The sequence below is a fragment of the Eschscholzia californica genome, unplaced genomic scaffold (genome assembly GCF_041429995.1).
Source record: "Eschscholzia californica isolate CP2 unplaced genomic scaffold, dmEscCali1.0.p SCAF_6, whole genome shotgun sequence".
Classification (NCBI taxonomy): domain Eukaryota; kingdom Viridiplantae; phylum Streptophyta; class Magnoliopsida; order Ranunculales; family Papaveraceae; genus Eschscholzia; species Eschscholzia californica.
The window spans coordinates 18961929-19034017 of record NW_028238483.1 but is presented as its reverse complement, the minus strand read 5'-3'; the positions used below and the strand labels follow the sequence as shown (position 1 = coordinate 19034017).

Here is a 72089-nt window from a genome sequence, read left to right as displayed (position 1 = left end):
GGTCATGGTCGAGTTCACGAGAAAGAGAGTGAGGATTGGGATATTTTTTAAGCCCCGGATCAGCTGATCCGTTTGGTCATCTTAGGTCCCGGATCAGCGGATCCGTTTGGTCTTCTTAAGTCCCGGATCAGCTGATCCGTTTGGTCCTCCTAGGTCCCGGATCAGCTGATCCGTTTGGTCCTCTTAAGTCCCGGATCACCTGATCCGTTTGTTCCTCTTAAGTCCCGGATCAACGGATCTGTTTGGTCCTCTTTAAGGCTCGGACTGGTTCAGTTCGTCCGATAGATTTTGTTTGATTTTGTGATAAACGGATGGAGGTGTTAGGGTTAAGTTGGCTTTGACTGGTGCCTACATAGTTGAACGGTGCTAACAGAGAAATGAGCAGTTGGGCCTGGTGCTAATAGAGATGGATGCTAACAGCCTTTTGGCTTGGTGCCTTTAGAAGCAACCTTCATTTTATCATGTCTCTTCGTCTTTGTTTTGTTGTTTTTATTATTAGCTAAATCCCTATATGTAGCTAATAGCTTATATGCATATTAGGTTTGATTCATGCTTATATATTTAAAATGGTAAAATATTTTTTCGTTACTTTACAACCAATCTCATATATAAAAATGGTAAAAACATGAAGTACCGTACACAAAGGAAAAAAAATAAAAGATTGTCAAATCTGCACGGAACCTGAAAAATATGTGTATAAAAAGAAGAAAAGGATTGAGGAATCCATGGAGGAAGCTTGGAACTCATTTTTATGTAAGATCATTTGGAGTTCCTCGAAGAATTGTGAATATCTTATAAGCATTCTAAAGCCACTGTAAATAGCCTACCATACCAGTGTTGATATTACTTTCTTAATGTCCTACTTTCACATGGAAATTTTTGTTCATATTCATGTAAATATCTCTTATTTTTTGTTTCCCTTTTGTTTTAGATTTTTTACTTTCTTTTTTATTGAACGTAATTGTACTTGGCTCAGGGCATCGTTTATACCTTTAATTAGTTAGAAGTTAGATACCTATCATTAACATAAAGCTAGAAAGGAATGAAAAATTAATAACTACAACGTTCTTAATCAATTTAGAAAAAAATACTCTAAATAACGGATTATCCTATTTCATATAATTCTTTTTTTCTTTTTCTATATTTCAATGAAAATGAAACTGACATATCCCAAAAACATCATTCGTGCCGAAGGCACGGGTGGCTATACTCTAGTATATATATATATATATATATATATATATATATAAAGTTTTTAGAGAGAATGTATGTGCTTGACCCTCTGAATTGCTTTTCTGACTTTTGCTGATGGTTCTTCAGATAAAATGGCTGGATCGTCAAGCTGAGAAGCTGAACTTGGCTCACCGAGAAAAGCCCTAAATGAATCTGCTACTGAATATGAAAGTGATTTCAGATTATAACCACCTTCTAGGAAAAATACGCACCGTCCTCCGCATAATTCCGTCGCTAGTTGTTTGAGGTTCGATGCCAGCATATAGTATGTACTCGTCGTAAATTGTAGAGAGGCTAGTGGATCTAGAACATGAGCATCGTATCTGATCATAAAAAAAACACCAAACCCAAAATAATGATAATTAATAGTAATTCGTAAGTAATAAAGTAGATTCTCAGTTTCGAGGTCTGCTCTGATCGGGTGTTAACATGTGCATCTCTCCGCTGACAGAGAACCGGGTTAGAATCCTGGTTGTGGAGGTTTATGGTCCTTTACAGGACCACATTGCAATTTAGAATTGAAGAAGTAAATACTTTTTCCTCACCCAGCGGAAACAAGAATAATATCTGGCTTGAATCTTTGGGCAGCCGGTACAATGACTTCCTCGAACACATATCTCATCGTTGTATCTCCAGACCCTCCGGGTAAAGGCACGTTTAGTGTTGTTCCTTCTCCTTTTCCTTCACCCGTTTCATCTATCCTTCCTGTTCCAGGGTAGCTGCCATCCTAGACATCAAACATTAAAGTTCGTAGTTACTATGGTCTCTAAAATGATTGAGCGGTGAGTCTAATATCTTTCGAAATCCTACAATGGTAATTCACAGTATAAAAGTGTTGGGCGGTCCACTAAGGTCATGTTTGGGAGACTAGAATGGTTCTATTATGATTTGGTTTTGCTTTCATTCTCCGGATAATATAGATGCATCGGTCGAAAAATCTAACAAGGGTAGTAGCTTCAAAATCTCCACTACTGCTGGCAAAATCTGATATAATTTGTATAATGATGAAGTGCTTACTTCGTGAGTTGAAAGGAAGTAAATATCCGGGTCATCATAAAATGCATCACTTGTTCCATTTCCATGGTGAACATCAAAATCAATTATGAAAACCCTCTTTAGTCCATGAACACGCTGAGCGTAACGAGCTGCCACAGCCACATTTGCGAAGACACAAAAGCCCATAGCGCCTTCAGGAATAGCATGATGACCGGGAGGCCTTATCAAAGCGAATCCAATTGGTGGACTGTTGCTGATCTTTGATGCCGCTACCTGGATATATACATCCAACGTTAACAAAAGAAATTGCCTAATTTCCTCCTAGATATTGCCTAATTTCCTCCTAAAAGTCACGAGACAAAGTCTCATCGGAAACTGAATATGGGAGAAAAGAACCATATGGCGGTGCTTGTGTTTTTCTCATTGTCTGAGTTCAACTCGTTGAACTCGTCTCAATCTGAATAATCTGAATCGAATTGACCCAAAGTCAACCTGAATCAGCCATCCAGGCAAATTAGACAAAAACAAACAGTTTGAAATCAGACTTGTGATATTTCAGATCTTTGAGTCAGATTTCAGATCTTACTTAAGAAAAAAAACACTACCTCAATCTCAGCATATGATAGGAGTTAGAAAAGCTACTTTACCACAGAATCAACTAAGGAAATGCCTGCTCCAGCAGCAGTGAGTGACTCCTGAAATGTCTGCATCATCAATAGATTCAATAACATAAGAAAGCTCACGATTAGGTAAAGTAATCCTACACATGGATTTCATTTTAAAAAACTATATTAACCAAGTCCAAATATCTATTATCAGAGACTAACATTACATGGTCAGAGCATACATCGTGGTTGATTTTTCATCCGATCATTCGAAAAGACCAATTGTTTTCAACTTTTAACAATAACACCACACAATCTGAAAGAAGCAAAAGCTTAAGTGGCAATCTTACAGTTGAAGTAGCATATGTTGGCCCGCTATCTTCGATGAAAATAAGACCTTCTTGAGAAGCTCGACCCATAGCCTACATAGGACATAATAATATATAAATTTACCCAACAAGATGTTCCAATTAAGTATTCTGTAAGTCCAATAGAAGTTCAGGTTACTGAACTCCAACTGCTCAGGAACGCTGGCTTTGTCCTTTAAGTCCTAAACCCTAAACCGAAAAGTTTATATTCCACTTGGTTGGGTTGCAATATTTTGTTTCTCCACTGTGGTAGCAGGGCTTGGCTCTTCGTTTTGGAGGTTTATGGTCTTATACAAAACCAGTGTGCGATATAGCGCAAAAAATACCTCCAGCCTCAAGTGGAAATGCAAAGAATTGATACATTCTCGTCTCCACGTAACGAAATTTCAAATTATGTTACTTTCTTTCTTTGTATAGGAAACCAACTGCAAGGTCGGATAGGAAAATGAGATTGGTACCTTCTCCAGACCAGTAACATAAGATCTTGCATGAACAGCTGCAATATCATCGATACTTGCGAACTTGAAATTTTGAAGTTCAACCACGTCTGAACCACGATGCTGAAACAAGAGTTTAACAAAGAACAAGTCTATAGGTGAAAGAAAGAGAAAAACAAGAATAGGAGAAACGGATTTCCATTTCACTATTAAGAATTAACTTCAAACGAAAAATATTTTGAAGACAATATTCACTAATATCTAAACAAGAACACAAGTTGTAGATAACGGAACATAAAACCGAACTAACTTCGTACTGTCCTTCTCGCAGCCAAATCTATAAATGGCTTATTTTTTTCTACATTATTACGGAAATGGGTTTCACTAATAGCATAATGAGTTCTAACATGAAATTAAGAGTGAAATCTTATTTTATACCTTTGGTGTGAGCTCCATCTTTTCAAGAGCACTCGTAATTGCAGGAACTCTGAAATGAGACTCTGGATGTTCTTCCTGTTAGTTAGTATTAAGTCACACATCAATTCAAGATAAAATAGAAGTAAAACTATCTGAATATCAAAGGTATAAAATACTACTTTCATGTACTTGAGAAGACTACAATCTCTCAAGTGCCTAAAAGGCTCATATAAGGGAACTTTACACCAATTATAGAGAACATGAAAATCGGCTTCACTACGGTAAATAGATGTACGATGTACAAAATGGCAAACGAGTCAATACGTCACATGTTCTTTGGGTGTGGAGACTCATTGCAGATATGCAAGCATTTCATAGGGGACAAGAAGAAGGGACAAAAGCACTTATAGTAGCTACAATTAGAACAAAAGAAATGTTACTGGTGCTACACAATAAATAATACGCGCATCCGATAATTGCTGCATACCTGGTTATGACCCATTGCTGGTGCTACACAATAAATAATACGCGCATCCGATAGTTGCTTATCGGAAACAGATACAACTGCATTTTCTTCTACACCTTTTGAACAAGAAACAATATCTCTATGATTTCTTAAGGAAAGTTTTTTCTTTGATCTCGTACTCGCACAGAAACTTCTCTCTTGTTTGAATATTTTGTTTGCTAAACTAAACCTGCAAAGGTTCTCTTGTTTAGCAAGCAATGGCCGGCGCATCAACCCCAAGAGGTTCCCTGTATCGACCAAACAAGTAGTGGAGACAGAGTAAGGGGTCAATGTTACCCGAAAAGCTGATCACTACGGTCGTAGTACGTGAATCGGTGCGTGATACGCTATAGTATCGGATATGCTAGGGGTATACATATTAGGTATTGGTTGTGCTGCATGTTGTTGGACTATTTCCCTTTGACAACATATATATACTCTTTATGATTTCTTATTGCAAATAATTAGTACTTGGGGTCATAATTTAAATCAAAAGGATCATATTAAAGAAGAATCAAATCAATATTGTACTATATTATATTGGTATCTTAAAGAGTAGTTAAATCAGTAGAAATCAAACCCTCATTCAGATAGCTTCTGTGGGTGGTGCAGAATTGGAGAGAAGACTGAAGATTCATTCTCCTAGGATTCTCCAACATCTGAGGAAGGAATGAAGGATGAGGGTTTTCAGTTCTTCTTCCTACTCTTTTTAAAGCAAGGAATTAAATATTTCTTGCCAATAATGGCTCAAGTGGTGAGAGGTAAGTCTTCCAATATAAAGGTCAAGGGTTTGAGGCACAAGCTTACCAATTAAAAAAATTAAATATTTCTTGCAAGATTTTCGACCAAAGTTTTCAAGATTTCGGCAAATCCAATAATAACAGAAAGGGAAATTTTAAAGGCAATGTATCTTTTTGTTAAAGGCAATGTATCTTGCCCCCAAGACTTGGTCAAAACAAGTTGACCAAGTTTGGTTAGAGTCAATGCTATCAACCCTATTTTCCGGCAAAAGTATCCTGGCAGGCAACCTCCGACCAGCTATCTAACCTGCAATAAAAAATATTATATCTCTTTTTCCTCTTCTCTCTTCTTGTCCTCCAAACCAGAAAAAAATTGTAATCCTAGTTTGTCTAATTGAATTGAAAATCGATTCGTTGTGCTCTCTATCCTTCTTTATTTTTGATAAAGTAACTGCATTACCCCACCAAAGATGTAGTATAAATAAAAATTAAGTCTTCGAGGGTTTTAGACTTATCGTTATGTGTCTGTAACAATATACAACCCTATTAGCAAGGAAAAACCATATAAATATTCACAATGTGATAACATACAAGAATTAGTGAGAGTATTTTTAGGCTCAAAACTAGGGGTGGCAATTTGGTCCGAACCGACGGTTTTTTTCCCAAACCCGTCCCTAATGGAACGGGTTTTACCGACCCGTTTATTAAACGGTTCGGGTTATGAAGTTGAAACAAATAATCGAGTTCGGGGCGGGTTTGATATTAGATAGTAAACTCCACCCCTAACCAATTAGTACCATATATATATATATTAAATATATGTTTTATTTATGGTTATGTTTCTAAAACTTTAATCTTATGTTATCAATTTAACTATGTTATGTTATATATTATTTAAGTAGTTGTAGTGTTTATTATTGATAAACTCAAAGTCTTATAAAATTTTATTAACGATTGTTATGTTACTTCATACTAAAATAACTTATGTGAAACAAAACACAAAATATTTTGTTTGAACCCGACCCGACCCCACTCATGTTACCCACTCATGTTATATTAAACGGGGCGGGACGGTAATGGTTTAGCAATTTTTAATTGCTGCAGGTATGGTAATTGAATATGTGTCTCGATTAATTATTGGGACGGTAATGGTAAAACCCGTTTGCTAACGGGACGGAGTTGGGAAGGGGATGAACCGTCCCAAACCCGCCCCGTTGACATCCCTACTCAAAACCAGAAACTGAGAAAAGAATACTGAAGTGGGAATTCAAGCACAAATACTGATTCTTAGGGGTTTAAGTTATTTAGGGTTTTGGAAAATGGAAGATGCAGTGAGAGAGGGAGAGGCAACCTGCTTTGTTATGCTTTTACTTCAGCATCTTTGGGGAGGTTTGTGAGAATCAGTGGGGAGGCAGTATAAATAAGCAAGTTTACAGAGAAGAAACCTTTATGATGAACTAGAAGTTTCCGGCGAAGGGGTCATCTCCTTCGTCGGAGAGAGAATGAGAAGAAGGAAAGAAGAAGAGAAGAGAGAAAGAGTCGACTGACAACTTGACGCCGGTAGGTCAAACTTTGATCTACACATTGCCTCTTAATTGCACATTGCTTTTAACTAAAATACGGATTGCCTTTAGCGAGATTGTCTTTAACAACTTTGGGCATTGCCTATAAAATCTCCCTAACAGGTATATGTTGGAGATTGAATCATTTCCAAATATGATTTATTTCTTGTTTATTTATCTTGTTTCCTTATTCATTGAATCATTCTTTCTCATTTACTACATCTTGATTTCTGCTTCTCTAAGAGAAGGGTGCTTCTAAAGGCACCGGACTAAGAGGCTGTTAGCATCCATCTCTGTTAGCACCAGACCTAACCGCTCCTTTCTCTATTAGCACCAACTAATTATGTAGGCACCGGTCCTTCTCAGTTAATCCTAACCCCTCCATCCATCTCTCATAAATCTAAACCAAATTGGGAATTCCAAACTTTCTCTTTCACAAGAAGATGGAAGAAGCAAACGAAGGTGAACGTCACCCACATTAAAAACCGGTGCTTATTGAGACCTCGGGTCAATGGCGAGTCAATAAATTTATTAGATGCTAACAACGTTTTGGCCTGGTGCCTTTAGAAGCACCCTTAAGAGAAATATGATTGATTTGAAGAGAGATTTGAAACCCTGGAGAGAAAGGGAGAGCCGACAGATATTTTAGTGAAGAAGGAACCTCATCTTTTACAACAGACACTTCATGTGTTATTTCAGATTCGCCCCCCCCCCCCCACCCCCCCCTGACAGTTACTACTTATTGCAAATTAGACCCATAATGTAACTGTTTGAGAGCTATTAAGGTTAAATAATTCAATTTTTACCCTAAATTAACTGTTATATTATAAATTGAACGCTACACTAATTGTGTTAGGGTTATTAGAGCTTTATAATTCAATCTAGCCCCTAAAATAATGATTTTACTGTAGATTAGACCCTAAGTTAATTGTTTTACGATTATTAAGTTTAATTTAGTCCCTAATCTAACAGTACCATTGTAGATTACACCCTGGCCTAACTATTTTCGGGTTAAATAATTCAACTTAGCCCCTAAGCTAACTATTTTATTGCACAATTTCATTATATTCTAGGGTTAAATAATTCAATTATGGTGAAAGAGACTTGTTATGCACAATTGCATCATACTTATGTCATTTTGCAGATTTGTAAAACTTCCACACTAACCGAAGCGTTTCCACGAAACGTTTCCACTTTTATACCGACCGAAATTTCCATCGAAACCGAAGTTTCATTACTTGGTTTAAAGGCACCCTGCTACTGCTAACGCACCTACTTGCAACCTGAATACTCAAACAGGAAATTTGGTCGAAGACCTAATTTAAACTTATTTATAGTTAAAAAGACAAGTTATATTCCAGTTGGCCGTGTACAGGTTAATTACTGAAGTATAGTTGTTGATGAACACTCTTGGATCTTCTAGACCATAGTAATGGTTGAGTGCTGGACGTTTGAAGTTCTTCGGCTTCTCTGATTCCAATATTTCTCGGCAGAGAGGGGGTTGGTGGATTACCACTTTTCCCCACAACCTCTCCTTCTCTCTTTCTCGAGTCAGCTCCGATACTTGATGTATGAGCACCTCGCAAACGGTTGGATCATCTACGCATCCTTCTCCGACTCCCTTGTTTTTGGGGACGTACGGCCGATTGGGATCCAACGTTTCATACTCGTCCAAAATATTCTCCAGATGCATCTGATCGCCAGGTTGTAAGGTCAGTGCTCCAGAAGAGAATATGTTGTCGGGTGAGACGAGCCTTCTTGCGTGCATCTTGATTGCTTCTTTTCTTTCTTCTGGTGCTCCGACTTTCCTAGCCGTTTCGGCTTTGCGGAGACTTTCCTCCAGTTGTTTTGCCTCCTCGTCCCTCCGGAGGTAGTCGGCCTTGAGTTATTCTAGCTCGGCCATAAGCTCTACCACGTTGGGGAGACTATGCGATCCACGAGGCGTATGCTCGCTTGAAGACATGTCTGTCTGAAGGGCTCAAGGAAATAGTTAGTCTGAAAAGTAGAATGAATAAGATTCGAGTTACCGAACTGATGATTTGCTGGAGAGATCCCCTCCTTCTAGCGCCAAATGTTGATGTAAAAAAATGGCCTTCCGCTAGATTAGCATGAAAAAGGGAGTTGATGCATGACAGCCTCCGTTACATATGATTGTTCTGTTTAAGTTGATTATTGTTCCACCTAGTTTTTCCTGCTTCCAACTCTGTTTCTTTTTATTCCAGCTCCTTGCTCCAGCTCTTTGCTCCTTGTTCATGTTCGTCTGTTCCCAAAAAGGGGGGAAAACCTGCAAAGGGTTCGAAAACCGCTCCGACGCTCAAGCCAGTTAGGGTGCTCTTTGCAGTAAAAGAATGAATATTGATTGATCCTTTTTGGAGGGAGAGTTGTGAGAACTCTGAGTTTCTTGTGATCTTTTAGGGTTAAGAGATCGTGTCCCGAGAAGGACGATGCGGGGGGCCTTTTATAGGCGATGTTAGGCCGACTGTGTTTAGTGGCGGTGGTGAGGCGGTTGCCGTCCAACCAATGGAGAAGTTTCCTCTCTTGAGTATCTAGGGTTTCTCTTAGAGTTTATCTCGAATCTTCGATAACTAGAAGTTCCTAAGTTCAAGGATTCTTCGTAGATATCTTACCGAAGTGATAGACTCTAAAGGAGAAGTTTCCTCTTTTAGATACGTGGAGTCCAAACTGGCTTAAACACTCCGAGATATGTAGCTGTCTGAGATCTCTCTGGAAGCTTCGGGATTAAGTCGGTAGGTCTCTTGGCGCTTCTGCCTCCCCAGTTCTGGGCGTAAGACGTTGGCCGAACCTGTGTGAACCCCCTTACTCCTTTGAAAACCCCAGGACTGATATGTTCATGCTAAGGGCATTTTGCAGGGCTGGTTTCCTCTGGCCGACCTCCCAGTTAGGGGAATATGTGGTGGACCATCAAAGGCCCAACTGTCCTGATACCTTAAGCTGGGTTGACCCAGTGGACTTCAGGTCTGATCTTGCTTCAGACGTTAGTCAACGTCTGGATATTTTGTGCATCATCAGCTTCAATCTTCAGACATAGGGTTCATTCTCTGCAACTTTTTTGTCGGAGAAGACGAGAGATGAAGAGAGATACGAGTCTTAGGGTTCATTCTCCGCAATCTTCTATCGGGAATGATTCAGGAGGATTTGGGTTGATTTTAGGGTTGGATTTAGGGAGGAAAAATCCAAAATCCTATAAAATCTTAGGGGGTTGGGTGGGATTCTGGGCTAGTACAAATTATGGACTTAGGAATTCTTGGGATTCAAGAGTCCTAGGACTTTTAGTAGCCAAACAGACCAGGGATTCATGATTCCTACCAAATCCCATTTTTGGTAGGACTCCTACTTAAGAATCCCGCAACCAAACGCACCATTAATGAGATTCATCATCAATTGATTCCTTAATAATCTGTCATAGATTAAGCTCGTAATTCAACTTAATGAAATTCATCATCAATAAGACAACACAAATGGAAATGATAAAATTGAGAGAGAGAGTGTGTGTCTAGAAAATACCTGAAAGATGAAGATGATAAGGACTAATTAAAGCAACCGAAAATTGAAAATGGAGGAGTAGAATTGCTGCTTTAGGGTTTTGCCATTGAAGGGATGGAGAAAGTCCAGCAAATACTTGGAAAGATGAAGATGATGAGGATTAATTAGAGCAACATAATGTTGAAAATGGAGGAGTAGAAGAGGTGCTTTAGGATTTTGCCATTGAAGGGACGGAGCAAAACGTGATTAGCCAATAAACCCCCATTTATTTAAGTCATTAATAATAAACCAAGAGTTGTCTGACGTATCAAGGAAGAGATGTGCTCTTTTTTTGTTTCTCTCTCAGTCTCAAGATAAATGGAAGGCTGAGATTTATCATGGGATAAAAGGACAGATGAATTTATACATTTGTTTGTCTCAGTCAGCACCCATCCACCCATTTTATTATATAGACTAGGTATAGCCCGTGCCTTCGGCACGGAGATTTTGTATAATTTGTGCTATATTTTTATGGGGGCACTTGGAAATCCACAAAACAAAAACAAACACTTGTAAACTTATTTCAACACAGAGTCCATCTACTTTGAAAATGAACTGTATTTTCTAATAAAATAAAGAAGATGATTTTTATTGTTTTTTTATTTTATTTCAGCCTTTGCTACATTGTATAATTAAAAGTACTACGACAAATACATTTTGTAATCAGAAGAATAAAATTATAACTATTAATAGAGAGAGATCAAGTGTCAGACATGTTGTATAACACAATATAATGAAATTGTATCATATTATTAGCCTATTCAAAGAAAAGAAAACTATATTTTCAACCAATTTTTTTTTTTTACAAAATCATCAATTTAAAAAATGTTTGCAACATTTGATGAGAACTACATTTACATAATTTAGTAATGAATATTGACACAAAAATTACTAAATTTATGTATGTTAATACTGAATAAAAAGTAACAAAGAGAGGAAGGTTCCTAAAATGAGTCATTTAATGCAAATCGAGCACGAAAAAAAAGGATTTTAGAACTTCTTTGTAAGCCGCCTTAGGAGTCGTACTTTATTGAATTCAAGATTTTTTGGTTCCGCTTAAAATAGCTTATTTGAAGTGCTTTTAAGAAATTGTTTGCGTTTGGATGAAATAAGTTGTGGCTTATTTTAAGCCGATCAAAAGCACATCTATCGCAAAAAGCAAAAGCCAAAAATTATTGGCTTCTTGCTTTAAACTTTTTCGGGAAGCCATTCACGGTGATTTCATCAACCGTGAAAGGGTATTTTTTTTTTTGAAAGCCTTCTTTGTATTCCTTCTTTCTACCTCTTCAACTCTTCTCAACAAATTAGGGTTTGGCCAAGGTTGCCCTAATCAACAAGAACTACCAATCTCAAGTTTGTTAAAGCAACATCGTTTCAGTGAGAAATAATTCTTTCTAACTATTACTTGATGAGTTTATATTTTTGTTGAATAGGTTAGAGAAATTTGAACTATTTTGTGTGATTTACATTGAAATTTGTATTGTTACTTAATGAGTTTTTGTTTTTGTTGGATTTGAGTAGAGAAACTTGAAGTTTTTCTTGTGATTTTGTTGAAATTGTAGTAGAGAAATAATAGTTTGGGAGGTTCATCATATTTGCTCAACTTTCTCTCTCTACAAAATTTCTTTCTAAAGAGATAGTTTTTTTTTCTTGTTATACCAATGAATTCCTGATTCATGTAAGATGAGAGAAAACTATCTCAAAAAACCTAGCTATCTCCAAGTATGCTTAGGTACAGAACAATATGTTTAAGGCTTAGATTGATTCAAACTTCTTTTTTCTTGTTATACCATGAATTCCTGATTCATGTTAAATGAGATTAAAAAATATATAAGTTTTTTTATTATTTAAGTTCATAATTTTAAATCAATTTAGAACCTATTATCTCTCTAAATTTTTTGAGAGAAAATTTCTCTTATGTTATACAATGATCTAAAGAGAGAACTATCTAAAAAAACCTAGCAACTCCAAGTATGTTTAGGTAGAGAACAATATGTTTAAGGCTTAGATTGATTCAAACTTTCGAAATTGTTCAAGCTTGAATCCGAGCTAGTTGAATTCATGTCAAATTTTGGGGGTACTAAACTAGTGGTCTTAATTAAGGAAATACAACCACAAATAGTTAATCAACAACAACAAATGCAAATGGACATTTTTCGAGATCAAATTGCCGACACTATTGCTCATGTCAGTCAACCAGACAAATGATAGTGATGATTAAAGTTGTTATGTATTCAGTCTTAAACTTTAACAACATTTCTTTTTCAGTTTGTTTGAATTTATTAGCATTCTTATAGTACAACTAGTTTAGTAAATTATAAAATTAATAACATATTTATAATTTGGATTTATGTTTCTTATGAAAACTGGTAGGTAATTTTATCGAAAATGCATTCACCATTTTTGTTCAAGACAAGGAGATGTGAGTGCATATAACAAAAATAAGGAGTGATTATAACATTTCCCAACTAAAATGTCTTTAAATCTTTTTTTGAAATTTGGAATTTGATTACGACGTACGATAGTCATTACAATAGCATTGATACATCAAAATGTGATAAGTTTGGTAACTGTCAAATTAAACAAGAACATGCCTAAAGGCCAACAAAGTGTTTACCATCTCTCAATCTTTGAATTCATGTATCAAACCCAAGTAAGACATCAATAACAGTTTTTTTTTGTTGAAGGGACATCAATGACACTTGAAATATTCCAAACCACTCTCTTGGACATGGGTGAATATCTGAAGTATTCCAAACCAATGCCTCAAATATTTTGGAGCATTCCAAATGTGTCAAACAACTAATGGCACATCAGTAGACATTGCTTTGTAGGTCAATTTTCCAATTTACTCCTCCAGCCATTCGGGTTTCCATACCTCTATCATGCTAATTCGGTTGGTTTATTTTTGACGATTAGTGTGGCCTAGGTATAGAGGTGGAAGTTTGCAGAGAGTGCGATGTGACACTTCGAAACATTAAGAGAAATTGATTGCTTGAAGTCTGAGACAAACTATGTCCCTCTGACCAGCAAAGTTAGATAGGCTACTCATGGACTGTCAATCCAATCACATAATTATCTATCTCAATCAAGGATAACTCTTTTTCGTATACTGTATTTACTCCCAATCACAAATATGTATTTACACCTTATATTCTATTTAAATCAATCACAATATATTCGTAATATTTGTTTGATTGCTATAATTATTATTGTAGATTTGATTTTTGAATTTTAAATCCATGTAATTTGTTCATATATAGATGTATTACTATATATTGAGAACCTCACACAGATTAGAAAAGAAAAAAAAACTTCTCTAAAGTTGACATGATCACACGGTCCGCCCGTACCCTAGATAGGTTCATTTTAGGAATTTAACATGTAATTTAGCAATATTAAAATATGAGTTAATTCCTATATGGCCTACTTTGTGACCACCTTCCTTTATGGCCCCCTTTTTTTTTTCGTAAATTCAAATATGACCCCCTTTTCTTAACACCGTCAGTCAACTTTTATGGTTAATCTTTCTGTTCCCATATTTACCTTTCTTATAAGAATGATTTCAAAATTCAAAATTGACCCCCTTTTAAATTTGGGTCAATTTCCAAAAACTTATAGCTACTTTAGAAAAAACTAGGGGGCCAAAATAGAATACGTATAATTTTTTTTTTAAAAAAACACCTCATCTATCCCTCTCTCTCCTCCACATCATGTATCTCGCCACCTCATCATCTTCTCCGATGAAGGTCGCCGGCCGGCCAAATTTTCCGACGACCTTCAATTTTTTTTATCTTTCTCTAACTATTTTGGACCAAATCAAATCCAAACTCTCCAAGTGGAGCCATTCTTTCCTTTCTCAGGCTGGCCGCACAATTGTCATCTCAGCTGTTGCTTCGTCCGTTCCCCGATATTAGATGCAATGCTTCGCACTCCCGAAAAGCGTTAGCAAAAGCATAGCGACTTTGCAAAAGTCCTTCTGGTGAGGAAAGTCCAAAGGTATATGCCCCAAAGCATGGTCATATATATGTCTTCCGAAGAAACAAGGAGGGCTAGGTATTCATGATCCTCATCTCGACAACACCGCCCTCCTTAGCAAACTGGCTTGGCGCCTCAAATCCGACCCTGAAGCTTTGTGGGTCCAATTCTTGAAAGCCAAATATTTTCATAACTCTAATACTCCTGGGCCAGCCAAATCCCACCATTCGTGGAATTGGAAAGTCATCAAAAGACATTATGACAACATCGATCATCTTATTACATGGGAAGTACACTCGGGCGAAAACATTAACATCTGGACTGACAAGTGGATCCCAGGTACTACCAGCACCATTTCTAACTCCAACAACTCTACTCTTACCAAAGTTTCTCAACTTATCACCAACAATCAGTGGAATGATGAGATTCTCCGCGCTACTTTCGATGTACATACCCAAAATCTCATCCACACCATCCCCCTGCATAATGATGGTCCCGATCAAATGAAATGGGCTCTTTCGGAATCAGGTAATTTCACTGTTAAATCTATGTACCATCATCTTAGCATAACTAATCAATCTCAATCTCAACTTCCTCATAACTGGAACTTCATATGGTCTCTCCCAACTAACCCTCGAATAAAACTCTTCATTTGGAAGATTTGCTCGAAAGCGCTACCAGTCCGCGACAGAATAGGTAAGTATATTGGAAACAATTACATCTGCCCAAACTGCTCGGAAATTGAAACCATTGAACATGCACTATTACATTGTCCATTTGCGAATGTTAGTTGTATACATATTAGCTAGATAACAGTCATATATTAGCTCTCTGATTGTTTCCTACTTATATAGATACCTAAGATATATTCCTAGATATGTTTCCTAAGAGAGATAATCCTAGCTGTATATATATATGTGTGTGTATATTGCTTGATAATGAATATAAGATGAAATGCAGAAATATTCTTAACATGGTATTAGAGCATTGAGTTTTTCTTCTGTTTTTTTTCATTTTTTTTTCAGAACATCAAGTTGATTTTTCAGAGCATTAGGGTTTACAAATATTTCATTAAGTAATTTTCAGAATAAGGGTCTTCTTTCAGAACATTAGAGTATACATTGCTGCTACTGGTTGTTTTTCACTGCTGCCCTATCGTTGATCTTTCATTTGCTGCCTTGTTGAAGTTTTGTTCATATCATTCTTCTTTCATTCTCTATTTTGCTCCCTCTCACTTTATTTAACTGGTATGGATAAGTGCTCTACTGTAACGGACGTAGTGCCGGTGCTTTCTAAAATCACAGACCACAAGATAAATGGATCCAACTATATGGATTGGAGTAAAACTGTTCGCCTTTATCTCCGTAGTACAGACAAAGATAATCATTTGATTGATGATCCTCCAAGAGAGGATTCAATGGAGAAAGGGAGTTCAGGACAAACATGGCTTCGAGAGGATGCTCGTTTGTTCCTTCAAATTCGGAATTCCATTGATAGTGAGGTAATTGGCCTAATCAATCATTGTGAATTTGTTAAAGAACTTATGGACTATTTGGAGTTTCTGTACTCCGGCAAAGGGAATCTCTCCCGTACATATGAGGTATGTAAGGCCTTTTACCGTGCAGAGAAGCAAGATCAGTCCCTTACAAACTATTTTATGGCATTCAAGAAGACATACGAGGAACTTAACGTGTTGTTGCCTTTTAGCACTGATGTGAAGGTTCAACAAAGACAACGTGAGAAGATGGCTATCATGAGTTTTCTTGCTGGTCTCTCTTCTGATTTTTGAAGGAGTTGAAGGAGATGTCCTTCGACCAAGATGGCAATGCGAACAATTTGTCGGATAGGACAATTGATGTGGAAGATCATCAAGTCCGATTGATTTAGGGATTGTAGAGTTGTAGCTAGAGACCAACTACGATCGTCGAATTACGAAGTAATTCGCGGCTAACTTCGATCGGATCCTACAACGGGTTACACATAAGAGTGTCAAATTTATCTAGGATATGACTAGTGGGAGTGAGATATAATCATGGGAGTGTCCCATAAACATATCTCATAGGCCTAAAAAGGAATTAGGCAAAGATAGTACAAAAAGGCCAAAAATAGGGTTTTTGGGCCTTAGCCGATACGGGCACTTCTAGGGCTCGGATTGGGCTGATTTTTGGAGGGACGTTTCCTTATGTTATGAACATTAAATCTGCACATTTTGGCTGGGTTTGGACGTCATCTCCTTAGGGAATTGAGAAAATACCAATAGTTGCTATTTTCGACTATTTCCCTAAATCTTATTCTAAAGGGTGTTTTAGGAAACCTAAAAGGAGGTGGATTCTTATTAGGGTTCTATATAAACACTCTTAGGGCAGAGAACAAGGTGTGGAATTTCTCTCTAAGCTTTCTTACTCTACCACATCAAGTAGAGAGGAGAAAGTGAGCTAATTCCCATTAACTATCTATCTTGTCAAAGAAGAAGGTGTTCTTCTTTCCAACCACCATTGGTGTGCTAGCTATACAACAAGGTGGGAGATTAAATTGATTGCTCGTGTCCCAAGTAGAGGAGCTACACTTGAAGCTCTTGGTCTTCTTCAATCAATTCAACTAGTTCGAGGGAAAAGCGATTAAGGTAATCTACTATCTCCATTAGTTTAATTACTAGTTTTGCATGTGATCCTGGGGATACTAGTGTAGACATTAGATGTCTTATTTCCGCTATAAACACTAGTATAAGGGTTTAAAACCCTACAGTAGCGTCAGAGCCTCTTGCAATGAACTAGTTTTTGCTAAGAATTGAACTAGTTCATATTGGATATGATTGATAGTTTAATAAATTGAGTTTTTAAAAGTATATTAAAAGTGTTTTAAAAATTATTTAAACTCACAATTTGATATTATTGAATGGGATTCAATGAATTTCAAATTGATTATCAAATTGTTAAAAGTGTTTTAAAAGACTCAATTTGATTGAATTTCAAACTAATCCATGCTTGATTAAGTTGATAGTTATGTTTAAAAAGGTTTTAAACATGAAATTTGATTAATTTTGAATTGGATTCAAAGATTTTTCAAATTGATTTCAAAATTGTTCTTTGAAAAGTTTCAAAAACCTAGATTTTGATCCAAAATTGGTTTGATTAAGAGTTGTTTTTAAGTTTTGGAAACTTTTGAAAAACAAAATTTGGAATTTAGAAGTGTTCTAAAAGAAGTGTTTTGAGTTTTAGGAATCTCTCAAAACAAAATTTGGAAAATTTTAAAAGTTTCTAAAAGTTTTGTAAAATTTTAGAAGTGTTCTAAAAGATTTCAAAATTTAGAAAGAGTTTTAAAATTGGAAGTTAGCAAATAAGATTTGCACAACAACAAAAAAAAAAAAAAAAAAATTTTGGAAACTAGGGTTTTGGAAACCCTAGTGTCCGGCCAGGAAGCTTCCTGGCCGGACAGAAGCTGCTGGTCGCGTCCACTGGACGCGTCCAGAGCAGCTGCAGGAGACGCGTCCAGCAGCTGCAACCAGATTGCCACTGGTCGCGTCTAGGACGCGTCCAGAGCAGCTGGGACGCGTCTTGGAGACGCGTCTGGGAGGTTCTGGGTGTCTCGGACTAGTCCGAGACACCTAGTGCTGGTCCGGTCCAGCACTAGACACGTCTAGGACGCGTCCGGTGCATGGACTAGCGTCCTGGCTCCGGGCCAGGACGAGACCAGGCCTTGGTAGGCCTCGGCCAGGACATGCCGGCCCTATGGGCCGTGCTATGTCCGGACCTTGTCCGAGCCCTTTTGTGGGCTTGGGCCGGGACTTGTCTAGGACTTGACCCGGGCTTTTTCGAGGCTTTTCGGACCACAAAAAGGGACCATCATTCGAGTGGGAGTTTTTGCCAAAATTTCTTCCGATTCCAACCAAATAATTCCAAAATCAATCCGGGCCATCCAGAAGGCCAAAACGGATTTCTCTTTAAATTGATTTATGAAATCATTAAGAATCGAACCAATATTTTTCTGAAATTGACCCGGGCTTTCTCGAGCCCAAAACGGAGTTTTTCTTAAAGTTGATTTTAGAAATCATAAGAGATAAAACGAGAACGCACCATTAGTCGAATTCTTCGAATTTAGACTTAAGGTTCGTCATGTGACATGTGATGTCAACAAAAGTATCTCCCAAGATAATCATGCATATATAATTCTTAGCCTTGATATATTATATGATTGCATGTGATGTGAATGCGGGAAACTAGTATGGTCATAGATTTATATCTTTATTCTTGTTTTAAGCACGGATGGGTGCATGCTTTGTAATTAATTTTAATTTCAAGTTTATACGATCTGCGAATCGTTAGAGTCTTGTAATTAGAGTTTAGGGTCTATGAGTCCATTGAAGAAACTCGAGGATGAAATCCAAAGGCGAGTGGGAGAAATCAATGGAGGTTCAAAGATGGCGATCTAAGACGAACCGAAAGGCGAAACAAGAAGAAAACCAAAGGAGATTAGATCTTCTAGGTTAGGGGCCATACTAGGATCCATGTCTGCTTGATTTACTTTCTCGCGCGCATTTACTTACTTATTTACGCTTTATGTCGTGGACGTTAGTTAGGCTAAATAGTTCACTATAACAAACGCCAGACTAGCGTAAAAGTCCCCAAAACGTAATCTTGAGTAATCGCCTATCCAGATTAAGACACTCGTTGCGCCCTTGTTCGAGGAAGGTGGGTCGGCCTTCGCAGAGTACCTCCTCTACCTTGGGACAATGCGGGTAGGTCTATAGAAGAGGCCTACACGTCTAAATGGTTCTACTCAACGAGATCAGCAAGAGAGTCTTGGATACTCGAGGCAAAAGGATAGATTAGTCATTCATTAATGAAATCTATCAACCAAGAGTCATAAGGTATGATCAGTGAAGTAGTTCACTCACCCGGAACGACGGAGTCAAAGGGTAGGGCCTTCGTCCGCTTTACTCCGAAGAACTGGGGTCTTGGAATCACTTATTCAATCGGGGACGATTTTTATTGAATAATGTGGGAAAACTAAGTTTTTCAAAAACGATAACAAGTTTTAAAACTTTGCCATTTCTTTTATGTAGTTCAAAGATGACAAAAGATATTTTCAACTTCCGCTCACTTCTCGACAAGGAGAAGCTAAATGAGCACAACTTCCTTGAATGGGAGAGGAACCTGGGAATAGTTCTCAGGATGGAAGGAAAGCAACATGTACTAGAAACTCCAATTCCTGTATTGGATGATAATTCGACTAAAGAAGAGATAGATGAAGAAAGGAGTGTGCGGAAAAAGGCAGAGCCTGTAACTTGCTTAATGCTAGCAACCATGGAACCGACTCTGCAAGAGCAGTTCATAGACATGGATGCTTACTCCATGATACGACAACTTCGGGAAATGTTCCAGAAACAGTCGAGATTGGAGAGGTTTGAAACCTCTAAAGCAATTATGGACATGCGCCTTGAAAAAGGAAAACCAGTTGGGGCCTCATGTTCGTCAAATGATCAGGCTCATGGGCAAGCTGGCTAAACTAGGTTTCCCTTATAGCCAACAGACGGCTACCGACACTATCCTTCACTCCCTCCATAGTGGTTTTAATCAGTTTAAGATGAACTACAACATGAATGGATGGGATAAAACGTTGGAGGAACTTCATTCTATGCTTCTAACAGCCGAAAAGGACGTCGCTATAGTGGAGACTAAGAAGGACGTTCTTATGGTACAAAAGGACAAAGGGTTCAAGAAAGGTGGAAAACAGAAGAAGAAAACCACGTCAAAAGGTAAAGGCAAACGAGTTGCCAAACCTAAAGACAAAGGTCCTGGTCCTGACACCAAATGTTTCTACTGTGATGGCAAGGGCCACTGGAAAAGAAACTGCCCTAAGTTCTTGGAGGACAAGAAGAATGGAACAGTGGCTTCCAATTCAGGTATAAACAGTTAACTTATCAAATGCTGTAAAATTCCCAAACCTTGGTATATGATACCAAAAATTGCCCTATCATTGTGAATGTACAGGCGCAGCTGGGAACTGAGTATTTGGCTAAGGAAGACAAGATCCAAGAGGGAGCAGAAGCCTCGACTGCTAAGGATGCTGAAAGGGATCGAAGTCTACTTTAGGCACTATTCTAGATTAATAGTTTTTCTAGTTTTTAACATCATCTCTGTACTAAGTATTACGGAGAATCAATAAAGAACTTTATTTCTAGATTGGGATGTTAATAAGTGCTAGATTTAACAAACTATACCAAAAGATTCTAAACTTGGTCAAAAACCTATAAGATAGGTTCATCCCAATCGGAAAGGGAAGAGGACAACAGGTCCACTATAACCAAAACATGAATCAAACTGACAAGAAAGAAAGTCTTGAGTCAGAAACAGAGATTGATCTTCAAACGTACTTCTAACCTATCCATAAGGATTAAGATGAAGAACATGAATCAAACTCTATCCCCCAAAATCCATTAGTCTAGACATAGCTTCTCACAAAACTACCAAAATTCCGTCTAAAGCTAAATTTGTAAAAAGAGTTACTAAACTAGCTAATATCTGACACAATTTCTTTTTGAAAGAAATTTGAGCTTCTTCCACAACCAATCAAGAGAACAAAGTGTTTGTTGCTCATGATAGTATTCTTCTAATAATTAGCATACCTAGTAGTCTGGGAGAAAAGCACTAATTGTTACAAGAATAAGTGGGAGAAAAATACAAGTTGATTTAATTCGATCATGAGAAAAATCATGAAGAGTCATGAAGAACAATCATGAAAACTTGTACAAGACGATTAAATTCGACCAAGAGCAACAAACTGTGGCTCCTCGGAAAAGGAAAGGTTAAAGATATGATCTTGTAAACCCACCGCACAAAAGCGAATGTCATTCGCTGGAGAACTCTCAAAAGCGAATGAAAGTGTCTCTAAAGGAATATCTCAAAGTAGTTGAAAAAAATTCCAAATTGTTGTTCAAAAGCCCTGAAAGGTCAAATCTCAAAGACTCAGAAAATAAAGGTTATTTCTGAAAAGATAAAAGACCTGCGCAGAAACGGAAACTGACTCTAGTTTTTGGCCAGAAGCCAAAATCATCATGGAATCCATATCTCGTCAAGACATGAAGCTTGATAATTTAAGTCAACGGAAGACCTAAATTGGTTTTCCAAAGTAGAAAACTGAGAAGGATGGAAACATTCATGTTTCCCGAAACTAGACAAGAAGAATAAGATTCTTCCAATCAAGTTATGTCCATAGACATGCTTCAGAAATCCATCGACGGATTAAAAGCACGCAAGAGTTAGAATCTTCGATTCAAAAGGCAATCAAAGAAATTTGATTCCTGGAGAATGAAGAAAAATCTTGAATCGCGAGTTTCAAGAAGGTAAGTGGGAGAAACAAACCTTCCGGGTCCGTATGCTGAGTACATACAAAAGATTGAGTACGACATAAGATGTTGTGTAACAGTGAACACACTGACTCGATAAAAGGACCACACACAAGGATGAAATGCCATTTTGGGCATCTGAAGATCTATAAGCATAGATCAAAAGGATGATAGGATTGGAGAGACTCAGTACGCTGAGATGCTTGAGATCCGAAACAGAAAATCTAAGACTCGAAAAGTCTAAAAGAATTTCGACCCAAAACTCATGACTAAGAGCGTTGCTAAATCGGAGTTGAAAAGACACCGATGTAGCAAACAAGCATGAGAGAGAGATTTATGTTCGAATACATAAAGTCAATCATATTGGATATGATTAGCATTTGAATATCCAAATTCAGATTTGAAAACCGAAACACTACTTAGAAACATCCTAGAAGGCTAAAGGATGAAGTAGTACAAAAGTTGAACATGTCATCGTAAGCAAACTTCCAGACATGGAAGGAAAGTAGGCTAAAAGTGTTTTAAACCGGGAACTGTTGCAAATACTACATAAAGAATTAAAAGCCTTAACTCTAGTAAAAGTTACTAGAAATTATCAAGGTTGAAGTAAGCAATCTTCAAATTAATTGATAATTAGCAAAGTTTAAAAACGGACTACATACGTAGTCAAACTAAACTGTCACCTAAGACATAGTATGAGACTCATACACAGTCTAAGGCATGAGGTAAAATTGGAATAAACCTCGACGAGTAAAACTGAGTGGGTAAAAAGAGTTTTACGGAAGATGCTCAGATTTACAACTCTCGTTATCAGAAATAATAGAGTTATTTCACAAGTCGTCTAAATTTGGTTTAGTGTTTAAACGACAGTCCATTGATGATAAAACATTCCGAATAGGTTTGTCAGATACGTGATCTGATGAATGAAACCCTATTAAGTGAACTTGGAATATTTATTATCAAAAACCTTGGTTCAGGTCATTGCATGGACAACAATGACTCACGAAGACTAGCACGGGAGTCGATGGGATAGCGCAGTTTCATGGGCTATAGGAATAGTATATTCTATTCGACTACGTGGGTGTGTAAAAGGTTTATACACTGGATAACCCTCAAATGAGAAGTACATCACTCGTGATGAACGTCAATACTTCTCATAAAGACAATTGGAGAGATTCCTCAAAACATGAGTGCTCCACTCATCTTATGAAAGGAATGTCCGACTTTGGTTCCGTCAAACGCCGCGCCGTAAAAGGAGGTTATAAAGACGGATACTGGGAAGGACAGGATAGACATGAAGTTAAGTGGGAGCGCAAGAATGGATTGTGTCACCCTAATCACATTAGGTACAAAGTGTCTCAAGGCCACTTGATGAGTAGCAACTGAAAATGCGTGGCCGCGCTCAAACGGATTAAAAGTTAATCATTTGTCTTTTACAGTTGTACTCGGATATCAAGAAAGTCTGAATGACGTGACGTATCAGATGGGATACTAAATTGACACGGGAATCGAGGCATTGCACTTGTTCTAAGTCCAAATGGGAGTCTGAAGGAGTTGAAGGAGATGTCCTTCGACCAAGATGGCAATGCGAACAATTTGTCGGATAGGACAATTGATGTGGAATATCATCAAGTCCGATTGATTTTGGGATCGTAGAGTTGTAGCTAGAGACCAACTACAATCGTCGAATTACGAAGTAATTCGCGGCTAACTTCGATCGGATCCTACAACGGGTTACACATAAGAGTGTCAAATTGATCTAGGATATGACTAGTGGGAGTGAGATATAATCATGGGAGTGTCCCATAAACATATCTCATAGGCCTAAAAAGGAATTAGGCAAAGATAGTACAAAAAGGCCAAAAACAGGGTTTTTGGGCCTTAGCCGATACGGGCACTTCTAGGGCTCGGATTGGGCTGATTTTTGGAGGGACGTTTCCTTATGTTATGAAAATTAAATATGCCAATTTTGGCTGGGTTTGGACGTCATATCCTTAGGGAATTGAGAAAATACCAATAGTTGCTATTTTCGACTATTTCCCTAAATCTTATTCTAAAGGGTGTTTTAGGAAACCTAAAAGGAGGTGGATTCTTATTAGGGTTCTATATAAACACTCTTAGGGCAGAGAACAAGGTGTGGAATTTCTCTCTAAGCTTTCTTACTCTACCACATCAAGTAGAGAGGAGAAAGTGAGCTAATTCCCATTAACTATCTATCTAGTCAAAGAAGAAGGTGTTCTTCTTTCCAACCACCATTGGTGTGCTAGCTATACAACAAGGTGGGAGATTAAATTGATTGCTCGTGTCCCAAGTAGAGGAGCTACACTTGAAGCTCTTGGTCTTCTTCAATCAATTCAACTAGTTCGAGGGAAAATCGATTAAGGTAATCTACTATCTCCATTAGTTTAATTACTAGTTTTGCATGTGATCCTGGGATACTAGTGTAGACATTAGATGTCTTATTTCCGCTATAAACACTAGTATAAGGGTTTAAAACCCTACAATTTTGAGTCAGCTAAGTCGCATATTCTTTCTGGTTCTGAGATGACATCTTTACAGGATGTTTTTAGTCATGTTCTTCGCACGGAAAGTACTCCACCTGCTCCGCTCAGTGGAGCTTTGGTAAGTAAAAACAGTAACTATGCACCTTTGAGATCAAATAATTATAATGACACCAAAGGAGGAAGCTCACAAGGATCTGGAAACATCGTTTGCAACTATTGTCGCAAACCAGGTCATACTAAATTTGAATGTCGAAAGCTTCAGTACAAAAATCAGCAAAAATAGGTGTTTAACGTTGCATTCACCAATGGTAACTCTGACAAATCTATTCGTGTCTCAAGCGATGAATTTGCCAAGTTCACGGAATATCAAGAGTCACTTAAGTCTTCATCTCCTTCCGTCACTGCTATTGCTGATTCAGGTAAACCCAACACGTGTCTTCTTTCTTCATCCTCCAAATGGGTCATTGATTCTGGTGCCACAGATCATATGACAGGTAATCCTAAACTCTTTTCTACTTTTTAACCACAAGCTTCCGCTGCAACGGTTACTTTAGCTGATGGGTCATTATCTTGTGTTCGTGGGTCTTGCACCATCAATCCTACCCCTTTGCTCCCCTTATCGTCTGTCTTACATCTACCACATTTATCCTTTAATTTGCTATCGGTCAGTCAACTTACTCGTAAACTCAATTATTTTATCTCATTTTATCCTGATCATTGTTTGTTTCAGGATCTTATGACGAAGAAGATTATTGGTAAAGGACATGAATCTGGCGGTCTCTACATTCTCGGTACATCGCTACCAAAATCTGTTGCTTGCTCAAGTATAACTTCTTCGTTTGAGGCTCATTGTCGGTTGGGTCATCCTTCTCTTCCTTTACTCAAGAAACTTTGTCCGCAATATAGTAAGGTGTCTTCATTAGATTGTGAGTCGTGTCAGTTTGCAAAACATCATCGTCTTAGTTCGTATCCTAGAGTCAATAAACGAGTAACAACTCCATTTGAGTTAGTTCATTCTGATATTTGGGGTCCTTCTCCTATTTTGTCAAAACCTGGATTTCGTTATTTTGTTACCTTTGTGGATGATTATTCCCGTGTAACTTGGTTATATTTACAGAAAAATCGTTCAGAATTATTTTCTGTGTTTTGTGCATTTTGTGCTGAAATTAAAAATCAATTTAATGTTTCCCTTCGTACTTTGCGGAGTGATAATGCAAAAGAATATACATCCACTTTGTTTAACACTTACATGGTTCAGAATGGAATTCTTCATGAAACTTCTTGTATTGATACTCCATCCCAGAATGGTGTAGCAGAGCGTAAAAATAGACATCTTCTAGAAACTGCTCGAGTTCTTCTATTTCAAATGGACGTTCCTAAACCATTTTGGGCTGATGCTGTTTCTGCAGCATGCTTTCTTATCAATCGCATGCCATTTTCTGTTCTTAATGGTGAGATCCCTTATAAGACTCTTTTCCTTGATAAACCATTGTTTCCTGTTGATCCACGCATATTTGGCAACACTTGTTATGTTAGGGATGTTCGTCCATCCGTCACTAAATTAGACCCAAAATCATTAAAGTGCGTCTTTCTTGGTTATTCTCGTCTTCAGAAAGGTTATCGTTGTTATTGTCCTAGCCTTAACAAGTATCTTGTTTCAATTAATGTTACATTTAAGGAAGACACACCTTACTTCCCGTCTTCACCTACTCCCATTCGTCAGGAGGAGGATGATGATTTGTTAGTCTATTCCATTAAGTCCTCTACATCTGTTCAAGAGCAATTGCGAGCTAAGCCTCCTATTATACATGTTTACTCCAAACGAAAACCTTCTGATTCATGTCCAGGACCTGCTCCTTCGTCAACAGATCCCGTTGTAAGTGATGATCTCTCTATAGCCCTGCGTAAAGGTAAACTCCAATGTACCTATCCTATTTCTTCTTTTGTTTCATATAATAATTTGTCATCTTCCTCGTGTTCTTTCATTGCCTCCCTTGATTCTATTACCGTTCCTAAAACTGTTAAAGAAGCCATTGCAAATGGGTCTTCGCGATCAAGGTCAATCCTGATGGGTCCATTGCACGATTAAAAGCTCGTCCTTGGGTGTTAAAGTTACAAGGAGTAAAAAGGGTATATTTCTATCTCAAAGAAAATATGTCCTTGACTTATTAACAGAGACAGGAAAATTAGGAGCAAAACCTAGTTGCACTCCAATGACTCCGACTATGCACCTGACGAGAGATAGAGAACCGTTCGAAGATCCCGAGAGATATCGAAGGTTGGTTGGAAAGCTGAATTATCTTACAGTAACTAGTCCAGATATTGCATATTCAGTCAGTATTGTTAGTCAGTTTATGTCATCTCCAACAATTCATCATTGGACAACACTAGAACAAATTCTATGTTACATGAAAGGGGCACCCGAACGTGGAATTGTGTATGCAAATCATGGGCACTCTCATATTGAATGTTTTACAGATGCTGATTGGGCAGGTTCTAAAATAGATAGGAGATCAACTTCAGGTTATTGTATTTTTGTTGGAGGAAACTTGGTCGCATGGAAGAGCAAGAAGCAAAATGTTGTGTCACGATCTAGTGCAGAATCGGAGTATAGGGCTATGGCACAATCAGTTTGTGAGATAATGTGGATATATCAGCTTCTGACTGAAGTAGGTCTTAAAATTTCTGTACCAGCAAAATTATGGTGTGATAATCAAGCTGTTCTTCATATTTCCTCTAATCTGGTGTTTCATGAGCGAACTAAACACATTGGAGTTGACTGTCAATTTGTGCGTGAGAAAATTGAACAAGGCTTGATTTCTACAGGATATGTAAACACTTGAGAACAACTAGGCAATATCTTTACGAAAGCCTTAAACGGAGTTCTAGTTGATTATCTTTGTAACAAGTTGGGCATTATTAATATATATGCTCCAACTTGAGAGGAGTGTTAGCTGTATACATATTAGCTAGATAACAGTCATATATTAGCTGTCTGATTGTTTCCTACTTATATAGATACCTAAGATATATTCCTAGATATGTTTCCTAAGAGAGATAATCCTAGTTGTATATATATATGTGTATATTGCTTGATAATGAATATAAGATGAAATGCAGAAATATTCTTAACAGCGAAAAACATTTGGTTTTACTTTAATATCATATCGACTAACATTGACTCTCTAGTAGATTGGATATTCTCTTGGCAAGGATCAAAACCAAAGTAGTTGTACTTCAAATGATATCAATTTTGTTACTATATTATGGCACATTTGGAAAACCAGATGTGACCATTGCTTCCAGCACTCAATAAATAACACTAGATCGGTGATAAATATGAATCATGGCGTTCCCAAATACCCATATAGTGCATGCAAAACCTACCCTTGATAACACTGAGAAATGGCAACCTCCTATCATTCCTTTCTTGAAAATAAATGTTGATGCATCTTTTACTAATATTAAAACCAATATTGGTACTAGTTTCATTGTACACAATGCTCAGTCTAAATTTATGAAGGCTCAAGTAACTTCATCCCGCGCGAGAAACAGTGAAGAAAGTGAAACTATAGCAATCCTCAACGGAATCAAATGGGCAGAGGAAAACTACCATATTGTGATAGAAAGCGACAATATCAATCTGATAAAACACTTGAAGAACCCGAGACATAAAATTCACTGGCAATCGAAGATCCACATCAAAAAAATCATAGACATCAAAGGGAGATTGGACAACGTCAAATTCAACTACACGAAGAGATTACAAAATGTTCAAGCTGATAAACTAGCGAAATGGGCTCGCAAGAAGAATGGATCGAAAAACTGGAACAATGTTCCCTACTTTTTAGTTCATATGTACTGTAATAATACTCTTGTGGCTTAATGTAATTTTACCTTTCAACAAAAAAAATATATAACAAATGACATAGGTTTTGGTGCCATGTCATAACTTTGGTTTATAAATCTCGGTCGTCCAATTTTCTTTTGTAAATCATGACCCTTCATTTTAAAGAGTCTTTGAAAAGATAGATATTTAACCGTCAAAGTAACTACTCACTCCCTAAAAACTCTCAAACTCTTTTTCTCCTTTTCCTTTTTTCTCCCTTCAAACAACTCAATATAATCTCGGTTATTATTTTAAATATATTTTTATTACTTCAATATTTGTATAAGACCAAAATATTTGATAATTTTGTATAACATAAATACAGAAATTTCCGTGCCCTACGGGCACGGGCTATACCCTAGTATGATATTATTAGTATGGGAAATGCTAAATATACAAAGAATCTTTGACAAGATTCTTGACAAAATGCCATTTGAACGGTCTCGATCACAGTCAAACTTTGAAAAACTTTGATCAATTTTTGTTATTCAGTGAAAAAGTAATTTGTATTGTTTGGGAAATCTAATGTAGGGAAATTTGGAGGAGGCAGGCGGCTTTAGAAATTTAAAAATAAAGATTTAAAAGTACTACAAAATGGACAGTGGGAAATGGTAGGTAATATCCTCCTCGAAAAGTATATAATTCATTCTTCTTCTCTGCCTCCTCCTCGTCTATCTTGTCTAAAAATCCAAGTTATGGAGGGAAGCAGCAGGTTCATAGCACCACCAATTTTCATAAAGAGCGCAGAATTGGCCAACAGCAACATATTTGAGTATCAGCAATCACCTCTCTCACCAAGGATGGTTGATATATGGTTTGAAAAATGTAAGGAGGAGGTGGAAAATGGGTGATTGCTTTCGAATCCTGCAACGTTTGAGTCAATTATGTTACCTTCTCTTTTCTCCTTTCTCGACGATGAGACAATTTATGGTCCACTCAGTTGTATCCTAACTTCTCCACCAACCTCAAATAATTCCATGGTTGTCTTTAGCTTTTGTAACACGGATCGACAAGATTTGTGCTTTCTTCTATTTTGCTGTCCAGGAGATAAACAATGAAGGAAACAAGACTATTCATTTGATGCTCATCATCTGTTTTGCTTCAGAGGTAGTAGTAGTAGTAGTACCAAATTATGCATCATGGGTACTGATGACGATTTTGATGAGATCCATATGATCGAAAAACTCGACCCTTAACTCATCCAAAGTGTTATTTAACAACAATGCACGTCATCCAGCAGAAGGAGAACAACAGCATGTGGTATTAGAACAAATTATGTGGAGTGTTTTGATGAACTGTTTAAGATTGTTAGAGCGTATCGTATTCGTGATTTCATTTCCGGAAAAGTACTATTGTATTTCAAAAAAATTTCCAAATTTGATTTTGCTTCAAAGGGGGCTCCTAGTTGGATAAAAGTTGAAAGCATGGGCAATCATGTGCTCTTTCTAGGGGAAAACAATATTGCTTCTTCTTCAGCCGCCAAGTTGGGTCTCGCAAAGGGTTGTGTGTATTTCACTCGGCGAAACAAAGACAACGTATATAAATTTGACGTAGAAGATGATTCTATTTATGTTTGTTTACCCTACTCTCCATTGGATTAGCTAATGCCGTTATCTCCGCAGGATTGGGTTAGACTCGTACATGGAAGAAGATCGAGCTACATCTTTTGCGACGAGGAAGGAGCACAAAAGACTCTCCCTGCTGAGGTAGACTATGCCATTGTACAACCTACATCTCCACATCTAGTTTTTTTACGAAAAAGATGTCTGGAACTTGCTAGATCCAATGCATAATAACCACAAGTATCACTTAAACTCCCTTCCGGAAATTATATTAGATGCAACAATCCACTTCTCTAAGGGTGGTTGGCTACTAATGTTTAGAGGAAAAAGAAATGTATTCTTTTTCAACCCCTTCACCAGAGTTACAATCTGTCTTCCCGACTTGGAAAAAGAAAATCCTGCTAGATTTTTGTTCTTGCGCCAAGTTGCTGTAAATTACTCGCCTCGGTATATTAGCTAAAGCGGATAAGCAACCAGCACTCCCAAAGATATTAGAAGCAAGAGAACTCCCAATAACGGCTGATAAATTGGAGCAATATAACCAATATTCTAATTGTCTAACAGTAAAAGATTACAAGAAAAAGAAGCACTTTTATTATATTTATGATACTATTACAGTATACAAGAGCTATTCGGCTGAAACACGAAACCTTCTTAATTACAGAGTCAGAGGGGACGGTCGTTACCATCTCACTACTGAGACAATCCAAAAACTTTCATTGTTATCGTGGGATATGCTCTGTTGTATCGATGTAATCTTTAGAGTTCATTGACATAATGCACAAGCTATGTGGGAGAAAAAAATAAATTGCAAGAAACACAAGAACGCCAAGATCTGCCTCTTCACCAATGGCCGGTCGAGGTGGGTTCCTCCAGTAAATTTGACTTGCACACCAAACACAGTATAAACTCGCTATAATCACAATAAGTTTCATCGATTGATTCCATTGTGTCCTATCGGATTTTGTGTGCTTAACTCTGCAATCATAACATGAAAATATGAAAATGGAAAAATCACGTAGTTCTATGATGTCCACAGAGGAAAACTTTCAAAATCGTACACAGCTCAGTCGGTTATTCAGGTGATAAGTGTGGTCATACGTTTAGATTTGGAATATAATGGGTAGTCTTAGTTTCCGAATGAGATTTTATTCCTACACAGAAAAATAGCAAATTGTATTCGAAAGAGTTCTAACCTGTTGATGTAAATGAAGCCTCCTACTAAACAAATGCACAAGAATCCAACCACAACGACAGCATCCGGGTCGACAGGAGCTCGAGATTTCCACCAACCAGTGCTCAATATCCAAGTATACATTGATGAATGACCATTTTCCTGTTTTCCGATGATAATATGTTATCAGTACTACGAAACATAAAGATTATCATAAAATGAAAAGTGAATTCAAACTGCGCTTAGTAAAGAAAGAAGTTGAAGTAGATAGAAGAAAAAAAGTGGGACCATGACATGAGAATATATGCCAAAATCAACATACAACGATCATATATTCGCCAACTCCGGTTGGTTTTTCTCATAGTTACACAATTGCAGAATATGGTCCGCGAAATTGACCTAAAACTTGTGATTTACCAAGTTTATGCACTTTTCTTGGATGTGAATTTTTATTTTGCTACATACGATATTTGTTCTAAAAATTCATCGAAGTCAGTCTGAAGATGAGGATTAGACAACAAGACAACAACTGTTCTTTAGAAATGTATGCCTAGTTCAGAGTGGAGTTGAGTAACTTTGTAATAATGCATCTTACCGACCTCAAACAAATGATCCAAGAAAAAGTGTGATAAAGAACCAGCAGATATCAATAGTAAGCATTGTTTTCTATTAAGAGGTACCTGCAAACACATTAATGATAAACAATTTAGAAACGTCAATGGATCTTGTATCATGCTTTGAATATTCCGAGCAACCTCCCTATACCGTCTAAAATCATTAATTGTCTTCATTTTAACAATGAAAAAATGCTCCAAATTCATCGAAAAATCTATGCCAAAGACCTTTCTACCTAGGATAACAGTGTGTTCAACGAAACATGAGATCATGTTAGGCCATATATTGTAGAGCAATGGACACTATAAAACAAGACCAAATCATAGTTCTGCTCAATCTCATCAATACCCGCATTTTTAATCGGGCTTAAATACTCAAGCAAGTAATGGTTGCTCTGTCTCAATTGAATAGCATAAACATAAATCAACAAACAGGCAGATCAAATGAACAATATGGGCAATTCATATACACACACACACACACACATATATATAGGAGTAATAAATTGAAGTAAATGAAGAATAAACTAACCCCAGAAATAGAATCAAGGATACCCTTTTGGAGCAAAACCCTAGACAAAAGACAGTAGAGAAATGATAAAGGTAAACCTAAAATTAAGATATAGTAAAAGGGGTGATGAATTAAGTCCATGAGAAAAGACCCAAAGTTCTCCCCAATTCCAAAAGTGGAAGATACCCATTCAGAGAAAGAACCAAGATCAGGACCCAAGAAGGAATTAACTGCATAGAAGAGACAGTGATGAGGACTAAATCTTCCATTAGAGAGACTCATCAAACCAAGACCTGAGCTAAATGCATAGAGTGTGTGAGGTCCTGGTCCTGGCATAGTTCTTACTTACTCCTGACACTTAGCTGAAAACCCTAAATTTAGCTCCTTGATGAAACTCAATATCATGGAATTGGTTGCTCCAATTGGATCATTTGCATGTTCATTTCTGTTGATGGGTGATACCCAGAAGGGAAAGTTTTGTTAGATTTTGTAGTTCTTGAATGAAACAAACTTTGTGTTTTTTTATTTAGTGAGTAATTATTAGGGATATCCTCTCTCTCTCTATTCAGACGCCTCGATTGACTTCCATTAATAAAGAGGGATTAGGTGATATCTGTTTTTTCTCTTTATCTAAATCATAATCATCTCAAATAGTATGAATGCTTTAATCAAATAGACCTTACATTTAATTTTGATGGGTCATTCAGACGACTCAGATATCCATTCAGTCTAAAATCAGATTGAAGTCAAATGAAATCTTCTGTTAATATTCATATCCGATTAGAAAAAAAAAATTTATTATAGGGTTAAATCTAGTCTAACACTCAATTTGTGACAAGTTTGAATATTTAGCAGCAAATTTAATGGTGAAAAAACTCATTTTTTTATTTTTTTTTGTTTATAATTATTTCGCTCATGTAATTATTTTTTGTTAAGGACACTCGTGTAATTTCTCTTTATACTTGTTGGAATTGGTTGTAGGCAACCACCAACTATTACTGCGGACCTTCAACGATATCATTCTTTTGTGTTTTAGATGAAAGGTCAACAATATCATTCTTAATCTTCCTTTTTTTTTTCCTCTTACCACCAATACCACTACCATTCTCTTATTGTCTCCCCTCTTACGAAGATACTCAGATTGGAATAGAAACCCTAAATAGGGGTTACTTAGAGAGAGAAGGTGATGATGATTGTGAGAGTAAGAAGAAAAAAAGATTGTTGAAAGTCGTCGATGGTAGTCAGTCGAACGTTGTCGATAGTCAATTTCGGCGAGTATGAAAATGACTAATTGAATCATGATTTTAACTCTTAAGGTCAAATCAGAATGTTAGATAAACATGGGGTCAACTTTTCCACTTACAGTCCGTTTTTTACGTGGAAATATTTGATGTGAAAACCATTTTTTCCGATGAGAAAGAAAACCAAGTTTTTCTTAAATTCAAATCTCATCCCCATCCTAAAATCGACCAACAACTATCCATTCCCAAAAAGCGAGTAGCAACTCTCCTGTTCAATTTCAATCTTGTCAAATCTCAGTGTAAATCTAACTCAATTGCTCTCCAATGAGGTAGATCCCTCATTGCTAACGCCGTTGTGGTAAATCACATATCGGTCTTACGGATTAGATGTTTACAACATTCTCAGAGTGTGTGTAAACACCTAAGCATGTATGTTACTCCCTAAAAAAACGTACAACAATTTTAATTAAACTTAAAATCTTAACAAAATACTTGAAGTAAATATTGAATCCAAACTAATTATACAAAGTGAATGATGCACTACATCATTAGAACTAAGAAATACACTGAGAGTTTGTTAGGGACAGTATGAACCCAACCATAAGAAATACAGAAAAAAAGAAAAAGAAAAAATGAATTCAACCTAACCTTTAGAAATATAGAGATGGAGAGGTTGAATCAAAGTTACATAAAAAAGAAGGGAAGAGAGAAATAAACAGATAAATTAAAATTTATGAATCAAATTAATTTACCAATAAAAAAATTATCTTGACTGTTTAGAAGAAGAGAGAAAGAGAGACCGAAAACAAATAAATGAGTTGTCAAAAGAAAATAATTGTATCTTATATAATTTAGAAAGTATTTAGTTAAAATAACGGTTGAATTTCAACGTGAGAAAAAACCGTGGTAGCTAGGGAGAAAAATAACTGTGTGATATCAAGGAAGTTAAGATTTATGGTTAAGCTTTATATTTCAAACAAATAAGTCTTTCAGTTTTAAGTAAAATAGTAAGAGAAAATCGTGGTGGCTAGGGAGAGAATTACGGTAGTAGTAATTGTAGGGATCCCAACTGATTTTGGTCGATTTACGTTACCATCATTTTGTTTTAAGTAAAATTACACAAAAAGAATTTTATATCAGTTGTTTGATCTAATCAAATGTAAATCTCCCAAAAAAAAATGGACGACCAGACTTATCCCTCCTCTAACCGACCGACCTGTTTTAATATGATAGTTTGGCACCTGATTTTGTAACTCGCTATTTGGTCCAAATATTTTGGTCAACCTTCGTTTTGGCCATCAAATTAAGTTTCCAGCCAATTTTTCCCTTCAATAATAAATGTTAACTCCCAATTTTTCCCATAAAATCTTTTGTTTCTCTCCCAGAAATTTCCTGAAGGGGTAAGGTATTCAATTCTTGGAAATTAGACCCAATTCGTAGTTTTGGTCCAACGTTTTTCTTTTCTCTTTCAAAACTAAAACTATTTTTCTTCTTCTCTCTCCTAAGAAAATTTCAACCTAGAATCCACCATGAAAGAGACAACCAAATCACCCGCTTTATGGTTATCTTCTTCGTCATCATCACCATCATCGTAGACATCTTCTCCCTTGAAATCATGAATTGGCACTCATCAAAGTTTGGACTAAACTTGATATAATTTTCTTGTTCTTAATAAAATCTCAATAGATATAACTTATAAGTTTGTTGGTTTGATATTATAGCTTTTTTTTTACAAAAGTACAACGTTTAATCTATAATTTTCTTCGTTTTCTCTCATAACAAATCTTGTTTTTTTTTTCAGTTGTCATCATTTTGTAGAAACCATATTGTTTCCTAATGTGAGAAATATATATTTTGTTTTTAAGAAAGATTTGTTGCTTTCATCAATTTGTTATTTGCTTTCGATGAATCCATGTGTACGATGTCAAAAAAAATTGTCGTTATGTCTCTATCCGTGTTTGACCTACCTCTTGTTTGATAGTTTGAATTTCACCCCAACCAAAAAGACGTTAGAATATTTTGTTGAGAAAATAGAAATTATTGATGGGAATTGCATGGGCAAAAAACTGTCATCAAGAGTGCCTGTAAAAAGTCTACGTCACTTGGTTCATGCATTGACCAAGCCCACAATTTAAGTAATGAATGGGCATGACCCATTCAACTCCGGAAACCGAGAATACCTGAGGAATGCTGCTGTCCAGCACATCCACATTGGATAAGGAGATCGGACGTTCGAGCGAGAGGATCGCCCTCACTGATCTTGTCTAAAATCGTCTCTAGCCAACATATCCTCTGAAAGTGTTAACGTCATTCAAGATGACAGCTAGCAGAAGGATATCACCATACCAGTTGAAGAGGCGTTACCGCCATTCAAGATGACAGTTAGTCGAAAGTTACCGCTATCCAAAATGACAAGTTCTCAATGACATTATACAAAGACGAAGAAAGCCACGTACAGAGGATCGACTTCTGGACAAGACAGCCCACAACTGTCATACTTTCTTTTTCATATGAAGCAATCATACACTTTTCATCTTCTCTCTCATATAGAGGATTCCATCCTCATACAAAAAACGACCGTCCTAGAATGTTGTTCTAGAAAATTGTCTTCATCTTTCTACTCATCCACCTGATCTTTTTTTAGCATACAATACACATGTCATTGCTAACGACAAACATTCCACTTTATCTCTCACTCGTACCTTGAACAACAAGCATTTTACTTTATCTCTCATGCATACCTTAAAACACAGGTGTTCCAGTTTATCTTTCTCACATACTTTGAAGAACAGATGTTCTATTTTCTCTCTCCTAATAAGGGAAATGTTTGATTGAGTAGTTATTCTGCTTATTTCTCTTTCTTCGTAATGCTACAAGTTTTTTTCCTCAATCAAACTAACCTGTAGAGATCGAGCAACAACCATTCTACGAGTCGCATCATACTCCGACAATTTCACCCGGCTGTAATATTTAAGGCATTGTTCTCGTATTTGCTATTTCTCATGTAAGTTTACTAACTTGATCATCAGAGTCTCTTTGGTTGGCACCATCCTGGTGTCCTAAGGATCTTACGGTCACGTGTGTTTTGCTTCTTGTCACAGGCTAATCCCAAGAATGTAGTCAGTGTCTTTAGGTTAACTACCTTGTTCGTTGACTTCTTGTCCCGCAATTTTAATCCCGCATAGTAGTTCCCATATTGACAAAGAAATAACCTATTTTACTCCGGTCAATTCAGAAATTGCTCGTTACCACACAAATAAATAAAGTAATCAATACTCATAATTTTGGTTATAAAATATATTTTGTCCATAATCGTGTTGACCACGGTTGTACCAAATATTCTTTTTTCATTATTTAATTTTGAAAGACCAATACATGGTTTGCTGTGAAAGTTCAATTAGTTATCCGAACATAGTGCATTCTTCTCAATAAAATATTGCAGTGTTTTAGGCGATTTTATACGATTTCAATTATCGAAGCCTGAAGTTATCGTCAGGGTTTCGATCTTAAGTTATAGTTTTCTAGGTTTTGATGTCAAGTTATAGGTTATAGTTTCGTAATTTTAATTTTGGATATAGGTTATAAGTCTACCTATTTGGGACAAGAAAAATAATACCTAGTAATATATGTTTTGCTATGTCAAAATAAATAATGTCCTTGACATTGGGTATTTTGTAAAAGGTTTATGGGTTAGGTTATAAGTTATAGGATTCTAGCTCATAGAGTTAAGCTATTGATTATACGGTTAAAGGTTAGCTTTAGGGTTTGAACTCACGTCAGTCAGTTTTTCCAAAAATCGAAGACAGTACCTGCTGGAAACTAAAATCAACCCTACGGGGAATTTGGCCAAAACTCCCCAAAAAATTATGACTTTGGTTAAAAAATATTCATCGAACTTTTTTAGGCTTCACCTCCCTGGTGGCAATTATGTAATTTTTTATATAAGTGAAGAGACCAACCTAACCCTAGTCTAAGAAATTACAATTTCTCTCTTCTTTTTCTAAACCCACATACGATTACAGTCTCTCTCTCTCTCTAAACTCACGCCGATTCACTCTAAACCCATGGACGATTACAGTCTCTCTCTAGGGTTTACCACAACTTCTTCAATCTCAATAGTATTTGATTGTAATTTATTCCTAATTTTGGAAATTTAGGGTTTTGTTTTGTTGTTGTTCAATTTTTATTTTATTGACTTTTAGGTTTAATTGTGTTTGAACTGAAGTTATTTGACTTGTTTTTGTTAATTTAGAAATGGGTAACCACGCATGATTACAGTTTTTCTGAAGAAATGATGCTTTTGGTGAAGTTATTTGAGTTGTTGTTGTTGATGTTGCTGATGGATTTGGAGAAAGAATTTTTGAAATATTTAGGTCTATAAGTCTATTTTATGATGCTATTAGGTTTTGTATTAAACACCTAAAGGTATCTTGCAAGGCTTTTGTGTATATTTTAGTGAAATTAGGCCGTTTAAATGATGCATAAGACCTGCTCGACAAAATACTTCAATGAGCTTGCACTGCCTTGCAACAGCCTTGCAGATACCTTGCACTAGGGGTGTTCGTTGGTTCGGTATCCGGTAATTTGGTATCATCCGTTACCAAACCGCCCATGGTTTGGTTAGTGATTTTTCAAACCATTACCAAACCGTTCATGGTTTGGTTCGATTACTAACCAAACCATCATAAGCGGTTTGGATACTACTGGATACCAAACCATCCATAAAACAATTTGTTCTCCATGAAAATTGACGAATCGAGTTACTTTCTTCATACACTGACGTATAAAATCAAGAAAACACTCTTTAAAAATCTGGAGAAACAATCAAACTAACATAATACGTCGAAAAACGTTTAAAACATTAAAGACATGTGCAGACCACCGACCGAAATATTATGTAGTAGCTAGTAATATTATCGATACATGTTTAATATAATACTAGCTAGTAACATTATATTGTAGTGGTGTTGTTGTATTTGTATGAAATTATGGAGATATGATATATATATTTTAGAAAAAATATGTAAATATACAATTATAAATATTAATTGAACTTAACTGGTTCGGTTTGGTTTTAATGGTTCCTAAAAATTACATCCATTTACCGAACCAAACCAGTTGGTTTTTGAAAATCTACAACCATACCAAACCACTCGTTGTTTGGTTTGGTTAGAAAACCGACTGGACCGGTTTGGATCGGTTTGGTTTGATTGGTTCGGTCTATTTTCGCACACCCCTACCTTGCACTGCCTTGCAAAAGCCTTGCAGACACCTTTCACTGCCTTGCAAAGCCTTGCGGACACCTTGCACTGCCTTTTAAACATCTTGTTAAGTTTAATTTATGTTCTATAATTAGACAATCTTATAATATCTTTGTAAGGTTTATAATCTCTTGACGAAATGGATCAAATGTTAAAGCCTTGCAAAGTGATTGCAGAGCTTTGAAAACTTCATGCAAACTAAGTACTTGTTTGTTTTATATTGTAGATAGAAGTTGTAGATGTTTGTCTTATTTATGCTCATAATAGAAACAATTCACGTCCAAAACCTCCTTCGGGAATAATGAGAATGCAGGTAAACTGTTCACAACAATTAGAAACTTCGTAAGTATAAAATCATCATTTTTTTATTATAGCAAGTAATGCTTTTGATTATTTATCAACTTAATGACTTGTCTTTTCTTTATAGAGTCGATTGTGTTTTATACGTGTGCCACTTTATTTCAAATATTACAAAGGGTGGTGATATTGAAGGAATGCAGATCAACCCATCTGAGATGACAAAACTTAGAGGAAAGTTAGTTGTTAATATAATTTCTGATGAGAATTACTGTTGGTCAAAAAAGGAGAAAAAGTTTGAATTTGTCTCTTGGATATGAATATTTTGATGAATGAATGAATATTTTCGTTAATATTTTGGTGATTGGTTGGATATGATAATTACATTTTCAACAATGTTTGTGTATTCTTATTTTCATATTGTCTTTACATGTTTTGAATAGATTGCAAACTCCTTGCAGAGCCTTGCAAAGTGATTGCAGTGCCTTACAAACACCTTGCAGAGCCTTGCAAACACCTTGCAAAGTACTTACAATGATTTCTAAAGTTTTATATTTTTTTGTGTGAATTATTTTGAAAATTTCTAAAAAAACGTGGGCTCCGCCCCCCCAATCCCGTAAAAGAACGTCAACAACATTTACAATATAAATGTCGAATTCTTAAGATTACATTTTTATTCATTTAATTATTTTTAAATTTTATTTTCTAAAGTTACATATTTTTGTATGAATTGCTTTGAAAATTTCTTCACAAAAACTGGGGATCCGCCCTTGAACCCCCATAAATAGAAGGTCAACAACAATTACAATATAAAGATACATATAAATTTCTGCCAAAAAAACTTTGTTAGAGCTTTCATAGTACTTGCAATGGCATCTAAAGTTACATATTTTTTTGTATGACCTGTTTTGAAGTTTCTTCAGAAAAATAGGGGATCTGCCTCTGTCCCCGAATATACATAAATAACGTCAACAACGTTTACAATATAAATGTCGAATTCTTAAAATGTAATTTTTGTTCATTTAATTATTATTTTTTAATAAATTCTAAAGTTACATATTTTTTATCAATCCTGACAAAAATTTCCAAAGCTTTGCTAGAGCTTAAAAGGCTTTTGCAAACACCTTGCACAACCTTGCAGACACCTTGCATAGCCTTGCAAACACCTCACATAACCTTCCAGACACCTTATACACACCTTGCAGAGCCATGCAAACACCTTGCATAGACTTGCAAAGATCTTGCAGAGCTCTAGTACCATCCTTTTACATTGCTTCGAAAAACTTCTAAAACATTCATGCAATTCTCAATATGAACATAAGCACTTATCATGATTGTCCAAGAAGAAACATTTCTCACGTGCCATTTTTATTAGTAATCTTTATCTCTTTATTTTTGCCAACAACCCTTGGCTCAAGTGGTAATAGGTAAGTCTTCCAACTTAGAGGTCAAGGGTTCGAGGCACACGCTTACCAATTCAAAACAAAAGCATTTCTCACGTGCATTTCATCAAACAACTAACATTGCATTCCAATCAACAACATCTCTTTCAGGCATTTTATCAAACACTTTCCTTGCATCAACTATGCTTCCACAACTTCCATATAAATCCAACAAATAAGTTTGGAATAAACATCAAAACTAACATAGCAAAAAATTTATTTCAATCCTTAAGATTCATAACTTGGAAATTGCAAGTTTCTCTCTAGAATTCTTCACAAAAAACTAACTCAAAACCCTCAAAATCATCTTTAAACAACACGTAAAGAGATTCAATCACAAAAACCTAAAATAGATTGATGATAAAAAATCAGGAAATCGTTTTCGACCTTATAGAATCAGCTCGGCGAAATCGCCCAATTCCCCACGCTCGTTTGGTTTTTCCATCGGTAGAAAACAACATTCTAGTTTATTAGAAATTTGTTTTTTGGTATTTCTCAGTAGAAAAAGGGTATTATTGACCTTGAAAATGTGAGTGCCTACAAAATTGTCCTCTAAGAACATTTTCAAAAGTTATTTGCGGCCTAGCTCGTTAAAAAGATGAGATGTCTTTTTAACTAAAAAAACATGAAAATTAGGCCTTTCCTGAATATAGAATGTATGGGTGGGAGGTCCAAAATATGGGCCCTAATAGCACAACAACACCACAATTAACACAAAATAGTCCAAAAGTCCAAAAAAGATCAAATTTTGAAATGTACCAAACAAAACATTTTTTGTGTATACCGTTTTTGGGGATTCAATAAAAAAAATCATTTTTGCGTGAAATCGTTACGTTATTGCATTAAGCAGTACGTAAATAACCCTTTAAATTATACTATTGAACTTCACGCATTTTGGCTTGTGCTGCGTACAAAACAAACCTATTCCTGCACATATCTACATATTTGCTAGACAATAAACACATTAGTGATACATTTGTGTAATTGTAGGAGGCAAAAGTAATTATTCTAACAAAATGGACTTTTTACCTATCTTATATTAAATTTGTATCTTAAACCCTATTTATTTCTTAGTTTGGACTTTTTGCCCACGGTCCTAGGAAATATATACACTCACTTAACCCTGATCCCAATAATCAACCATAACAAATAACTTGGTCCAGGCTTGGTTAACATGACCAAACCCGTTCGGTTTCCCCACTAGGGAAAACACCAAAAAACATCAAGGAAGAGGAGAGGATGAAATAACTTAATAATAGTTCAATTGTTAATTTTCATGGTAGAGAAGAAAATATAGAAAAATCTTATCGGCGGATCGAAAGAAAAGTAAGTACTTGTGTCCACCATATACAAGTCTGGGGGAATGATACAAAAGTTGGATGATGATTCTAGTTTTGGAAGATCAAAATGTTCCAAAAGTTTATCTGAGTAGGGAAGATAATGAGAAAGGCCATACATGAAATTTCTTGACTTCCTCAAACGGTTAAGTGTAGTGGCATGGCATTGAACTAGAAATCGTTAGAGGAGTCTTTGAAGTATATCCATAATCAGAACCAAAGAGAGCAGAAGGGGAGAAAATGTTGAATAGTTCTATGAGTGAGCGGCAGGGATCAAAATGTTAGAGCATATCATATTGTTTACCTATGTAAGCAGTTGATGTTTGCCTTTTGCTAGTACTCCTTTCATCCTTTGGATGAGAGACTTCAGTATTTTTAACTCAGAAAAGTCCTTTATTTTTAAAGTTCGTGTTGGGTGACTAATTTATTACTTCACTTTATCAATATAAGGTAAGTGATACTCGGTGGAGCGTCAGAGATTCTTCGTATTACGAATAAGAAGGTTTAAGGACTACACGGAAGGTCGATATGAAACCTTGAGAAAGATACCAACATGTTACTGTAATTGGACAAAATGCAATTATTGCTTCATCCCGACATCGATGTTCATTCATCCCAAATGCAGAAAGTCTTGGTTACCCCTTGCTTCATCACGACTGCTGCCTTCTCCACCAGTTTCTTGGCATCTTTCAACCCCGGAGTTTTAATCCCCAACTGGTAAAGAGCGTTTTGTTAGAATAATATATATAATAGTTATGGGTTGTCTAGTAATTTTCCCTTAAGGGCCTTTTAGTTTTTATCTTTACTATATATTGTTATCTTGTAAATTCTAATTCACAACTAATGAAATCACTAGTTTCCTTTAGAGTGTTTCTCTCTTCTTCTTCTTCTTCTTCTCTCTTTGAATATTGTTATTGATTTCTACATGGTATCAGAGCATTAGGGTTTGGTTTTTCCTTTTTGTTTTAGAGAATTTCGGAGTAGTTTTTTCTTTTGGAATCAAAGTGGCGGTTTTGTGGGGTTTGATATCATTAACACGCGAGCAGTAAAGAAGAAAGTGTTGGGCGGTTTCAGTTGAGTGATTTGCTTGGTTTTTGGGAGTTGGGTACTAGGGTGCTTGCTGGATTTGGTGGCAAGGGATTTATAGATAGTTTTTGAAAAGTGGTTTTGGTTTTGAGTGAGAATTAAAGGGTAGTTTGAAAAGTGGGGAGAAGCATTGATTTTTTTTTTTGGAGAAACAACAGCTACTTTTTGGGGGAGCTGGTGATTAATGTACGTTTGGTTCTTTCGCTAGCCTACTTGGTGTTGCTTGGTTATATTTTCTTTTGAATTTGAAAAAATGGAGAGTGGCAAAGATGATTCATTGCAAGCTATTAGTGTAAGATTGAATGGTAAAAACTGTTCGGTTTTGTACGGCTCTCAGACTACGTACTTAATCATCTAACAAACGTTGTAAGCGGAATCTCAAACATCATATGTTTAACACTAGCTACCAGGATCATATGCATGAACTAATAATGAACTAGAAAACGAAGAATACCTGGATTCGCTTTCCTCAATAAGATTCCAATGACTTTATCTCGAAGAAGATGAGAGCTCCAAATGTTGCTCCTCTACTTGAGACACCCGAGTAAATAACTTGATCTCCCTTCTTTGTTGTCTGCTAGAACTCCATCGAAGGTTGAGAAGAAGAACTATTCTTCTTTTGACTTATTAGATAGATTGGGAGCTTTTTCTCTCAAACTCTCTTTCTCCACTTAATTGTATATTGTGAGAGATAAGTTGTTTTCTCTTGAGAAAAATCCAACCCCTTTTCTGAACTCTAATGACCCTTATATCAAGAAATTCTAGTAGGAGCCTCACTCAAATTAGGTTTCAATAAGAGTCCCAGAAAAGATAAACACCCCAAATTTCCCTTAATACCTTTTTAAGGGAAATTAGGGATTCCCCTTAAGTGTGGCCGTCCAAACCAGCCCACTATGGGCTCGCTTGGCTGGCCCACTTGCCTTGTTCGACCATCATATGGCCGACCCCTTTAGCCTTTCTACGGGCACCCCTTTCGATCCTGGTTCTTTCTATCTATGTTCCGAATTTCCATTCGAACTGCTTCACCCAATTTAGTTGGATCATACCCATCTATAGGCAAGCTCCCACTACTCAACTCGATCTGATCAAGCTACCACTCTTTGGTGTAATCCGTTGTAGGATCCGATCTATGTTAGTCGCAGATTACCGAAGTAACCCAACGATCGTAAGCGACTTCTAGCTAAGCATTACGACCCCTAATTGGACCGGACTAGATGATCTTCCGGATAAAGTAATCGTTATCCTAACTGACAAATTCAACACATTGACACCTTGGTCGAAGGACACTCCTTCAGAAAGACATCTCCTTCAGACCGCAAGGATATATCCTTTAGTCTCCCACTTGTACTTAGAACAAGTGCAATGCTCGATTCCCATGTCACTTTGCATCTCATCTGATACGTCATACCTTTCAGACTTTCTTGATCTTGAGAACAACTTTCAAGCCAAATGATTAACTATTAATCCATTTGAGTGCGACCACACATTTTCAGTTGCTTCTCCTCAAGTGGTCCGGAGTTACTAATCCTATCCTAGTTAGGAGGACATAATCCAGTCTTGTACTCCTACTTACTTCATGCCCATCGTGTCATTCCTCGTAGTCCGCTTTTATAACATCTTTTTACGGCACGACGTGTGGCAGTACCAACATTTGACACTCCTTACATAAGATGAGTGGACCACTTATGTTGAAAGAATCTCTCCAATCTTGCTTATGAGAGTTCATGACGTATTTCACTACTCATTGAAGAACTCTCATGTTGGGTTATCCAGTGTATATTCCCAATCATACACCCATGTATTTGACTCGAATTCCCAATTCGTAGAGACCATGAAACTGCGCTATCTCACATGCCAGTCTTCGTAAGTCATTGTTATCCATGCAATGACCTGGACTAGGGACTTAATAATGAATCCATTCCAAATTCACTTAGTAGAGTTTCATTTACCAAATCACGTATCTGATAATCCTACTTGGAATGCTTCATTATTTTTGGATTGTCAGTTAAATACTATACCACGATTTACCGACGAAATAATTAACTTATTTCTGATAATAAGAGTTTGTAAAATTGAGTCTTCTCGTGTAACTTCTTACACCCTCAATTTTACCAGTCTAAGCTTTTCGGGAAAGCTTAATACCTATGACCTTAGTATGTCTTTCACACTTAGTCTAAGGTGACAGTTTAGTTAGATCTAATCTATTTAGATTTTGCTGGTTATCATTCTGATGATAATCTTTTAGTATTCCAATGCTAAATTAAAGCTTCTCAAACTTTGACTTTTTTCTCTTATTTGTAAAGTTTGCAACAGCCTTTGCCTGAAACCCTTCCAGCTTACTGTTCTTCCATATCAAGATTGTCATCTTATTCTAGAAGTTTTGCAACATATGACTTTTCAACCGTTTTATTTTCCTACCGAGAATTTATCACAAGTTCTTTTCAAGAACTTTGTGCGATCCAGATCATCTTATCTGGATCTGATTGGTGACGACCATGGATACTTCAAGTATTATGTGACGTTGAGGCGAATGATAGTCATGTCCAACATGACCGATTTTATGCCTTAAGCATAACCATCTTTCTCATGCGTGCGTGCCCATCAGAATCCTTCGGATGCTGAATCTTGCTAAGCTGTGTGCCATGAGACTTGGGTAGAAATACTCCACTTGAGTTTTTCTCATTTAGACTTTTCAATTTCTTTACTCTATGTTACAAGATTTCCTGACTTTCGAACACTTCCTCCGCCTCGAAAAACTTAAAAAGACTTACAACCCCTTTATTTAATCCAATTCCTTGGTTTTCATCTACTGGTAGTGTAACACCCCAAATGCAGATTTCCACATCGGCCGTCATGAAAACCTAAACTTAAAGCATTTCTTCGCAAAACAGTGAACTATATGATATACTCATCAAAGAGACAAATAACATCGAACATGAAGCTCAAAAGTAACAATAAATCAACTAATGAAACTTTACCAAGCTTCTCAAAATTCGGATGAAGTCTCTAAATCATCGACACATATGTCCGACAATATCAAATAAAGCAAAAACAAGTATTTAGCAGGTACAACTTCAAATAACTACCTAAAGAAAGGAGACTACTAAGGAAACTCCTCCAAGGCTAACTATGACTCAAGCAGGTGACACTTCCCGATTTCCTTGTCCTGAAAAATAAAAGGTTGGGAAAGTCCCCGACAAGTAGATTTCGAAACCTCTAAAGCCTCAATAGACAATTTCAAGAGCTACCAAAACAAATGGACAACTCCAAAGCATATAAAGGTGCCCAAAAATAGTATCTGAGTTGTGACCGTTAAAATAAAGTAAACCACATATGTAACAAACAACCAAAAGCTATTTGACAAGTCGGTGTCCACGTTGTATAAGAGTGTGGTCCATAAGGCTACCCTTGTGTTAGCGCCGACCCCATACGTTCCATACCTAGGTTGCATCCGGTAGAGAGGGTCGAACCAACCACAAAATTCCTACAATCCTCCACCAACTCCATCATGTCACACATACATAATAGCATCACACTATTTGTAGTAAACAACCAAAAACTATATGACAAGTTGGTGTCACGTTGTATAATAGTGTGGTCCACAAGGCTACCCTTGTTCTAGCGCCGACCCTATGCGCTCCATACCTAGGTCACATCCGGTAAAGAGGGTCGAACCAACCACAAAACTCCCACAATCTTCCACCAACTCCATCACATCACACTACCACATACATAAATCAAAATTATATTCGCCAATATATTACGACATACGAGTTTCATATCTATAACGTTTTGCAAGTAATGAATCAATGTATAATAATAGCCTACAATTCTCATATCATGTTGAGTTCTAACACATGGTCATGTATCTTCATGAGCCTAGAAAGTTTCCTTAATAGGTCTATACCCGCAAGTGCACGGGCGTCAAGTAGTAAAATCCCGATAAGACCGGGGTCGATCCGCAGGGACTAGTCAAACTCGTTATTAATCTCAAAAGAACATGATTTCTCAGTTGTGATTTGTATTTGGTGATGTAACAATGAAAATAATAAAATACTTGAACAAAAGAGATTGAGGACTGGTTCTCGAAGATATCAAAATGAGAGAAAATTCTAGAGTTCGGATTCAACCTCGAACTCCCAAAATGGTTTTACCCCTTTCCTAACATGATTCTTTAACTTATAACTCAATATTTAGTAAAATAACTTTACCTAAACATCGGAAAATATGAAATTCTAAACAAACGTATCTGAGATAAACTAATATAGACTTGCACTGGTAGCATTTGGTAGCTACAAGGATAGGTGCAGAAAGAAGCTAATGTAGATTTTATAAGTATTGTTCTACCTGCTTGACTAACCAATTTATTTTTCCAGCCTGACAGAGTGGTTTTAAATTTATCCACTAACCGGTTATGGCTCTAAATTCGATTGCCTGGTTTAAGGATTAATGCTCCCAAGTATTTTGCCTCGTCTGTCATAATTGGTGCATTGAGCTGCCTTGTAAACAAGGTTGAAGTTTAAAGGCGCCACTGTTACTGCTAAGGCGCCCACTTTCAACAGGAAAATGTTGGTCCAACAAATGGGAAAATTGGTGTTTTCTATGGAAGCCCTCCTCCGAATTTTCCTCTTTATTGTTTATGTTATATCTATAATAAGATCTTGGAGTGTAGGTTTTAGAGAGAGATTCTATGGAATCAAATCTTATTCTACATAATTCTTCTTATTGGATTCGTCCTCTTCTTCTTGTTCTTCTCTCTCTAACATGGATCACATATGCATTTCTTAAACTTGCAAAATTAAATTCGATGAAGTATCATCCACTTGTTGGCGATTTTATATGTTTAAGGAATGGAAGTATGGATAAAGATGTCAGTGAGAAAAGAAGATTCAATATCGCCGAATTTTACGATGAACAATTCAAGAAGATTGAAGATGCAATTACAAGTCAAGAGAAAAGAACGATCAAGATTTCACTTTTATTAGTATAATATTATTGTTGTAATTTTCTTTTTGTCGACCTTTAGGGTCTTTAATTCTTGATCTATAGGATCTTTCTACCTGTGTCTAGTCAATTTCTTTCAAGTCATGAGACACTTTACATTTGAAAGTATGTAACTCTCATGTAGTTCTCAAAGAAATAAGGCTTTATCATCCATGTAACTTGTGATTGAATCACTTACGAATGAAATATGGTTTCAAAAAAAAAACAAATGGGAACATTCATACACACTACAATTTGTAGTTCAAATGATTGAATCACTTCATGTTTTTATCGGGCACATTCATGGTCATACGCCCCCATGACTTGACTTGTTTTTACCCTATACACTCACTTTTCGTATACACACATATTTTGGTCAAAAATCTTTCTATCGTAAAACGATTTTGAACGTCATTTGAACTCGATATTTTTGATTTTGGATGTTTGGTCGTCAGTACTCATCCCACCGAAAAGAAGTGAGACCGATATTTTATATGGGTGGCTTTTGATTTTACGTGTAAGACGATTGCGAAGATCATTTGAACTACAATGTAGAGTTACATCTGACTTTGATGTTTGGACGTTGATACTCATCATACCGACGAATATTCAACAGTAATATGTAGCTAATGATTTTTTTTCTTGATAAGAAGGCTACGGACTCCGTAAGAAAAAATAGTAAAAACGCAACAAATTTTGTTTTTTGTTTGCCGATACTCATCCTGCCGACGAAAACCGACAGATATGTGAAAGAAAAGGCAGTAAACTTTTCATTCATATGCATTTGTCAATTTTACAAAATTTACTTGTATATTTTACTTGAATAATAGACAAAAAAAATGTCTGTATTTGTTCTTGACGACTTAGTCGATTAAAACGATTTTATGATTTTAAAAAACTAGAGCATCAGCGTCAAGGAACGACTCCTTCTATAACTAAGTTTTTAATTGAGGTTTTCTTTTGTTGAACATTTTGTTTACACTAACGACAAACTTGTGTTGTCCAATAATTTCTTTACACCCTGTTACAATCTTCCTAACTTTCAAACACTTCCTCCGCCTCGAAAAACTTAAAAAGACTAGGTTCCCTTCATTTAATCTGATTCCTTGGTTTTCATCTATAGGTAGTTCACTTGAAGATGAATTGTCACGTTAAAGATATTATTCGTCTCCAGACGTGCTATTTACAATCACTTGAAGATATTCAGTAGTATCTGTGTTGATGAACTTATGGACAACCTCGTTTGAATATTCTTCACCAACGATACCACCAAAGTCTTAAGAATCCATAAAACAACCTAAGCGACTTAGATATTTGAGAAGTGATCATCTTACATGATTTGGCAAAACCGCACAAAAAACAAGTAGTAGTTATTCATTGTCACATATCAGAGAGAATAAGCCGACATGGTTATTAATATAGGTGTGTAGCTCATCGATATGATTACTTACCATCAAAAGCTTCAGGTCGGTGGTTCTATATAGCTAACAGAATGGTACAGTTGATAGGTTACAATCAGGAATCTTTTCGCTTTTTAAAGCAACACTTCCACTAAAAAGTAACTTGAAAGAGAGACCATGGAGTGGTGTAATACCTTTTCAGTGAGTGATTCTTCTGTATTTATACTTTAGATTAAATCAAACTAATCATTTGAACTTTTTCTTTTCACATGATTTTAACTAATAAAACACTAATGCAAAACTTCAACAAGATGGTATTGAAAGAAGTTATTAATGGTGTCATTTTGGTGTTCCCGCTCGCGAAAGAAGCTTAAAGTGGTGGGGTAGAGTGTGGTTAATCGAAGACTTCCTAGGTTTTAAGAGTGGTATAAGATTTTGAAGTTATTCTAATAAGATTGACTCCATTGACCAAGTGGTTAGTGTGTGTGAAACTTGAGTTGATCATAGTAAATTGATGATGTGATGTGAAAACATCACATTTAGGTCACTTAACTTAGATGAATTAGTCTATTTTATGCTTTAATTCTAATAAGTTATGTTTATATTCATGACAAGGTGCCATAAAAGAACTATACAAAGAATTGAGCTAAGGAGACTCCTAGAAGAGTCAAAAGCGCTTAAAAGAATATAAAGAGAGGTCTCTAGAGCCTAAGGAGCAAAAAAGAGGCAAGAGGAGAGAAAAGATCGCCAAGGGTATTTTGGTCATTTTGCATTTAAGAGGTTCAAAATTTAGTTTAAGAAAGCCTATTAGAGTCTTGGGAGAATGATGGTCACTTTGGTGAAGACTATAGATGAAAAGGATAAAAAAATGAGCAAGTTAGGAGACAAGGGCAAAATTATCATTTTGCACCCTTTGGTCAAGCTAGAGAGTCCATTAGTCAAGTTAGAATCAAATGGAGTCATAGAATAAGTCAAAATAGCTTGAAAAGTCATACTAGACAAAGTAGTAGCTAGGGCTGAGAAAACGGTCCGGAAACCCGAGACTCGACTCTAATCGCCTGAACCGTTCAGAGTCGGCAACCGATAGAAGCCCGACTCGGGCTTACCCAACCCGTAATTTCGGGTTTAAGCGGTCGGGACTCTGGTAAGACCTCCTACCCGAGTCCCGTCCCATTATACCCGCCCGTTACCTACCCGCTACCCATCCGCTACAACCCGTAAAAGATCTGCCCCTTATACCTCCTCTTTTGAGAGTGTAATCTCAACCGTTTGTTAGCAATCTCAACCGTTTGTTAACAATCTCAATGTATAAAAGTATAAAACCTTAATATCACCCCAACAAAGCACATATTCATCTTCTTCTTACTTCTTAGCCTTCCTTTACTCTAGTTTATTCTCAGACGAAGACGATGAACTTGTCTCCGACGTCTCCGCCACAATAGTAACCACAATTTCATCATCTTCTTCACCTTACTTTTCTCCTCGACATCCTTCTCTTTGATGTAGAAACCGAAGCAAAGATCTTCTCACTTTATAATCTTTGAGAAGATCAGATTTTTCTACGAAGAAATTCAATAAAGTTTCAACAACTCATTATAGAGTTTGCTTGCCCAAGATCGATTTCAGAACATCATCGTTAGGTCCGACAGAGTTTCCAAAAGATCCAGGAAGTGAAGAAGATGAAGTTGAGGGTTGTTTTTGTATCTTTTGTTGCCCTTCCTCCTCTTGAAAATCATAAATATTTCTTCTAGATTTGATTTGGAATTTTGTTTTTGTGATGTTTATTTGGAGATCTTCACATTTGGAGGTCGTTTCTTCTAGTTTTGATTTGGGGTTTTGTTTTTGTGATGTTGATTTGGAGATCTTCACATTTGGAGGTTGTTTCTTCTAGTTTTGATTTGGGATTTTGTTTTTGTGATGTTGATTTGGAGATTTTCACATTTGGAGGTCGTTTCTTCTAGTTTTGATTTGGGGTTTTGTTTTTGTGATGTTGATTTGGAGATCGGTTCTTTGAATTTTTTTGTGTAACTTTTTTTTTTTCTGATTTTAGATTTGGACTCTTGCCTAAAGCCTGATGACCCGACGCCCGACTTACCTGATTTATTTGGCGGGCTCTGGTGAGCTTCGTGCGTCAAAAAAATCAAAATATGTCCGCCCGAATCCGCCCGCCAATCTCATCGGAAATAAGGGAAAGGGGCTCGATCCTCCCGAGCCCGAAAGAAAATTGGTCGAGGGCGTCCGAGCTCGACGGATTCCCACCCATAGGAGTAGCTATAACTACTAAGGAAGGGCAAAGTGGTCTTTTGGATAGGAAATAGAAATTAATGTCTTGACTTTGTCTCTACACTTGATCTTCTTGCTGATGGGCTAACTTTTAGTGGGAGAAAATGACAATGGAGGCTAGGGTTCATGGAGATTGGAAGATCTAAATAGAAAGGAACAAGATCAAGGGTAAAAGGTAAAGGTAGGAGCATCCAAGGCTCGACCATGAGTGGAGTAAGGGTCAGATCATCAAGGAGAAGCATGGGCTGCCTCACTTATGGACAGATCTGACCGTACAACAGCTTGCAACGTCAAAACGCCCCTTTACAAGGCTTGGCTAGGCCAAAATCTTGGTCCTCTTGGTGGTTTTTTGTTTGTATCTTCTTCCCCTTTAAGTTTCGAAGGGTTTTAGGTTATTCTTAGGCTTGTATTTGGCTACTTAGACTTGTTTGTGATAAATTCTAGAGAGATAAAGTATTTTTTATGGGTGATTTATGTTATCCTGCTTAGATTTTATTATGTTTGTGAATGACAAATAATCTTTCTAGAGTTAATTACTACTTGTTTGCTAAATAAATAATATGTATAGAGAAATTAGAAATCAAGAGAGTATGATATGTGTTCCATGACATTTATGATCTTAATTACACTCTCATTTGGGCTTAAATGCAATAACCTCTCTATGTCTAGCTAAGCCTTTTCTTGAGGATTAAGATGAAATCTTGATATCCTTATATATGTGTTTATATTGGTTAGATCAGTATGTTTGATGTCTCTTCCATGTTCGGTTAATCGTTTAATTTTGTTTCATGTCTTATGTCAAGCATATGCCACAGTTGCTTGTTAATCGATCTTTCCAATTTTAGAATCGACGTTAATGGAATATGATGACCTTTTGACTAGTTATGATCACTAGGTATATCTAGCACTTAAAGCATCTAATTTAGAGTCGAGAAGACTCAAACTCAAGAGTCGACCTAAACAAGTATTTATATAAGTATATCTCGATAGATTCCCGAATCCCCAACATTTCTCATACTTAGAATAATACCCTAAGCCTCCGATTAATCCCTTAGGGAATTTAAGTGTAGTAATTTCACTTTAGTTTCTTTTGGTCCGCGCCTAGTCTACAAAACCCCTCTCTCTTTGCTTGTTAAATTAGTTAGGCGGTTAGGTATAGTTTTTTTTGTTACAGTATTTAGTAACAAAATTAACACTAGATCTCTAAGCTACGTTTGAACTATCCCTATAGATCGACCTCGATTCTATCGAGTTACTACTTGATACTTCCGCTTGGGTTCCCACTTTTTTCGGCGCATCAATTGACCAGGTCTAGTCAAATGTGAGTGTGGCAAATAGAAACGGGGGAGTGTATATAAAATTTCTACCATTGTTATTCACAAACAAGGTTAATACAGAGACAACACCTAAAAGCGCACTCAGCCTTCCCAAATTTTGGATCATTCATTTGTTATGGAGAATGATTATCAAAATATAATCAACTTTTTGGATGACAAACCAACTATTGCTCACTGGACCATTCATAGAGTACCCATACTGTCATACAGACGACATGCATTTTTTTTTTCTGTACCTGTGAAAAGAAAGAGCTAACAGTCTGGCAATTCTGAGAAAAACACATCACAACATCTATGTATCTTTATGTTGGTCTATGAAAAAAAAAAAACTAATTATTCCTCAAAATTTGAATTATTAAAGACTTTCTAAATACCAAAAATAATTAAGGTGAAGCCACGTAAATTGGTGTCCCCTCTGACAAGTTTTGTTTTTTCTCTCCATTTCAACCCCCAAAAACATGACAATATTGTTTTATAGGTTATGAACAAATAAGTTCTTCTTCTTTAATGAAAGTCTACATTATAGAGTATAAGATGAACATTGGCAAGGTTCTTTGGGGGGGTTTTTGCACCCATTTTGCTAACCTAGAGAGAAGCGATAGATTAGGACGTGAAGACTCAATGTCTCGTGGAGGAGTTTTTTGAGGAGAGAAGGGGTCTGACATGACGTCAGCATAAGAAATTTTTTCCCTCTTTCCTTTTTACTCGAACCCTAGAAACCCATGAACGTAATTGCGTCTTAATTTCTTCATCAAATCGTTTCAGCAATTGAATCTGCCTGAAAGATCACATCTAAAGCTAGCTATCCTTCTTTAACCCATCTAACCAATCTCTTCTGATCACTCCAATATGTTCAATCAAAAACTCATCACAACCTAGGTTTTCTTACCACAAATTCATATCCACCAAACCAGAAATTGAATCCTAGTTTCTTGTAACACTCTCAACGATACAACATCACCAGCCGACCGAATCGCCAAGCACAAAGGAGTGAGCTGGGGGTGTAAGCGCTTTCATCATTCCATTCATCATCATCAACCAGAAACCAGGGGGTTCTCTTTCTCTAAATCAGTAACTTGCTTTAATTTAATCTTTCATCTTTTATTAGATTATTGAGTTGCCTAACTAGCTGTTTTAATTTTCTTCTCTTGCTGAGATATGTAGACAAATTAGTTTATATTTTTCTCTCACTTACCTATATGAAGTTGTTTGGTCTCATCTGTCTCCTTCTCTCTTCTAATCTTATGCTTATCTATCGAGTCTTCGCATGTAAGCATAGATAGATTTAAGTCTGCTTTTGTTTTTGGCGTTCATGCATGTATACTTTCTTTCAGATTGGGTTGTTATAATTCTGCAATATGCTTAATCAGGGGAATTTTGTCTATCTTTTGTGTCTATTATAGGGGATCTTATGCTTGATGGTAGTAGTATAGTTTGAGCGACTTCTTCCTTTCTTTTTCTCTCTTTATGAGGAACTAGCTTTTTGGTGTTATTCCAGAGGTTGTGTCTGTCTAATCTGTGGATTAGCTCGAGACTTTATTTTGTAACCTCTGGCTCTTCTACCATCAATTTAGCTCCTTCCTTTGGTTGTTTATCTTGTTCTATCTAGTACAGTGGTTGGTTTAACTCTTGTTGCTGGTGGTGTTATCGCTTATCTTGTCTATTCTAGAACAGTTGTTGGTTTAACTTGTGTTGCTTATGGTGTTTTTTAGTTCTGTATTTGTTATTTCTTTAGATTTTGCTTTGTTGTCTTCTTTCTTTCTGTGTTTCTGCTGCAGGTTCGGGGAGTTGGGGGTGTGTGCCCTTAGGATTTAGTTTGGCCTTTTAGTTGTGGTTTGGGCCTTGCTCCTGGTCCTGGGGGCACCTCGGTTTTCTGGCTGGTCTCTGTCTTGGTTTCGTTAGGTGCTTCTAGTGGTTCCCTCTCTTGCTTGGGGCTGGGCCTGCTGGTGCGGGCCTGTGTTAGGGGCTGCCTCTCTATTTTGGTGTGGGTCTGTCCTCTGGAGGCGCCGCGGGTGGCTGGTTGGGTACTCTAGGGTTTTCAGGCAGCATAGACCAGACTTTCTGTTTTGTGTGATGGGGGAACAGTGTCCAAACTTCTCGGTTTTGGCTTGGAACATAAGAGGCTGTGGTCGCGTCCTTAATTGTAAGCACCTTTATCGGCTTTTCAGGCAGCATAGACCAGACTTTCTATTTCTCTCTGAGACCAAGAGATCCAAGGACCAGCTGTCCAATTTACTTCCCTTTCTTAGGGACTATAATAGCTTTGTGGTTGACCCGATGAATAAAGCCGGTGGGCTGGCTATGTTCTGGTCAGCGGATTTCCAGGTGGAAGTCCTTCATGCGGACGAATTCATTATACATACTAAGAGTCAGCACATTGCCAGTGGCCACCCTTTTATGTTAACCGGCTTTTATGGAAGCCCGTATAGTAAAACCCGGATGATCCCTTGGTCTACGATGCATAACCTTCAGGATAAACATAACCCGGGTATACCTTGGTTGCTTCTGGGTGACCTTAACACTATCCTCCATCCCTCGGAAAAGGAGGGAGGTAATCTTAATTTGCCCGCGTATGCCCATAAAATAAAAAATGTGATCAATGAGTGGGGTCTTAGAGACATGGGCTTTAGGGGTCCCCAACACACTTGGTCGAATAAACACTTTAAGGGCACGCTTATTAAGGAGAGATTAGACCGGGCGTTAGCGAATTATAGTTGGTTGTAGTCTTTCCCTGCTTCTCTCCTCACTCATCTGGATGGGGTGGGATCGGATCACCTCCCTATTTTACTTACCACCCTTCCGTCGGCAGATCTGGGACGGAAACCTTTCAAATTTATCAGAACCTGGATGTCGCACCCGGATTGCGGGGAATTCATTAAAAACCACTGGCCTCCTACCCCTAGTCTTATACAACCCAAACTCAATCAACTGGCTCTTCATCTTTTGAGGTGGAATAAGTATGTTTTCGGAAACTTGGAAACCAAAATATCGGCGCTAACTCGGGCTATTCAAGATGTGGAGAATCAGGAGCATTGCAACTCTTTACAACAGGAGCTCGAAGCCACGTATCTTCAGCTCGAGAGTATCTGGAAGGAGAAATCCCGCAATGACAATATACAGTTGGGTGATCGTAACACTAAATTCTTCCATGCGAAAGCCATTAATCGGAGCAGAAAGAACCAGATTTCGGCTATAAAGCGTAACGATGGATCTTGGACTTTTGAGGTCTCAGAGATTGCTGATATCTTCTCCCATAATCTTAAAACTATTTCTACCTCGGCTGAGTCTTCCATCGATCCGGCTCTTCTTAACCTGTTCCATTCTCAGATTACCGGTGCCCAGAATAATCTCCTCGTTAGTATTCCTTCGGAGTCTGATATATTTCAAGCGATGTCGTCGCTCAAATCGGATTCTGCTCCAGGCCCGGATGGTTACCCGCCTCTTTTCTATAAAGCCAATTGGGATACCGTTAAAGGTGATATCAATAAGTTGGTGGCTGACTTCTTTCACCATGGTTTCCTTCCTCATCAGGTTAATCATACCCATATTTGCCTTATTCCTAAAACCAAATCTCCGCAAACCACTGCTGACTACAGACCTATCAGCCTCATGAATACCACGTACAAGGTTATCACTAAGCTGTTGGCTAATCGTCTTAAAGTGCTTCTTCCGGATATCATTTCTCCTTTCCAGGCTGCCTATGTCCCGGGTCGCCAAATCACTGATAACGTCATCATTAGTCAGGAGCTGACGCATTCCTTCAAGGTCATCAGAGGTGCCAAAAGCTATTTCGCTCTAAAGTTGGACATGTCAAAAGCTTTCGATCGGATTGAATGGAAGTTTCTTGAAGCAGTGATGGGTAAAATGGGCTTCTCCGATCAGTGGCTTAGGATGATTCATGAATGCATCTCGACATCTACAATGGCGGTGCTTATCAATGGTAGGCCTGGCCCTACCTTCAATGTCTCTAGAGGCATTCGTCAGGGGGACCCGCTTTCCCCATTCCTATTCACCATAGCCATGGAAGGCCTCAGTAGGCTTCTCGAAAGCGGCGAAGGGGAAGAGAGGTTTCAGGGTTTCCAGCTGCCTCGTTCAAGTGTTCAAATCAAACATCTGCTTTTTGCTGATGATTGCATCATCTTTGGGCATAACTCGTTGGCAAATCTTTCGGTTCTCCAAAACATCCTCGATATATTCTGTCAAGCGTCGGGCCAATTAATCAATTTCGAGAAATCTTCTGTCTTCTTCTCGAAAAACACTCATCCCAAATTTAAGCGGCTGATTATTAGAAACCTCAAAGTCCATCAAGCCTCGGCTCTTGACAAGTACCTTGGTACTCACTTATTCATTGGTGCGAACAAGGTTAGGCTCTTTTCGGCTATCACCAACCAAATTCAACTCAAGCTTTCCAAGTGGAAAGCCTCTCTCCTTTCTCAAGCTGGCCGCTCTATCGTGATATCCACGATAGCAGCGGCTGTTCCCCGATACCAAATGCAATGCTTCGCTCTCCCCAAAGGAGTTAGCAGGCGCATTGAAGCCTTGCAAAGGGCTTTCTGGTGGGGAAAACCCAAATCTATCCACACCATTCACTGGGAGGCTATCTCTCGTCCCAAGAAGATGGGAGGCCTTGGATTTAGGCGTCCCGATCTTGATAACAAAGCGTTCCTTAGCAAAATTGTGTGGCGTCTTCTTAAATACCCCGATTCCCCGTGGGCTAAAATTCTGAAGGCTAAGTATTACAGGAACGAGGAGCTTCCCAAAGAAGCAAAGCAGCATCATTCCTGGCTCTGGAAGTCCATATCCAAACACATCAGTCTAGTGACTAACCTGGTGTTCTGGGACGTCAATCATGGTACTCATATAAATATTTGGAATGATTTTTGGATACCTAACCATCCCCCACCGCTGGCTAATGACTATAATTGTCCACTCTCGAAAGTGGAGCAACTTATTACGAATAACCAATGGAATACGAATATTTTATCCCAATATTTTAATTCTAACATATGCAATGCAATTCTGAGTATTAATTTACAGGCACACCAGGTGGACACTGCTAGATGGTCTTTAACTAAAACAGGTAACTTTTCGATCAAATCCATGTATCATTTCCTTCGAGCTGCAAGTAACCAAAGTGAAACGAAAGAATGGACTTTTATATGGGACCTACCTGTTATACCGAGAATAAAACTATTTGTTTGGAAATGTTGTACCAATTGCCTCCCGGTGCGGGACAAAATAGGTCAATTCATAGGAGGCATCTTCAACTGTGGCTATTGTAATGACAGGGAAACCATCAACCATGTATTACTACACTGTGAATTCGCTAAATCAATTTGGTTTGTTTTTAATATCATTTCAGAAAACATACATAGTTTGCAGGAGTGGATTACTTCATGGAGGGACATTGATGCTGATGCTCAGGTGCTATTCTCTACAGTGCTGTGGCATATATGGAAGGCTAGGTGTGAAAAATGTCTAGCTCAAACTCATAATACCCCTGAGACGACGATCAATAGGATTAGAAGCTCCCCCAGGCTTATCAGCTTTAGTTGTGACCAAGATGTTAGGCGAGTTACGGAACAGCCGAACCAGGTCTCACCTGCATGTGTTGTGATACAAGTTGATGCTTCGTTTACAGACGTCACAGAGGTAGCGGGTGCTGGTTGTTTCATACTTGACGAGCAAGCAAATTTTAAGGCAGCGGCAGCTTACATGATCAAAGGGCAAAACGCGGAGGAATGTGAATGTTGGGCAATCATAAAGGCGCTTGTGTGGGCTAAAAATAACAACATCCAAGGTATTCGGATTGAAAGCGATAATCTCAACATAATCAAGCGCATAAACAATCAACAATCGACAGTCGCCTGGCAATCGGAGAACCTCATGATTATTATTAATCAGTTGGCTTCTGAGATTGGAGAAGTAGGCTTCACTTTCATTCCGAGAGAGAGGAATACGCGGGCTGATCAATTAGCAAAATGGGGCAGAATGCATGAAGGAAATTGGATGTGGGTGTCGGATCAGGCTTTTAGGGAGGCTTTTCCGTTGGTTTAGGTTTTCTTTTTTGGTTTTCTCTTTCTCAACAAAAAAAAAAAAAAAAAAAAAAAAAAAAAAAAAAAAAAAAAAAAAAAAAAAAAAAAGAGTATAAGATAATATTTTATAGTTGCAAACTAATCAGAGGGGTTTGTCCTATTACATTATTCATATAATTAATAAATGAGAAGTATGGTCAACCTCTTCTGTTTTCAACTCAAAATCTAAAGAGAAGGAAAAAAGGAAAAGGCAAACTAGCAACATAGATTATCACCATTATTGTATGTCTATAATACATCATATATGTTTTAGTTTTCGTTTTTTTGACACCGGAAGATAAGACTTCTCCACGAAATAGGATGGCCATGGTCTATTTCTAAAGAAGAAGTGTTTTTTTTTATTTTATAAATGATGAGTAACAATAAAAGAGTTTTTCTTTTTCTAAATAAAAATATACAATTATTCATGGGGATGAAAAAAAAATACTACGCAATTCTTTTTATTACAAGTCATTAGGAATATCTTCACGAATGAATGTATGACACATATTTAAATATATGTTAGTTCGGCTTAACAAAGAAACTCTTACACAGGCATTATCAAATAACACTCTTTGGCGAGAGATAAGAACTATAGCCTTTGTGACTTACTTCTAACGAGGGTACATCCCGTGCCCGCCGAACACAGACAGTTCTATCGAATGCGTCACGTGAGGTTGACTTTAAGATAATTGTGGTTGATCTATACGTGTCCCACACTGCAGCTATAGGCGCTCCCTCAAAGGTTAAAGTTTAAGAGATCCATATATAAATGGGGTCCCTACAACAATAATATGGATACCTTTTAGTCTTTCAAAAGAAAAATTGGATCTTTGAAAAGATGCTCTTTCTTATAATCTCAATCTTTGAATGAATTTTAATCGAATCTGAACTCTCAAACTTTGAGAAAGTAAATCCCAACCATTAGAGATAAACATGGGAGAGCAAATCTTGGTCATTGGGAGGAGATGAAAAGATACCCTTCTCCATTATTATATAAATGAATTGACAAGGAAAAAAACGAGGATCAAGGCAAACTAGGGATACTAATGTTTTTCTTAGAAAATTAGATTAGAAAAGGGTTTTTTGAACTTACCCCCTCAGAATTAATTGGTAATTGAGTTTACCCCCTTCAGTAATTGGTAATTGAGCTTACCCTACCACCCCCCCCCCCCCCCATCACTAATTGGTAATTGAGTTTACCCCCCTCAATAATGAGTAATTGAGTTTACCTCCTTAGATTTACTATTTTTGACAAAAACACAAAGGTTGTGTTTGCCGTACATGAAATAAATGTTACTACCAAGAACAATTATCCTTCAATATGATTCCACGTAGTTATTCCACCTTACTTTTATTGTTTGATTTAGTCGGTAATAAGACTAGTAAAGATTGATTTTGGTTGTAATTAGTGATTTTATCAACCCATGTCAAACATGTCCTTAGTAATTTTGCTAAAAATACTAAATTCAAGGGGGTAAGCTCAATTACTAATTACTGAAGGGGGTAAACTCAATTACTGATTAGTTTTGAGGGGGTAAGCCCAAAAAACCCTAAATTTTTTGTCAAAACTACTAAGGATATGTTTGGTATGTGATAACAAAATCATAAAATAAATAATATATAAATAAAATCAATCTTTACTAATCATATTCCCAACCAAATCAAACAATAAAATGTGGTAGAATCTCTACTTGAAATCATATTGAAGAATTGTTGTTCTTGGTAATCCACAATTATTACACGTACGCCAAACATAACCTTTATGTTTTTGTCACTAATAATAAGTCCAAGGGGGTAAGCTCAATTACCCATTATTGAAGGGGGTAAACTCAATTACCAATTAGTGACGAGGGGGTAAGCTCAAAAAACCTATTAAAAAATGAGCTTGATTTCTCATATAAAGAGCCATATTACATGATGCATGACATTAGTTGTGAGTTACACAATAGGTGATCTTAGAGTACATGTATAGCTATTAATAAAAATGAAATTAGAAAATTAATGGTTTAACTGTTAGCGACATATATATGTTCACCTTTTATACAACTAGCTAATTCCTAAATATAAGAAGCATTATTTTTTGTTTGCACGTCATGTTATTTAAACACAATAAGTTAGATTGTTAGGGAGAATTCAGTTTTCCATCATATAGCTACAGATCGACTTTCAACTTGTAGCTGAACAAAAACTTGCTTTAAAATAAATATAGATGATATAAGGTTATTACATATGCATTACTAAAATTGCAAAATCCTATTTAGTTTAGATAGTCATAGCAACTCTAAATTGCTAACTAAATATGATCTGAATTTAGTAGGTAGTCTTGAAGGGATGGTAAACCTTAAGATCTGAAACAACGCCGGCTATAGAACCAGAAGCAGCAGCTATAGAGATGAAGAGGCAAACGACACTTAATATCTCGAGGCAGATCCAACGAGTACTCCACTTGGGTATTTTCTTTTGTGATATATACATCTCAATGGGGAAATACACTGTCAATGGCCAAAACCCTAAAGCTCCTAAAATCCCCACAATGTCATTAAAGAAAGGTAAAATCATAGATATCAATGTGGTAAAGGCCACAAATGCTGACCTCCATACCAACCTAAACAAGCTCAATCTGAATCCACCAAGTACTTGAATTTCTTTTGTAATGAATTTGTTATCAGACCATCTATTGTTAGCCCATTTCTCTACAAAAGCAAACAATGGCTGGCAAAATACTTGGTAAGCACCAACTAAGTGGATCACGATTGCTGCATTAGCGATATCGAGTAACCAGAATGGATTGTAGAAACCGAATCCTGTTAATAAGTTCCCAGGTGATTTATCCCCAAACGCAGCATATCCAAAACAACCACAAAGCATGTAGAATGTAGTAGTCACAACGAGACTAAGTAATGTTGCTTTCTTCATCGTCTTTGCTTCTGATGGTGGGGATTTAATAGTATCCTGCATTTTTCAATTTCGTTAATATTGAAACTACAAGTTTAAAACTCAAAATCAATTGACAAATAGTCAAGAAATTGTCTATTATGGACTATTCTCACGCGCCCCTCAGCTATGAGGTTCCTTGAGGTCTCACTAGTCTTTTCTTTGTATAGGTGTTGGTAGAGCTTTTTTGACCTTATCGCGTTTAGGTCTAGATTTAAAGATCAAACTCAAAACTAATTGACAAATTTTGAACTAATCTGGACCATTCTCTTTATGAGCCGTTCATCTTTTAACAGTTAGGGTTCAGTCAAACTTTCAAAAAGGACCTGTCACATTATTTCGGCGAAAGTACTACCTGAATTTCAATAAGGATGATAGAGTAGGAGTAAGCAAAAGCTATATTCCCAAGTGCTTGAAAGCTCCTCCATATCTTTTGTGCTTCAGTTACCTCTCCTATACTTATACCTGTTAAGCTTCCCTTGATTTTCCCTGTCTCTGTTTCAATTTCAAACCTAAATCAATATTTAAGAAGAATCATGGGTAGTAATCATTCTAGAGAGAGAAAGAGGAAAGAGAGAGAGAGAACCTGCAACTTTAGCTATCCCAAGGGCAAGACCAATGCCAGAGTAAGTGAAAGACATAACAGCAGCAACAATGGAGAGCCACCAAATCTGATCAAAGTCTGGGATCTGAGATAAAAGTATCTCAACTAACCCAAATGCTATCATATATGGATTACTTGATAATTTACATGGATTCTTTCCTCCACTTTCATGAAAACAGTTTGATCTTTTAATTGCCCTGTTTTTTGTTTAATTAACTAATTAGATCAAGAAATTAATCACTAATTAACTATTGAAATATTGAGTTCTTGACTCAACAAGAATAAAACTTACATCATACTTATTGAGGCAGCAATTGTGTATCCAATTGCCACCCCAAATAGATTCAAATATTGAATTATTCCACAAATCTTTACTTTTGCTCCTCCTGAATCAATAATCATAACGAAACGTAAGAAACAATAAAATAAACGATAAAAATAATCAATACTACACAAGAACACAAGAGAGTACTTGTTCTGTTTTTCAAGAACTCCAGTACTGAAAACAGTATTTTCACTGTGCACGAAGAACAAGGTTACAGAGATTTCTCAAAGACCGTGACCCAAAAACAATAGAATGCTTGAAAAGGTGGGTCAACCTTCGAGGTCCGTCTACCTCGAATTTCGGTCCGATTTCAGTCCACTTTTTTGGGCATCCTAGCACTATTTTATTGATAGCTGCATGTCCTTAGGTTTGACATCGACTCGTATTCAAGACACTTTTTAATATTCGTCTAAAGAGTGAGTAATTATGTACCGAGGTTAGAGCGGACAGCATCGGTGTAAGTATAGTTACGGCGACCGGAGATAGGGTCACCGGATCTGTAACAATCAGAGAGGAGAGAAGAGGTGAAGTAGATAACAAAGGAGAAGAGGAACATCATAGCTGGACCAGCAATCCAACCAAGTTGAGCAATTGCCCAAGCTAAAGAAAGAACACCTGAACCTATAACTGCAGTTATTATGTGTGAACTAGCAGTCCACACATTTCCTGTTCTTTTTACTCTTCCATCATCATCATAACATTTCAAATATTCATCACTATTGTTATTTTCAGATGGGATTACTATATCATGGTGGTTAGTTGATTTCATCTTTGAAGATGATGAATCACTCAACTCACTGGTTTGAGTTTAGTGAAAGAGAGAGAGAGAGATTGTATTTAACCCTAGAGAGACAAAGATATTGAAGGGACAAGAGCTAATTAATGTGGGTAGGGATTTACTAAAATGACTTGTGTTTGTAATGGCATAGAACTATTACTACATGTGGTTGATGAAATATATAGGAAAAGGAAAACTTTTTACTACATTAAAATGTTACAAAAATGATAGTCTGCCCGAAAAGGTGGGATGAAATTCGAGATGAAAGGTTCCATATCATCCCTTGTTATTTCTCTTTCTTGATTAGTTAGGCAAAATTTTAGGTCTACGTCTAATTTAGAGGGATTTTCAGATAGATTATTACTATTGGAAATATTACAAATAACAAGATTTATATATGACGAGGGAACAACGCTTACCATCTGACGGACCACATGACAAATGTTTCTGTATCTGAAGGCCGAGACTGAGAGTTTTATTTACTTTTTTTTCTTTGAGTGAGTGAACTAAAGGTAGTTAAAGGATCTAAAAACCAAGATTTGAGAGAAAACTCAACAAACGTGCGGATTTATCTAGGAATTTGTCCCTGTCAGCACTCATCCACCTGTTTTATTTCTTTTAGAATAACTTATTTTGTAATTGTTATTTATTAGTACTAGTTTTTGTGAATTTAAAACCGGTAATAAATAACAATAACCATATAAATAGGTATGATTATGGTAAGGTTGTTAATGACTTCATAAACAATTACTAGTCCAAGTATGAAGTTTTTTTCCTTTCTAATCCAATTAGTAAGTTGTACATTTACTTTAGAGTCTTAAGGGGATTAAAATGAGGTGTTAGATAACTTCAAGAACAAAATGGTGAACAAATCCTATATGAATAACCAAACAAGAATTGGGTTGAAGAATACAACATTCTGCATTAAGACGAGAAGAAGAAACTCTACGTCACCTTTTTATTTTTAAAAGGTGAGCTTTGTTCACGTCATTCAGACGACAAGTCCATTCAAATGATTTTTCAGATTTTGGTATAAAAAAAAAATTGAAATCGGAATTGAGTCTCATTTCAAATTTCAGACCTAAATTATTTAAACCACAAACACAACCTTAGTGTCTATGAATTTGCAGAAATCTGCACGAAGAGCCTCAGCTTAAAACACAATGTTGAACACGTAACCCAAACCTAAAAGAACAATGACACATCTTTTTAAGCAAGACCAACATAATATTTAGACTTCAGCCGAATTTCCTACTCGAAATAACTCACAATATTTGGTCAAAATAATGTCTGTAGTAATTTATTAATGAGAGTACAAAAACTTTAGGTAGAAGAGTTATATCTCTCAAATGAGGAAAGTAGAGACATGAAGAAGAGAAAAAGAAAAGGAAAGGGAGAGATAGAAGAAGGGAGTGAGAAGTCTGATCATGTACTAAAGAAAGGCAAATGGGTGGGGAGGGTGAGTGGGGACCTAAAGAAGGAGGACCAACCAAAGATGAGATGCCACGAAAAAAAGGTGTATATGAAATCTTTTAACAAATCTCAATCGATTTGTCATTTTCTTGATAAAAATGATGTAACATTAGACATAGATTGAAATAAGTTCACAAGTTCAAAATAACCACAACCACCTAATCAATAAGAATCCGACCGAAGTGATATAAACAACAAGAAGAATTTAATAGACTTACGTTTCAACGGTGTCTTTTATTATTAAAAGCTCTGCCAAGCTTTTTTGTCTTAACCTTTGTTATTATGTATGTCGACAAGCTTGAAATGGGGAGGTAGATAACCATCTTGAGGTGTAACAAGAAAATTCTGTATTCTAGTTGTGCTAACTATAGGAAAGGTGATTCTCGAAGGCGCCCGACGTAACTGCTGTAAGGTTCCTAGTTTCATATAATGCTTCCTCCAAAGTTGGCTGTGAGAGGGTGCATACAGCAATTTTGATGGGCGCCTGTAGATGTTTCTATTCTTTTTTTCCTACAACAAGAATTCATTAACTTGACAAGACATTGTTAGAAGAAGAGTTTGAGTGGATATGACTAATCCACTCATTACCCAAAACAAACTGTCAAGTAGTCCTTGCCAATTCATCTACCTTAACATGGGATGTTCATTTACATGTCTAAAAACTAGAAGTACAAAAGATTTACACATGGATTGAATTTCTTTTAACTATTTTAGTGTTGTCCAATGTGTTGAAGATCTTTTTCCTTGCAAGCTGAAAATGATATTACTCGAGTCTCCGTCCAAAACTGGTTTGCAACATCAATTAATTGTAATGAACGCTGCTAAGGCCTCTCCCTCATCTAATGGTTTGCAGTAGATGGTCCTGGCCTCCCCTGCAACACTAATCAAGTTAGCATTATGATGTATATATGATATAGTTGCTATTTAAGTTGGGGATATAAATGACACATGAAAATTGATTGTTATAGTATCTACGATTTGGAAATCCCGGAATGTTGAAGATGATCTCGTTTGTTGAAAGGTATGACTAGTGGGCGGAGGTTTCGCTTAGTTATGGAGTTTTTGAGCTGATGAGCTATATCCATTGTATGATTGACGTTATGAAAATCATTCTGGAACTTTACGTCACACCTAACTTTGGACACCATCCAAATAAGAATGAAAAGTTTCATAGGCAATGCGCATAATTGTTAGAGGCAATGTGATTTTCACCAAAGACTTGGGCAAAACAAGTTGACCAAGTATGGTTACAGAGAATCCTCTTGCCGCTCATTTTTTAGAGTGTTTATCACCCATTTCTTCTTTCTCTTTCGCTCTCGCAACTTCATCATTGTTCCCCCATAAAAAAGTCGTCGGCTGGCAACCTCTGACTCGCAGGATTAACTTAAAAAAAAAAAAATTGACATCTTCTTCTGTAACTAGTGAATAGTTTGCCATCAAGTCTCGGTGGACACCCCCTCTTAAGCCCATGAGGTCGTGTGATCGAGTCACTGTGGAAGCAGTTGCCATCAAGATTTATCCCATGTAATTTAGGCAATATATAGTAAATAATATAATAAATTTGTCGGGCTTTAGGCCTCTTTCATGTTGTCGGACTTTAGGCCTCTTTCATTATGGTTTAAATTAGGCCGTTATCATGCTCATCACATCTTCATGATGTATCAATATGCCTTGTAACGACTAACGTAGATCGTAGTCGATTTAAAAAACTAGTGAGTAGTTACTGAACAGTTACTTGCATTAGGAAATTGTTTATCTACATGTATCCATTGGTTTAACCAATATCTGAAAGTGGTGGTGAGAGATTCAGTTACTTTACAAGTTTCACCTTGAGCAAATGAGTTAACTTTAATGAAATCACATTCACCACAAATAGAACACATCGTTTCAGATAGGTATAAAGTGGGTTAAATTTGTTAGGAATGGTAGGCATGCCATGACAGAGTTTCCAAGGAAAAACTTCATTGAGTAACTTGGATCCTAAGTGGCAGTGTCATTTGTTTCAGAATATCTTTGCACATGGTTGTATTGAGAGAGTATATTTTCCTCTGGAAGTAAGATTCAACCTAATTTGATCATCATCATTTGGGAAAATAGGGATTCTGTGAATTATATAGTAATTGTATTCATCTCAAATACATGACGTAAAAGAGTAGAGCTTTATTCATTATTTCGGAGAAACAAGTCCTTAGAAGTTTAACATTTGTATCCCTATGATTTGTACTAGATGAACTAATTTCAAGAATCTGACTGTCTTTTCGGACGTGAACGTTATATCCATTACCCAAACCTTCATAATAGATTACCAAAACCATAAGTGGAGCTAGTTCTGGCTTCTGTATCCATTTAACATGAGTCCCGTCAAGACCATAAGTGGAGCTAGTTCTGGCTTCTGGTATCCATTTAACAAACATGAGTTCGGTCAAGAATTGCTTATCCAGAGTACGAAAAGTGAGCATGACTTCTTTATAACATAAATGCCCCAGAAAGAGCCTGACCCAACACAAATGGGATTTGATAGTTTGTGGGAACGCGATGGTGTTCACTTCTTAAGTGTGAGAGGAAAGGTTATTTCTATATATACACGGGACAAACCATTTGGATGCTCCATGCTAAACTTCAACAAAGTTAAGAAATTAGGGATTTCTTTTCAAAGTATACATAGTAATTGTTAAGTTTATGGTTATCAAACTCAAAATCAATTGGCATTGAGTGGAGATGACTTATACCTTATATTTTTTGTTGCTAGTTACCCCTTCTCCCATGTGGGACTATTCTCACACGCACCTTCACGTATGACGTGGCTAGCCTAACACGTGTTTTTTTATGGATAACGTGGAACACGTACGACTTTTAAGCCTATCACGTGTGGACATAGCTCTGATACCATGTTAAGTTTGTGGTCATCCAACTCAAAGCCAATTGGCTTTGAGTTGGATGACCACAAACTTAACGGTAATCACTATTTTTTATTGTAAAGAGTAGACCATACATATTTTATATATCAAACAACATTTGCATTGCTTCTCATATTAAATAAGACAACTTTTCATGATCAATTTATTAGATGGGGAGAAAGTTTTGATACATAGTGATCTTTTTCCGTTATCTTTAACATTCCGTTAATTAGTCATATTCTCTCTCCTCTAAGTATAAAAACCCTTACTTTAAACAAATCAAAAAGGGTTATTTCCCAAAGGCCCCCAACTTTGTGACCAACTTCCTGCATGGCCCCCTAGATTAGTAAAAATATCCATATGGTCCCCTTTTTCCGTTATCTTTAACATTTCGTGAGAAGAAACCCTCTCTCTAGATCTGTTATAGAGAGAGAGAAAAAAGAAAAAAAATTTAGAGAGAGAGAGGAGAGAGAAAATAAATAAATAAATAAAAAAATTTCTTTTATATTTGAAGGTCGTCGGCCGAAAAATTGGTCCGTCGGCGATCTTCGCCGGAGAAGATGATGAGGTGGCGAGAAGATGTGGCAAAGAGAAGAGATGAGATGGAGGAGAGAGAATATGACTAGTTAACGGAATGTTAAAGATAACGGAAAAAGGAGGCCATATGGATATTTTTGCTAATCTGAGGGGCCAGTCAGGAAGCTAGTCACAAAGTTGGGGTCCATTTGGAAAATAACCCTTTTTGATTTGTTTGGAGTAAGGGTTTTTATACTCACAAACTTTGCATCTAGGTCAACATACAACCTTTTACAAAAAGAATGGCATCGTTACATCATATCCATGAAGCAAAGAAAAAGTGTGAAATTACCTATAGTCCAAACCAAGACAGTTGTTGTAGGCCAAATAAAATTACAATGACGTTATAAGTTATATTTTGTGAGCTCGAGTGCACTAAACCCTAAATTATTTTAAAGAATAATTATTTAATGAGCTCAGCATTATATAATATTCGTAGATCTTAACATGATATTGGTGAATCTGCAAATATTTTTACCATCCTTATGAAAATCTATGGTTGTTATATAAAGTTGAAACTAAATTGGAGCTTTAGGAAGATAAATCTAGAAGGCCGTAAACCATCCTAATACTTGATTTTAGCATTAGTCTATACAACTCACAAGGGTGATTTATTTGGATGAATATTGGTATCAACCAGCCAACAACCCTTGGTTTGAGTGGTAAAAGGTATAGTCTTCCACCTTAGTGGTCAAGAGTTCGAGGTACGCTAAACAAGAATATTGGTATCAATCAGGAAAGAAATTTTTGGGATACTTACTAATTAATGGCCCTTAGATTCATGATCAAAGTTGGTATAGATAATAAGATCCATGAAACAATTTTTTCTTGTGAAAATCAAAATTCACAAACACAAGAATCACACATGCAAATCCTTTAGATTGAAATTGTAGTATAACTAGTATAAAATTTATTAGGTAAAAAATATTTTTGCCTTAAACATAGAACATATGTTATGACATATGATGATATGAAATCTCCAAAAATTGTATCTCTCACCAATCTATCTATATTTATAGTGTAACATGCATATGTCTTTACAAAAAAGATCAGAGTTGGAATCTTACTACGTTTAAAAAGTTATATGCATGTATGGTTAAGAATATTTCCTAAGGGAAGAGTAATCTTGTTACAAATAAAGTGGAAAAACTCACAAGTGTCTTTTGTTGCTTCCAATAATATCATTTTGTTTAATTCTCTCTCTAACCAAGTCCAACCATAGATCATAAAATTCTCATTTACAGAAATCTTGAATGGCAAAGGTAGAGGTGGTGAAGAAAGAAGATCAATCCAAAAAGAAGAAAATCAATTATAAAAGTAAGAGAGAGGTCGAAAACCTAGTACAACCTATCAATTTCAAGCAGGAAAAAGTCATTATTACATTTTACGTCGAATCATCTTTTTCTTCGTCATCATCAACAACGAAGAAAAATAAAGAGCAGAAACCACAAAGACAAGTGGGTATTTTGTCAGACGAAAATAATCATAGTAATAATAATAATAATAATAATAATAATAATTGTCGGTTCTTACCTGTTCTCGTTAAGGGGAATTCGGGTTATGATAGAAAGGCACAGCTTCTTGCCTATGCTCAACAATTGAGATCTTCTTCAACTTTTGAATCTGAATCACAAGAACCAGATGGATGTCATAAGCCCAAACCCACCAAGGTATGTTATTCCTTTCCAAATTTGAGTGGTTTTAAATTTTAGTGGGTGAAAATAAAACAAATATTCACCTCAAATTCTTTTTTCTCGTGTTTAGAAGCCAATTTTACTTTCATTTTGTTTTAAGAAAAATAAATTATCAAATTTAACATTTGTCATTTATATCTTTTCGAAGACATTTTTTGAAATTTGGAAAAATAATATATATTTAATTATTTATTATATAAATGTGATTTTTATATTTTATTTTTAACAGTACTCGAACTTGAAACTTTCTTGGATGAGATTACGCCCACCAAGAAGAAATGATAGTAGCGGTACACAATTGGGGCAAAATGAATGTTTTTCACCACAGAATTATGAGAGAATGAAAAAAGAAGAATCATTTTTAGAACCAACAACGACAGGTAGAAAAAAAACAACTAAACAACAACACCACCAACAACAACAAGAGCAGAAGGCCTATTCTGATCACCACAGCTTGTGTGTATGAAGTGCTTATTTTATTGATTTCATTAATTTCTTATTGAACTAAGAGCTTAATTTGCCTTTACTTGCATACACTCAGAATAAACAAATTAGACTATAGAAAAAGTTTATGTCCATATGGCTTCCGAAATTAGGGTAAGTTTTTCTGCTTGGCCCCCTACTACGTAGAAAATATCAAAATGGATCCTTTTCATTTTTCACGTCTGGTAAAGTACAAGTTAAATCATATGAAGATGAAGGTGGAAGTTGGAGGATATGAAGATGAAAATGATGATGGTAGTGAAGATGATGTCGGAGAGAACCATCAGAGAAGACAAAACAAGAACTTGAAAAACTTACAATTTTGGAAAGTCTAATAGTTCTGACTTATCCTCGTTTGGACGTCAAAAAGGAAAAAAGGGGTCAAATATTCATTTCTTACAAACTAGAGGTGTAAAGGAAACTAACTAATGTAGAATGTCATATGAAAAAATTTTATGTTAACTAGCCTCACAAAAAGGGGCATGAATAACCCAATAATGTGAATTTTGTGTATGACATCAACATTTGTCTTTTTCTGGCCATCAAACTACTTTTTATCGAGTCAAATAGCATTTCCAAAATAAAAGTATGACTTGCAAGGTGTGAAATAATATTCTTAGGTTGATTTTTATCATGTGAAACTACAACTATTAGGACTATTATTGGTATTTTACAAGATTAAGCTAGAAAATCTTTAAAAAAAAATTCAAGATATCTAGTATTGTTAAGAATTTGAATGTGCCGAAGTAGATATTCTTATATTTGTGATTAGGTTTCTTAATTTGTTTTTGCAGATGAAATTGAAGTTCATGTTGAAAAAGATATCTTGCAAGGAATGATGAAATGTGGGCTAGTGGTATACTAGTTTTTTGTTGAAACAAGTTAGTGATTCAATAGTAAAGAGATGTAAAGTTTTGTTTTCTTCATCTTCAATACCTAACTTTGTTTTGCTGAAGGAACTAGTTTTTTTTTGTTGCAAATTCAAGGAACTAGTTGATGATCATTTTATTTTAACCTTAATTAATTATATACTCAAATTGAATGACCCTGAGGTGCCTGGAGAGATCAGTTTGAGTTGTTTTAGCTCTCCCTCAGTTTTATTATTTTAAGGACTTAAAGCCAATTATTTCACAATTAATGGCTTATTTTGCAACTAATGGCTTTTACCATGTGTTTATAAATATTCTAGAAGTTAGGGTTTCTTTGGATTTATTTCATTTTGACCCCTTGAAAATGACAACTTCTGAATCGAGTTGTTAACCATTTTCAATCAGATTGTTCTCGGATAATATATCATCTTTATTATAATTTTTGTCCTTACTAATATTCATCCAGGTTGTGTTTTGTTATTTAAAGAATGCATGAAAAACTCAAAATCTGAGTCAAATAGGAAAAAAAAAAACTCACCCAGAAAAATTAATTACAAAAATTTCTTATTTTTTTAACTGTTGACAACATATATAATTATGTTGTCAAGAAGACAGATAGAAAAAAAAAACCACCCAAAAAAAAGAACCAACAATAATGTTCTGACTTGTTATAAAATGTTGAAAACATATATAATCAGTGGCGGAGCCATATAGGGGCGCAGGTACGCT

At 36.5% G+C, this 72089-nt stretch overlaps 4 protein-coding genes and 1 long non-coding RNA gene across 7 annotated transcripts in view; 2 read left to right on the top strand and 3 right to left on the bottom strand.

Annotated features, from left to right (window-relative positions):
- LOC147532213 (uncharacterized) overlaps positions 1-1647 on the top strand; it is a 4675-nt gene extending 3028 nt beyond the window's left edge. The window contains exon 3 of the long non-coding RNA XR_015227940.1: positions 1321-1647. This is a non-coding gene — a long non-coding RNA (uncharacterized LOC147532213). The remainder of the gene's footprint in view (positions 1-1320) is intronic.
- LOC147532212 (histone deacetylase 10, chloroplastic-like) lies at positions 1034-6771 on the bottom strand. 2 transcript variants are annotated; one of them, XM_086649216.1, is made up of 10 exons: positions 5556-5789; positions 5142-5220; positions 4544-4809; positions 4078-4152; positions 3661-3762; positions 3185-3256; positions 2877-2933; positions 2251-2502; positions 1779-1960; positions 1034-1556 (listed from the first exon to the last, which is right to left on the bottom strand). In XM_086649216.1, the coding sequence occupies exons 2-10, from the start codon at positions 5218-5220 to the stop codon at positions 1256-1258; spliced, it is 1386 nt and encodes a 461-aa protein (XP_086505342.1). In that variant the 5' UTR covers positions 5556-5789; the 3' UTR covers positions 1034-1255. The 2 variants fall into 2 exon arrangements, with proteins under 2 accessions (XP_086505342.1, XP_086505343.1); XM_086649217.1 differs by lacking the exons at positions 5142-5220; positions 5556-5789 and adding an exon at positions 6653-6771.
- A 23484-nt stretch (positions 6772-30255) lies between these two features.
- LOC147532211 (uncharacterized) lies at positions 30256-32640 on the bottom strand. The gene is made up of 4 exons (XM_086649522.1): positions 32005-32640; positions 31458-31538; positions 30881-31020; positions 30256-30662 (listed from the first exon to the last, which is right to left on the bottom strand). Exons 1-4 carry the CDS (start codon positions 32317-32319, stop codon positions 30407-30409), a joined length of 792 nt encoding a protein of 263 aa, XP_086505648.1. The 5' UTR covers positions 32320-32640; the 3' UTR covers positions 30256-30406.
- Positions 32641-60905: 28265 nt separating this feature from the next.
- On the bottom strand, positions 60906-63539 carry LOC147532210 (amino acid permease 3-like). Its single transcript, XM_086647996.1, has 5 exons — positions 63023-63539; positions 62558-62651; positions 62248-62462; positions 62017-62156; positions 60906-61679 (listed from the first exon to the last, which is right to left on the bottom strand). Exons 1-5 carry the CDS (start codon positions 63357-63359, stop codon positions 61038-61040), a joined length of 1428 nt encoding a protein of 475 aa, XP_086504122.1. The 5' UTR covers positions 63360-63539; the 3' UTR covers positions 60906-61037.
- Positions 63540-69484: 5945 nt separating this feature from the next.
- LOC147532209 (uncharacterized) lies at positions 69485-71536 on the top strand. Of its 2 annotated transcripts, none has more exons than XM_086648670.1 (3): positions 69485-69984; positions 70238-70464; positions 71286-71536. In XM_086648670.1, the coding sequence occupies exons 1-3, from the start codon at positions 69568-69570 to the stop codon at positions 71287-71289; spliced, it is 648 nt and encodes a 215-aa protein (XP_086504796.1). In that variant the 5' UTR covers positions 69485-69567; the 3' UTR covers positions 71290-71536. The 2 variants fall into 2 exon arrangements, with proteins under 2 accessions (XP_086504796.1, XP_086504795.1); XM_086648669.1 differs by having other exon boundaries at positions 70238-70468.
- The last annotated feature ends 553 nt before the right edge of the window (positions 71537-72089 follow it).

Bases quoted from the DNA above. Each gene is read 5' to 3' on its own strand.
- LOC147532212 (XM_086649216.1), bottom strand. From the start codon at position 5,220: ATGTTGGAGAATCCTAGGAGAATGAATCTTCAGTCTTCTCTCCAATTC. The intron at 4,153-4,543 runs GTATGCAGCAAT...ACTAACTAACAG, and splicing joins CAGCAATGGGTCATAACCAG to GAAGAACATCCAGAGTCTCA. The intron at 1,557-1,778 runs GTGAGGAAAAAG...TTTTATGATCAG, and splicing joins ATTATTCTTGTTTCCGCTGG to ATACGATGCTCATGTTCTAG.
- LOC147532211 (XM_086649522.1), bottom strand. From the start codon at position 32,319: ATGCCAGGACCAGGACCTCACACACTCTATGCATTTAGCTCAGGTCTT. The intron at 31,539-32,004 runs GTTAGTTTATTC...ATGTGTTTGCAG, and splicing joins TCCTTGATTCTATTTCTGGG to GTACCTCTTAATAGAAAACA. The intron at 31,021-31,457 runs GTCGGTAAGATG...ATCGGAAAACAG, and splicing joins TCTTGGATCATTTGTTTGAG to GAAAATGGTCATTCATCAAT.
- LOC147532210 (XM_086647996.1), bottom strand. From the start codon at position 63,359: ATGAAATCAACTAACCACCATGATATAGTAATCCCATCTGAAAATAAC. The intron at 62,463-62,557 runs GTAAGTTTTATT...AACAAAAAACAG, and splicing joins GCTGCCTCAATAAGTATGAT to GGCAATTAAAAGATCAAACT. The intron at 62,157-62,247 runs GTTCTCTCTCTC...AAATTGAAACAG, and splicing joins TGGGATAGCTAAAGTTGCAG to AGACAGGGAAAATCAAGGGA.
- LOC147532209 (XM_086648669.1), top strand. From the start codon at position 69,568: ATGGCAAAGGTAGAGGTGGTGAAGAAAGAAGATCAATCCAAAAAGAAG. The intron at 69,985-70,237 runs GTATGTTATTCC...TATTTTTAACAG, and splicing joins ATAAGCCCAAACCCACCAAG to TACTCGAACTTGAAACTTTC. The intron at 70,469-71,285 runs GTATGAAGTGCT...TTGTTTTTGCAG, and splicing joins CTGATCACCACAGCTTGTGT to ATGAAATTGAAGTTCATGTT.